The sequence below is a fragment of the Ascaphus truei genome, unplaced genomic scaffold, assembly GCF_040206685.1.
Source record: "Ascaphus truei isolate aAscTru1 unplaced genomic scaffold, aAscTru1.hap1 HAP1_SCAFFOLD_708, whole genome shotgun sequence".
NCBI classification, from domain to species: domain Eukaryota; kingdom Metazoa; phylum Chordata; class Amphibia; order Anura; family Ascaphidae; genus Ascaphus; species Ascaphus truei.
The window spans coordinates 371-72,459 of NW_027457042.1; the positions used below are offsets into that span (position 1 = coordinate 371).

At 45.9% G+C, this 72,089-nt stretch overlaps 5 protein-coding genes across 5 annotated transcripts; 2 read left to right on the plus strand and 3 right to left on the minus strand.

Moving 5' to 3' along the window:
- Positions 1-9,069: 9,069 nt before the first annotated feature.
- LOC142486020 (histone H2B 1.1-like) lies at positions 9,070-9,619 on the minus strand. Its single transcript, XM_075584681.1, has one exon. It carries the CDS (start codon positions 9,568-9,570, stop codon positions 9,190-9,192), a length of 381 nt encoding a protein of 126 aa, XP_075440796.1. The 5' UTR covers positions 9,571-9,619; the 3' UTR covers positions 9,070-9,189.
- Positions 9,620-9,870: 251 nt separating this feature from the next.
- LOC142486015 (histone H2A type 1-like) lies at positions 9,871-10,635 on the plus strand. The gene has a single exon (XM_075584677.1). The coding sequence runs from the start codon at positions 9,897-9,899 to the stop codon at positions 10,290-10,292; it is 396 nt and encodes a 131-aa protein (XP_075440792.1). The 5' UTR covers positions 9,871-9,896; the 3' UTR covers positions 10,293-10,635.
- A 17,497-nt stretch (positions 10,636-28,132) lies between these two features.
- LOC142486016 (histone H4) lies at positions 28,133-28,519 on the minus strand. Its single transcript, XM_075584678.1, has one exon. The coding sequence runs from the start codon at positions 28,514-28,516 to the stop codon at positions 28,205-28,207; it is 312 nt and encodes a 103-aa protein (XP_075440793.1). The 5' UTR covers positions 28,517-28,519; the 3' UTR covers positions 28,133-28,204.
- Positions 28,520-40,986: 12,467 nt separating this feature from the next.
- Positions 40,987-41,894, plus strand: LOC142486018 (histone H1-like). The gene has a single exon (XM_075584679.1). It carries the CDS (start codon positions 41,013-41,015, stop codon positions 41,667-41,669), a length of 657 nt encoding a protein of 218 aa, XP_075440794.1. The 5' UTR covers positions 40,987-41,012; the 3' UTR covers positions 41,670-41,894.
- A 447-nt stretch (positions 41,895-42,341) lies between these two features.
- LOC142486014 (histone H3) lies at positions 42,342-42,816 on the minus strand. Its single transcript, XM_075584676.1, has one exon. The coding sequence runs from the start codon at positions 42,814-42,816 to the stop codon at positions 42,406-42,408; it is 411 nt and encodes a 136-aa protein (XP_075440791.1). The 3' UTR covers positions 42,342-42,405.
- Between the last annotated feature and the right edge of the window lie 29,273 nt (positions 42,817-72,089).

Below are 72,089 nucleotides of genomic sequence, written 5' to 3' on the forward strand. Positions count from 1 at the left end.
GAGTAGTTGCAGTAGCCCGCGAAGGAGGAGGATACATATTGGCGGGAAAGGAGCAGTCCCCTTGACCCAGCAGCCCCCACGGGGAGGGTCAGGTGAGCGCGTTTAGCCTATGGGCGGGAGGAGTTGCCAGAGATATAGTCAGTGGTTGCGCGCAACGTGGAGTTAGAGCATCGTGGAGAGACGAGGAGACGGAGACACTTGCGCTGGGAGGTTGTACCCCCCCCAGGCGCAGTCAAGGTGCCCCGGCCCCAGTTAGCCTTGAGTCACCGTAGAGACAAGCGGAGCTAGGGACACCCTTAGTAAGGGATTTACCCCCCCTAAAACTACTGCTGTGTTCGGGACTATCTTGTCGGGGAGAAGCGCCCCATATTCGCAGCGTGGAATCCCCAGACTCTTTTTGAAGAACCGTAGCAGTTCCGAGCACCGGAGTGCTCTGGCAGGAATTTCATCAAGTGCACCAACTCTACCCTTTCAATCACCTAAGACCTAGTGGCTGCGCAGTCACCCATACACATACACACGCGGCCGTTGGAAGCAAGATAACTGATTAACGTATTTGGACACGGGTGGGAACACCCCGGTGGTGGGGATTGGGGGAAAGTTATTGTTGGCGTCCGCCGAGGCGCAAGTTATTGTTGGCGTCCGCCGAGGCGCATAATTGTGGACGTCCTCCGTGGTGTGTTAAATGTTGTGTACCAGCGGATTGGAATGTCATGGCATGCAATGTATCGTAAGGTTGATTTATCAGTAAACAAGATTGGTTTTATAACATGGTCGTGTGAGAGAAATTCTTGTATAGAGGTCCTGCGAAGACTCCCCCTATTGGCGGGATCTGTCACAGGTGGAGGCGCTGCACCGAATATATATATATATATATATATATATATATATATATATATATATATATATATATATATATATATATACACCCCGGGCTCTCCGTGGCAGAGGCTCAGGCCCCTGTGAGTCAGCAGGTAAGCACAGCACAGAGTAACAGCTTGCCAAGCGATAGGAAGCAGTGTTACACCTGGAAAACATCTGGATACAAAGCAGAATAACAGACACCTGGCCATTCAGAATGGCAACATCTGGAAAAACTACTTCAAGGACCTTTACCAAGAAATCCCAGAAGAAAACCTGACACAAGAACAAAAACAAATCTTCACCAAACAAACATCACTGGAGAACACTATAAAAAGATAACCAAAACCCTCTGGACATTACCAATCACAATCCAGGAAATAAAAGAAAAAAATAAAACTAATAAAAACCAAGAAAGCCAGCGGACCAGATGGCATTCTACAAGAGATGCTGAAGTATAGCAATCCATCTATACAAGAAGCAATACTGAAAATGTTCAACCTGGTCCTCACTACTGGCTACTTCCCTGAACTATGGAACGAAGGACTGATAACCCCTATGCACAAGAAAGGAGACAGGCTGGACCCATCCAATTACAGAGGAATCTGTGTCAGCAGCACCCTGGGGAAACTGTTCAACAGCATCTTGAACAGCAGAATCCTCACCTTCCTGACAGAGCAGTGTACTGAGTAAGAGCCAGACAGGCTTCCTGCCAAATCACCGCACCACGGATCACATCTATACCCTACACAGCCTGATTAATAAGCACGTCCACAACACCAACAAGGGCAAAATCTTTGCTTGATTTGTGGACTTCAAAAAAGCCTTTGACTCCATCTGGCAGCCAGGCCTATTGCTGAAAATACTAGACAGCGGAATAGGGGGGGAGAACATACGACACAATCAAAAGTATGTACTCTGAAAACAAAGGCTGCGTGAAAGTTAATAACTAAAGGACAGACTTCTTCCATCAAGGCCGTGGAGTTAGACAGGGCTGCAGTCTGAGTCCCACACTTTTTAACATTTACATCAATGAGCTTACAGCAGCCCTAGTATCCTCATCAGCACCTGGGCTCAACTTGGCTGGAACTGAGATTAAGTCTCTTCTATACACAGACGACCTGCTCCTGCTGTCTCCAACAGAACAAGGCCTCCAACAGAAACTGGCAATACTAGAAAAATTCAGCCAGGCCTGGGCACTCTGTGAACCTAGAAAAAAACAGAATAATGGTATTCCAGAAAAAATATAAAAAACATCCAACCATATCGCAATTCACACTGGACGACAATGCACTGGAACAGACAGCGAGTTACACATACCTAGGTCTAACAATCAGCTCATCAGGGAAATTCAGCCTGCCCATAAATACACTGAAGGAGAAGGCCCGCAGAGCATTCTACACAATAGGGAAACAGATGTACCACCTCAAACCACCAATACGAATCTGGATGAAAATATTCAACAGCATCATCACACCCATCCTTCTGTATGGCAGCGAGGGGTGCGGCCCTGTAACATACCCAGACTCCACAAAATGGGATACCAGCCCAACAGAAATACTGCATCTGGAATTCTGCAAAACACCTTCTCCAAGTACACAGGAGTACATCAAACAATGCATGCCGGGCTGAGCTGGGCCGCTTTCCTCTACTGCTCACTGGACAGAAGAGAGCACTGACATGCTGGGCCCACCTAAACACCAGCCATCCACAGTCTTACTGCTACAGAGCAATGAGAAGCCAGGACCTCCTCACTAAACTCTGTGCCATCAAATAACTTGTCCTCTCACTCCAAGGACAAAACCCCACACAGATCAACAACCTGCCGAAAAAATAAATCAACTCAATCGCCAACGAAATGAAGAAGCGGTATGTGACTAGGTGGGACAATGAAATCCAGCGCTCAAAGAAGCTGGAAACCTACCACAGCCTACAGAGAGAATACACTCTGGCACCCTACCTACTGAAGGTAAAAGACCCAAAGCAGAGACAGACCCTGGGCCAGTACAGAATAAGTGCCCACAGCCTAGAAATAGAAACAGGCAGACACAGACAGAACTGGAAGCCGCGGGAGATGAGACTGTGCCAAAGATGTGAGCTAGGAGAGGTAGAAGATGAAATACACGTCCTGTTGCGTTGCACACAATACTCTGAAATGAGGAGTGCCCACCTAGAGAAACTCACTGCACTTATCCAGAACTTTAATAATATAGAGGAGAACCAAAAAATAGCGATCCTCCTGGGAGAAGATGAAACCACAGCAGAACTGGCTGCACACTATGTCAGCACCTGCCACAGGCTGAGAGACATCCACTAACCCCCACATCCCTGTGTGAAACTGTTACCCATATACCGTGCAACCATTATACCCTACCCCCTAGTATTCATGTAATCATTGTCCCCCACCCCCTATTATTCACGCGAGGGCAAGACAGAGGGCGAGACTTCAACTTACACACACACACACACACTCTCTCCCACACACACACACTCACTCCCCCACTTACACACACACTCCCCCACTTACACACACACACACACACTCCCCCACTTACACACACACACACACACACACACACACACACACACACACACACACACACCACTCTGGTATGCTGCATCTCCCTCCTCACACACAACCACACTCTCTCTCTGCCACTTACACACACACAGACACCAAACCCCTCCCCTACGCGAGAGCGAGTGTCCGCCCTCTCAAATTCCTCCCTCTCCCTCTTATCAGCGGTGCCGACAGGAGATGAAATACAGCAGTGACCGGGGGGATGCTCTTATGTCTGAAGCCGGCTCACTGGAGTGGTATGCTGCATCTCCCTCTCCCCCCCCCTCTCTTACCTGCCATGAGAGTGAGGAAATCCAGCCTGGGGGGCTCCCACCGTCCGCCTCGCCCGCGATACACACGGAAGCAGAAGCAACACGAGCAGCACTTCCTCCAGCCACACAGCGCCGCTCCACAGACACATCCAGCTAAAGCCACAATCTCCAGGCCTCTCTGCGCCTCTGGTCCCGGCAGTTGCTAGGAGATCCTTAGTGGGGGAGGGCGTGCCTGTATGCGCCTGCGTTGGTGTGTGGTGTAGCGTCACTGCAGTGCCTCCAAGGGATGTCTTCGGCTGGGCTATCCTTACGGCGTCCCGCGTTGCTAGGTGACCCGCTTGATCGTGTCCCGGCATCCTGAAATGAGCCACAGCACAGCAACGGCACTCTACAGGGGGTTAAATGCACTCCTCCGGGCGATCGGGGGTTGCATTTGTCGAACACTGGCCATAATCATGTGTGTGCATGGTCCTTCTCAGCTTCAAACACTCTCCGGATTGGACAGCTGATTAAAGAGACAATGCTGAATGGCCTAGCCGCCCCCTCTCCATGGTTTTGTATGAGAACTAAACCTATATAAGCCCAGAAAGACTTCCAGAGATTCAGAGAAACTCTGCGTCCGGTGGAACCGTTTGTTGACTGTTTTGAAGCAACATGCTCCAGCTGCTGGAGGTCCTCACCCAAACCTTTCTGAGTTCCAGAGGCCTCACAGTCTGCAAGAACTTATCCACAGGATAAGCAAGCTTAAGCGACATCATGAACTCTAGTAAGAGTTTATGTTCTATGTTTTCCCCTTTTAATTTCTATTGGGCTAGGCCTGTACTATTACCTTGTCCCCCTAGTATCCCTAGAAATGGTGTGATCTGCATCCGGGTCATGACAATGCATATGCAGAAAACACGTCCCCATCAAGCTCTTGAAATATCCACAACTGGGTGTCGTCTCTCAGACAGAGGTAAATAAGGTTTATGTGCAATGCAGCAAGTAAAGTGTGGCATAGATTTCCATATCCCAGTGGTCAGCCAACTATGTTACAGATGCACATCATACACAGATACAGTTGTATTGAGGCATACTCACAGACACCATGCAATGCCGATTTGGCAACCAATTGTTTCCTGTCTGCCGAGAGCTGCTGACCCCTATTTGTAGTAGCACTGGTAATGCTTGTTGACTTCCACAATGGAGGTTGAGTATTGCCGGTAGACCGTGTAATCTTCAGCAGCACACCTTCAATTATAAATGCCATTTATAATGAATGTGTTATATTACATACAAGCTTCATTACCCTGTCAGAGAGACGACAATACGTCCAAGGGGTATGGACATTCCAAGAGCTTGATCACAACTGTTATAATGCAGACAAATACTTTTTGAACTCAGAACAGCTCAAGATACTTCAACAAGTGGGGCATATTACATGACATCGAAAGTCCCCTATGGCCTATTATGGAGACTGAACCAAAACAACATTGTAATTGTGCATTAGGTGAGACTTATATTTGTTTGTTGAAGGGCATTCAGGGAGACATACTTCCAATTATACCACTATCCTGCTTATTATTGTAGTTTCTATGCACCTCCTATAGTTTTTTTTTAGATTTCTGAGGCATGAAGAAGTGTGGTAACTTTGCAACATAATCCTACATTTCCTATAAGGATATGTAATGATAGCTCAAACTTTTCATAACTGTGCATTGTACCATAATTTACCACATCATTGTTTTAGCATAGCACAATTATCGCCAGTGTATATTCCTCTCCCCTGTGCCTTATTCTGTCTGGTGTAATTGCTAATTTCCTATTATAAGACAATGATTAAAAGATGGGCCAATGGGGATCATATTAATAAAGGTTAACCCATTGTCCCTACCTATCTTAAGGGATCCTCAGGGGGTTAACCCAGTATCCCAGAGAATAATGTGATTGGGTTTATGTACCTCCCTGATTAGAATGAGTATGTTTTGCTGCTGCCCATGTGTGCAGGGCTGGTAATCACTCAGCGAGCCTGCACACACAGAGATAGGGTCCTGCTATCAGGAATGTGGGTGGGGAAGTGCCCCAGCCATTGTTAGGAGTGGGGAGGAGCGCTGACTCAGGTCTGGGGAACAATGTCTCACCGAGTGGCGCTATTGTTCAGTCCAGATTCTGAGGCGCCTATCTCTGAGGGATATATTGGGTTGTCTTGGGGAACCGTTGCTGGGTATAAGCCCCGTAGGTACAATTTCTACTTGTCAGTTTGAATTTCCCACACCTCTTCAAACCCACCTCTGTGGGGTGTCTTAGGGGCACAGTCACCTCCTGTGTCCCGGATTGGCTAATCAGACGAGCCTCTGCTCGGTGATTAGTCAGCACCCCGTCTTCCATGCTTTGCTATTAAGACAGGTAACCTATGTAAAGACAGAAAGTTACTCCCTGCACTTCAATCAATGGGTAGCAATAAATGGGGAAATAAATATACATAGTGAAAACTAAATCTATAAGACAAAGGAGACTTTTGGTTACATCCTTTTATCAAATAATGCCAAGCTTGGTAACCAACGTCAAGGTAAGTCTCAAAAGCAGGTCCCTATGCTAAATGCATATACATGTTCTGTGAAATATACCCTGTAAAGAGCTGCCAATTTCTCATTACTATGCCATCCGAGGTTTGTGCCGGAGATAAACCAAAGTGAGGCGTATAAGTGGAGGCGAGCAGGCGATTTGAACTTGCTATAGTGCAAATATCATCCCTGGATTACTGCGCTACCCACAGCGGACGGAGCGTGGAAGCCTCCCGGGTCAGACTTGGAAGCGGCGCCTGGCACCTAGTTGAGAAAGGATTCCCTGTTTGGGTGAGTTTGTGCCTAAACTGTGGGTAGCGCCGTCTGTCGACCTTGTTCAAAATGTGTGTGTGTGTGTGTGTGTGTGTTCCCGATGTTAAGTGTCCTTGTCTCCTGTGACTGATATCACAACCTGCAAATAATATTCACCTCCCCAGGACCAGCTGTGAGATGAGGGCCGGATCTTTTCCTGGGAGTGCGTCTGTTTCTCTCCTGGGCTTTGCATGCACAGTAGACCGTTGGCATCTCGTTTCTCAAGGTTACGATTCCTAGACAATGGAAAATTAAATAGAAACGTGTTATTGGGAGTTTTTAAAACCCACTATTTTGGGGTGGGGAGGGGGAGATATTTTGCACACCCACAGGTTCCTAGTTTATGGTTGTGCTACTCCCCAATGTTGCTGTGATTAAGGATAAACAGCTGCTATAAAAATAAGAGTTTTCTAAGAGGTTTCAAATACGATGTTATGTCAATGTTTCTCCATAAGAGGAAACATTGAGGAATTCAAAATAAAATGTAATATATAAATAAAAATAAATATAAATAAAAAGGCAAAACCTACATCTCAGATAACAGATTTGTATAATGAGTCCATTCACTTCTCCATCTCACCATTATGTGTCTGTAGTGACGATGATGGGATAAGCTGCCTAACCAGGATCACCTTACAGTGGGGGATTTGTGGAGACTAATTAGCAGAGAAATCATTATCCTCCTGACAATGATGGATGACATTAAACTATAAGGTCACATAGAAAGCTATCACAGAGCCCTTACCCCACCTCCTCCCACCCCCTCCGCACAGCGCTAGGTACATGGCCGCCGCTGCTTCTCCTCTTGCTCCTCCGTCTTATTACATGAACCACATTCACCCACCGTGCAGCCTCCGAACTAAAGCCCGGTGCGCGGGGGATCACGGGAGATGTAGTTCCGGGGAAGTGAAGCTGGGAGTCAGGGACATGCATAGTAATGTATTGCAATGGAGACCTTACTGCGTATGCCCATTATCAAGAGTCTCGGTCACCATAGAGATGATAGATGATGCACTCGGCGGCCATGATTACTTTGGGCAGATCCCATTGAGTGTAATGATAACTAAGGGCAGAGGAATGAGGCAACCAAACTGTGCAAAAAAATGTGACTGGAATAACATGGGATCTTTGAATGAATATTACGGAGCTTGGATTTAGAATAGAGACAGTAATTGAATAGATGTAAAAATGTCACAAGTGATGTTGGGATAGTGAAGGAACAGCCCAAGTGTTTCTTATTAATGCGAGTGATACATTTGTGTTTTGCTGCCTTTCTCCCTCTATAGATGTTATGGGGAATGTGGCATCTCTGGCAGTCTCAGCACCTGTACATGTGTTTTGCTCAGTTATCATTTTGCAAATTCAGGATTTTACTCAATGTTTTTCATTACATTATGGGCTATTCAAGGGATTAAACCTAAATGTATCAAGAATTATGCAGCAATGTCAGAGTCCTATTGATTTGGACTTAATTCACACCAATTCTATTAAGGGAAGCCACACAACGTGCAGTGTGTCACAGAACTATCTGGGGGTGAAACCTGATTCAGATCACGTGAGAAATCCAGGTCTCCGGGATACACGTTAGTACCAAAGCAATACCGCCACCGTGTGGTCTGTGTGTGAATGGCAGATATTAAATCCTTTGGCCCTTTTTACCTTCTCTGTATATTTGTGTTGCTTTTTTTTTTGTGTGGTTTTAGGATTAAAAAAAACAGGACGTGATAAATATTTGCGATTTAGAGTTCTGACAAGTTATCACAAAACCACATCAACTGCTACTGAAATCTGAGGAAACACATGTTGCTCAGCCTTGTTTTTATACTAAAAAGGTGCAATCCCTGATAACAGATTGAACAAGGTGACAATAGAAGCCTTTAATGTAACACCTCCCAGCCTATTTAATGCAGATTTGACCGATTTCTAAATTAATGTCCAACCCAACAGGACAATGAGAAATATCACTTGTTATATTTATGTAAATGGAATAAAAAATGTGCGACAAACTATAAAAGGCCAATTTTGATAATGCAAATGCATGTGCTCGTATCTAACGCATGTGGCAAACACGGATTGCATGGTTTGTTACTAATCCCAAACTGCACTAGGATTTTCCCCCGATCAGATGCGTTATATACCATGCGGGTGTGAGGGCATCATTTCATGCACACTTATTCTGACACGTGCACATATAATCTGTATTTTAGTGAGGCTCAAAAAAAGTAAATGAGGGAAAATAATCGCAGGTTATTAACCCCAAATCCTACTTCCCGAGCACGAACCACATTACTAACACAGCAGCGCCACCCTGTGGGATGTGTGTGACCTGCAGATTATCTGAAGGGGATTCTCGGCGATTGTCACTTTGTCTGCGGTTCTCCCGCCTCTTACTAACAAAACAACACAAGTGCAGCAAACACGTGGCTGGGTAGGAAGCCAGAAAGAGCTAAAAATACATCACATAAGATACTTTATAATATATAATAGCTACAAAAGCAAATAACTGAGAAAGTGCAATGTATAATAGAACACTTCCCTTTTATCCCGAGCACAGATGACATATGAGCATATCTCTTATAGTGATAAAGTGGGTGGCTCTTAGAAGAGCCTTTGTGTTTGTGGGTCAGTGATGAGATCGGGGTTACTTGGCACTGGTGTACTTGGTGACCGCCTTGGTGCCCTCGGACACGGCGTGCTTGGCCAGCTCTCCCGGCAGCAGCAGGCGCACAGCGGTCTGGATCTCCCGGGAAGTGATGGTCGAGCGCTTGTTGTAATGAGCCAGACGGGACGATTCCCCTGCGATGCGCTCGAAGATATCATTCACAAAGGAGTTCATGATGCCCATGGCCTTGGAGGAGATGCCGGTGTCAGGGTGAACCTGCTTCAGCACTTTGTACACGTAGATCGCGTAACTTTCCTTCCTGCTCTTCCTACGCTTCTTCCCATCCTTCTTCTGGGTCTTGGTCACGGCTTTCTTAGAGCCCTTCTTGGCCGCTGGCGCAGACTTGGCTGGTTCAGGCATGTCGGGCGATGCTTCTTCTCCAAACAGCAGAGAAACAATGTCACCTAAACCCCCAGCAGCTCTATTTATAGGAGTCCTATGCAAACTAGCAGCCCCAGCATTCTGTTCGTCTATTGGCTGACTTTATCATGTGACCGTTTATGACATCATCAGTTTTCTTTCAAATTAGATGATTGGTGGTTACAGGATTATGGAACTGATTGGCTGTTTTCAAAACTGACCAATCACAGAGGAGTTCAGCTGCTGTCTGAGTGTATAAATAAGGGCACAGGGGGCGGGGTTTGTCACTTCTCCTGTTACCTGAGCTGCTGTCTGAGTGATACACGATGTCTGGAAGAGGCAAACAAGGCGGGAAAACTCGCGCTAAGGCCAAGACTCGCTCATCTCGGGCTGGGCTGCAGTTCCCAGTCGGCCGTGTGCACAGGCTGCTTCGGAAGGGAAATTATGCTCAGCGTGTGGGGGCCGGAGCCCCGGTCTATTTGGCCGCAGTGCTGGAGTATCTGACCGCTGAGATCCTGGAGTTGGCCGGTAACGCCGCCCGGGACAATAAGAAGTCCCGCATCATCCCCCGGCACCTGCAGCTCGCTGTGCGGAACGACGAGGAGCTGAACAGGCTGCTCGGAGGGGTCACCATCGCTCAGGGGGGTGTCCTGCCCAACATCCAGGCCGTGCTACTGCCCAAGAAAACCGAGAGCCACAAGCCGGCCAAGAGCAGCAAGTGAGCTTCACCCCCGAGACCAGGAGCAGAGATCCCCACATACCCAACACAAAGGCTCTTTTCAGAGCCACCCACAGCATCAAAAAAGCGTTATAGTATTTCACATTTCCTGCAGGACATGTTTTTATTATATTTCTATCTCCATTCTAAGTCACTTTAATTGTTTATGATAATAGTTCTCTTCATTTGTAAAGTAATGTATAATTAAGTCCATGTATGTGGAGGTGTCAGTTCTGTCATTAGAAACAGTACTGCGTTTGATACGACACTGCAGAAAGCAAATCAATATTTAATACCATAAAGGCACCTACTGTATATATAACTTGGGGGTGAACTTTAATTACCGACATAATGATTTTAAGGAAAAAATCCCATAAAATTGATGAACTGATTAAAGTGCATTTAGTTTGCTGGAACCATAACTATAAAGCTAAACAAAAAAAAACTGTTTCTAGTTCATCCCTAAATAAATTAAAACAAAGTAGTGTAGCATGGCTAATACACTATAAAGTAGTGTTTGTTTCTGTTTGTGATTATACAAAAGGCGCAACGTATTGGTATTAGGAGTCTATTCTTGAAACAATTTACCACACGGTGGCGCTGTTGGATTAGAAATCGGTATCTTCATTACTTGCTTGTAAAGGCTAAAACCTGTTTTTATATCGGACACAAATTCGCAAGCCATGAAGGTTTATTATACTGAAAATGTATATAATGTATCATTAAAGACAAGTGAGTAACATTGATGCAAGAACAATTTAAAAAAATAATTTTATTCAACCAACGTTGTTTACAGATTGCCCTCGAACATGCAAAATCAAGTCATAATATAATTAATGTTGACATGTTAGAAAATAAAATAGCATAATGGTATAGAAAAATTCAATAACCAAAAGGCAGAACACATAATTACAGCATCTGGTCTTCGAAATAAACAGCACAAGTTTTTTGGAGGTACAATTTATCAAATTAATTCCTTTATGAGCAAGAACAATAATCAGAATTTTTTTTTGTACCACTAATATACTCTGTGCTATAAACTAAAAATTACAGAACCTGTCCCTTGTGTCATTTTTTTTTCTTTTTTTTTTTAAATCTGAGGAACAGCAATGTCAAGTACGGTCCATCTGTGAGCATGTGGCCCATATACTCTGTCACGGACTGCACACAAGTGAGCATGTGATATGCAACCAGGGTTAATACACACGGCTACTCTAGCCAACTCACCTTTCTCCTGCACAAGGTACTTTCAATATGTTTATATTAACCCATTACTCAATTGCAATCCCATCTATGTGCGTACATCACTGGATAATTTAGGCAAAATATGTAATTATTTACCAGAGTCTCAGGTCCCTGTTCATTATAGAAAAAAAAAATGTGCACTTAACACACAATCAGTTGTAGCTAAATGTAGCAGCAATGAAAATACTCTCTACAAAGCGTGCACCAGTTTATTCTGAGCCCCAACACATTACGTATTAAATGTTTTAATACCCCCGTCCATGGTCAGTCCGGAGTCCCAGGGCTCTGTTCCCTGTATGGGAGCTGGCGGCACTCACAAGCCAATCGGATCTGGACTCAATGACCGGTTGGGCAGCGTGCTGCCACATGCCGTCTAAGCTCTGATCTGACAGCAAGGTATTGCGGAACTGCCGACTGTGCTCTGGCTCATTGGCCCTAGTCATACTGGCAGGGATAGGGTTGTCAGTTTGGTCAGGTTACACCCAGCTTACTTTACTGGTCTCCTCCAGGACATCCAAGGGATGAACTCCAATGTCCGGGGAGTGATGGTTTCATTCTTGGGACCCTGAACAAACATAGTGTCAGAGGTGGCAAGGTCTCAAGTCTGACAGCAGGTCACAGCCACAATGGGAAATAAATTTGGCAAAGAGCCAAGGATAGCGTTGCACCACGAGCAGGAACAGATGAAGAGGGTGTGGTAAAAACATAGTTATTGGCAACCAGAGAAACACACTAACATGTTTCGCTCCCACAATAGGGCACACTCGACGGACACACTCTACCCCTATTAGTGGCACATAAAATTGCCCTAATCAGTTCCCAACAACATGTTGGTGTTATGGCCTGGGAGGTCTCTGCCATTACGGATGCTCTGGGCCATGCCCTAATCGATGAAAACACGGGCCACCTGCAGGGACTTAGGGGCACCATCGGACAGGTGGCAGATGCTCTGGCCCAAACATATCAGGTTTGACAAGAGTTATGACCGTGCCAGGGTCCAACTGGCTGGCCACCATCATAGTGCTGATGGTATAAGGGCACAAATATTTCAACCGCACAATGATCTGCTCTAGCCCAATGGTGGCTCCTCTTTGTGTTGCAGCACAGGCAGCAATCTCGGCAGCCTCGGAGACTGGGACCTGGGTTGCCTGGGTGATATGGTTGGTCACCTGCTATTGCTCGAGCATGGGAATGTGACTTACCCTGGCGTTTATATGAGGAGCTGGGTTGTGGTTCCCATCGCAGGTGGATCGGTTCAAAGTGCAGTGGGGCAATCCACCCTCGGGTGGCACGCCCTGTTGAAACCAAAGCATTGCCACTTATGGGTAAACTTGGTGGTCGGGTTCTGGAACTAGGGGGCACTGGGCAGCTCCACAAAGATGCATCGGACCTTGGGGTTTATGTGTGCCGAGGAGGTTGGTGGCCAGGAACTGGAACACTCGGTTGGGGTTGTTGCCAGAATAGGAGTCGAGCCGCCATGAACTCATCCGTAATCTTTGCAGTTTGCTGAGCCATTGATGGTTTGCCATCCATAATGCATTCACTCACCTCCGGGAAACGTTTGAGTACAAATTGCTCCTTCACGATTAGGTTAAGGAATACATTGAAGGTACTCACTGAACACACAGTTACTCACCTCTTTGCATGATGGGCTGACCGGGCCACAGAGTCAGTGTGCAAATCCTTGGACCCCTTGTGCATGGCATGAAACTGGGTCCAGTAAGTCTCGGGCGTGATCTCATACTGAGGCCAGAGCAGTGCTTTTACCACCTGGTAGTCACCAGCATCCTCCCAAACCATTGCTTGATAGGCTTCCATATCTTTCCCACGCAGCTTGGGGAAGAAGCCTGTCACGGGAGACCAGATTTTTTAACACACTTCGCCAACTGGGGTCTGAGGGAGAAGAATCTAGCCTCAACTAGGTGCAGGGGACTGCTTCAGTAGATTTGCCCTGTACAGCTCCTTCTCAGTGCTATTGTCCCAATAGCACTATTTAAAATCCCGCCAGTTGCCTGTCCGATCAGCTTCAAAACGTGTCTGGTACTCTGATCGGCTTCTCCCCTTACATAGCTCTCGGGCTCCTATACTTTTCATGGAGCAGGGGCAACCAGCCAATCGGAGGACGTTGTCTTGTCCGGCTGTACAAATCAGAGGAGGGGGCCGGCTTAGTCACTCTTGACCGCCCCTCGAGTAGGGAGGGTCTAGCGAGTGGGAAATTTGAAATAGCCAATGGAAATTGTGCCTATGGGACTCAGACCCGGCAACGGTTGAACTAGCCAGCCCCATACATCCCGCTGGGTAGGCACCTCAGCCTCTCAGGTGAAAAAAGTATTTGCACCAACGAGAACCATTTCCCCGGACCTGATTACCATCCCTTCCCTGCTCACCATTGTCCTCATACTCACACCGACCCCACCTTCTGTCACAAAGCAGCTTTTCTCCGAAATGCTAGCAAAACAAAAGGCAGTGCTGGCTGCCTTACTAAATGTATGGGGAACATACTGTACTACTACAGGGCACAAAAGTGCCTTTTTTTTACCGATACAATCCCTGTTCCCAATTCCTACTGTTTTCCCCCTTCTAGAGATTACACAGTGATTAGCTCTTTTCTGGAAGAGGTTACACAAAATACATTATACACAGGCCAAACGAGCCTCACCGAGGTTGCTATTACACAAAGTTTTGGGGTATCCAGCCGGGCTTCATCTTTATTATGTGAGGTAGGCTTCCCCATACCATCAAATATCCCCCTTTAAGATGAAGGCTCTGGGAAAGCTACCCCATCAGGTGTCTCTCCAAGGCTGAAGACCCTGGAAGTCCGTTTATCGGGGCTGGGATAATCATGCTGGGAATGACTATTGGCGTTGCTGTGCTCATTGCACTTTTTTGTGTTGAATGGTAAAATTAAACTCCTGGAGGTCACACCAACTTCCCATTTTCACCTTACACCCGCTGCAACAAGCTAAGGGGGTTGCGATCAGTGATCACAGTGAAAGGCTTCCCGTAAACATGACCTATAAGTTCTTGAGAACCCACACATTGTTGAGACCCTCTTTCTCGATTGTGGCATAGGTGAACTCCCAAGGCAACAGCTTGCAGCTTAGGTAGGTGAACGTATCCTCGCTGCAATCCTCACCTACCTGGCTTAGCACAGCACTGATGCCATAAGTTGAAGCATTGGTTTGCACCAAAAATCGCTTGATGTTATCGAGGACAACCAGGATCAGAGCACTGGCTCGAGCATCTTTGAAAGCCTAAGGGGAAGGGCAGTGGGAACAGCGCTAATGCAATGAAAATAAAAAATTAGTGACAATTAGACAACTAATAAATATACATACACCCCTAAATATTGAGGTGAAGGCAGCCAGGAAAAATAGGTGACACAAACCAGAAAACACAGTAAAAACAGATAAACCGGCGCCTAAAGGAAATAAAAATCTGACCAAATATAGTCCGATTCAAAAGGCTGGGATGAGTTCCATGGAAGTGTCCTCAATGTAATCTCAGACAAACAGACATGTAAGACGACAACATGAACGAGAAAAAAAGAAAAAAAAAAAGATCATAGTGCAACTAAATACAAACAACAAATCACTGATATAGTATGCAAAATAAGACAGCAGTTTAATACAATGATTAAAAAGTAAATATAAAACAACAAACGTGCTAGTTGGGCAGAAACCACTAATGAAGTGATGGCATCCAGTGGGGCTAAAATTGAGACCCTACTTACAGCAATGCTGATATGTATACACAAAAAACAAAACTGTGCGCTACTACCTAACTACCTATAAAGTTTAAATGTATAAATATATACAGTGCAGTGACTATACCATCAATTTAGTGATAAAAAATTTATAAAAAATTAAACCACAACTCCCACAGTGAGATAATTATACATTAAATAATAAGTGCCACATAACCGTGTTGGGGATAATGGCGTCTGCAGCTGTAAACGCAGGGGTGGCTCAGCATTTTTTCGCAGGGGTGGCTCAGCTCAACCTGGCTGCATGAAGGGAAATCCCCTTGGGAGTGAAAAGACTGACGTCCTGCCCCAGAATCAACTGAGCTGCAGCAGCAGAGGGAAGCAAGCACCTGAATCTACAGCTAACAGCTGCCGAGTGGTAAACAGTGTGATACACACTACATGCCTTTTACCAACTTTTTTCATGTACGCAGATATATTACCCCCTTTTTAATTCTATAATATATTGTTGAATTTGCTTCACTATTTGGCGTTGTGCGCTGTTTTCTTTTGTTTCCTGATATGTATACGCCTGTAGCTCAATCACACTTAACACTCCGAGGCCTGGAGGGAGGATGATACAGCTGGACCGCCTAGAGACTCTGCACCGCTGGGAAGCACAACTCCTGTGGCTCCACGCCACCAGCCGCCACAACTGTCCTCAAACGCGGGTCAGCTCTTGGGTAGAAAGCCGCCCAAACTCAGTGCCGCCGAAGGACTCACTGGGACAGTCACGCAGACCAGAGGTCTCGCGATAGTCAATGACGTCACCGCTGTGAGCCGGAACAGGGGAGGGACGCACGCAAGTGCTAAGGGCTCAGACAGCCAAGGCCACGGAGGGAGGTGGAAGGGCTAACAGGGAAGGAAGCCAAAATGTCTCTGCCAGAGAATAATCCACCCTACGCGTCCTTTGCACCAAGAATCGCTTGATGTTATCGAGGACCACCAGGATCAGAGCACTGGCTAGAGCATCTTTGAAAGCCTGTAACGCTGCCCACACTCAGGAGACCAGGCAACTAGCACCAACAGCATCTTCTTTGTTAAATCAGTCATGGCTTGAGCCAGGGCACTATACTGGGGCAAAAACACTCTATAGTAGCAGGTGGTACTTATAAAAGTGATTACCTGCTTTATAGTGTGGGGGACTGGCCAGTCCACTATTGACACAACTTTCGTGGGCTCAGGCTTGAGATGTCCCCGGCCTACCCGGTAGCTGCGGTACAATAACCCCACCATGCCGACTTGGCACTTGGATGGCTTTAGTGTCAGGCCAGCCTCCCTGATCCTATCTAGGACTGCTGCTACATTAACCAGATGAGTGTCCCAGTCATTAATACAAATGGTTAAGTCGTCCAGATAAGCCCTAACATAGCCCTTAATCCCTTCCAGCAACCGGTTGACAAGGCGCTAGAACATGGCCGGCATTTTCTTCATCGCAAATGACATGACCAAAAATTCTTACAAGCCAAGGATGTTGAAAGCCGACCTTTCCTACGCCTGCTGGGTCAATGGAATCTGTACAGATTCATGGTGGCCAGATACCTGGCCCCGATGAGCTCATCTAAGAGCTCATCCATGTGGGACAAAGGATAGGCATTTGCCACGGTCTGAGTATTAAGCTGACGTTATTTTACACAGAACCAAGTGGTCCCACCCTCCTTGGCACCACGAATACCGGGGAAGCCCAAGGACACTGAGCACGAGAAATTACCCCTAATGCCATCATCTCCTCAACCTCCCCCTTAATGCTCCACTTAACCTCCGCAGAGATCCATTACACTTCTTGAGGAGTGGCCAATGATCCCCGGTGTTGACCGGGTGATCGGTTAGATGGGTAATGCCCTGATTATCTGTAAACATTACCTGGTACTGCTCTAGCATCTCTCGCACCAGCTTGGGAACCGCGAGTTGGGGACCCATCTCCACCTGCTCCACTAAGCCTCCCTGCCGGGTTTCTCCCAGGAGATCAGGCAGAGCCTGGCTTGCCGGATCACCCAGAAGCGGGCTACAAATAGCAAACACCTCCGACCCGCTCTTGTGATACTCCTTTAGCATATTGATATGGTATGTTATGTGCCTACCTGCCTCTGGATCCTGGTTTACCACATAATTACACTCATGCACCCGCCGGTGAACCGTGTACGGGCCCGCCCAGGCGGCAAGTAGCTTGTTCTGCCAAGTGGGCTTCAGAACAAGCACCTGCTGCCCTGGGATTAATTCCCTACTACGGAAACTCCTATCATACCAGCGCTATTGCCTGATCTGAGCTGCCTCAAGTTTAGCCTGTGCCAACCCCATGTGTTCCTCTATCTGGTCCCTGAGCCCCACCACGTAATGTAGCACCAAAGCATAAGTATCTCCCCCTCCCAGCCCTTATGAAACAGATTGAGTGGTCCACGAACATGGCACCCATAGAGGAGTTTGAAGGGGGAACGGATGGTAAACTCCTTTGGCACCTCTAGATACGCGAATAGCAGGTGATGTAAGTGAGCTTGTCAGTCTCACCCTTTCAGCTTCCACAAATGCTTGCAACATTGACATTAAGGTCCCATTGAACCGCTCACATAATCCATTCGTTTGGGGATGGTAGGGGGTTGTACAGAGAGATTTGATCGCACATTGCCAAGAGACATTGGAGCAGTTCGGACATGCACTGTGCCCCCGGATCAGCCAGGATCTCACTTGGGAAACCTACCCTAGTGAATATCTCAATCAAAGACTCTGCCAATTGACGTGCTTCAATCAAGGACAGAGCAACTGGGATCATGTGCGGATCCACTATATTTACAGCTAGACGCTGGAAGGACTCACCGATCACCGATCACCGGTAGCGGTCTCAGGGGAGCCTTTGTGTGGTCACTCGACTTGCCCACTAGGTGGCAGGGATTACAGTTATGGCAGAACACCAATACCTCCTGTCATGACGCCGGTGAGTAGAAAGTCTGTAGTAGCCGGGCTCTAGTATGAGTGACTATCTGATGCCCCTACCAGCAGGATCACATGGGATATCTGCATCAACTGTGCCCTATACTCATGAGTAACAACTATCTGTCGCCTTAATGTCCCTGATCTGATCAGAGCACTCTTGGATTCCTGTTATGAGAAACTGTGGTGCCAATGGAACCGATGGGACACACCCTTGGAGTCAGACTCGGTCTCCCAAGTATCATATCCTCCTGTTTGGGGTCCGATCACACAATGTCCATGAACTCCTAGCTCAGTTCTGGTAGGTTGGCCCTGTCAAACAGTCAGAGGAAATGTTGGGACAGGGTTCGGGACAAATGTCTGGCTTGTTCTGGCTTACATGCTTGGTGTCCACCGGGACTTCAGCTCTCTTTGGCTCCAAAAGCTGGGGAGAGATAATTGGGGTGGTGTGCGGCAATGCCAAAGGCACTTCCACCTGGGCAACTGCCTGACCTTTGCTCGGGTGACCGCAGCCACTGGTGCATTCTCCTCAGAGTAGGAGCAAATAAAGTGCCCGAAGTCATTGCCCAGCAGGATGTTGGTGTCCAAGCCGGGTTACACTGTGACATCCAAGACTCCTCTACTAGTGCCCTGATCAAGTAACACCCGGACAACTTGCAATAACTTGGGGGCTCTGTCCAGCATTCTCACCGGCATCCCCGTGCCTTGGAGAAGTTTCTCTGGGCTGACCATATCAGGTTGCACCAGATTACCGTAACACCGGTGTCCATCAGGCCGGCCACCCGGAGATGGCCTATGGTAACCGGGCACAAATATTGTTGGCGGACATCATTGGATTCCAGCCCGATGGCTGCGATTCCATGTCCCTCCAGATCCACTTCTGCATCGTTGACTGCTGCTGCTAGGTCTGCTGCTGCACACTCTGCACGGCCTCCACTTGCTATGCTTTTGGGGCCAATCTCACGTAGTGGATTGGTCTCGCTGCTTGTGAGCATTGCCCCATATTGGGGTTACTGGAGCAGGGTGGGTTGGGGCAGTCCACCCGCAGATGGCCTAGCCAATTGCACTGGTAGAACCGGCGCTCATGGGAAAACTGTACAGGCTTTAGCTGCAGCACCTCCGGCACTCCACTTGTTCCATCCCAGCTTAGTGGCCTTGGGAGGGTCAGCTACGTTAGGTGGTGTTGTCGCTGGCACTGGATCGGGGGTCAGGACCCACTTCTCCAACTGTGGCCGCATGGTCACAAAATCATCTGCCATCATGGCGGTCGTCTGGTGCATTCTCGGCTTATGCTCTATGACCCACTCCCGCACCTCCGGTACACATTTGGGCAAAAACTGTTCACGGATGACGATGTCCATCCTGTCTAGGAGCGAGGTGACTCTGCATCTGGCTACTCACCGTGGGCTGTGAAGGTCTAGCCAGGAGTTGAACTCCATGTAGGTGCCCCGCATCCTTTGTCCAGAGCCCTAAACTGGGCACAATATAACTCCGGTGAGAGGTGCACTGGACTATGCTCATTATGTGTGGAACTATCGGTCCTGCGGTCTTGATATCACGAACTACTCAGAAATGAAAGTCCCGCAAGAGATTCAGAACTGGGCCAAGTGATGTCCATTACTATCCACCAGATAAAAAACCTGTCACAGGAGACCAGAACCTTTACACACATCCCCCGGGATCACACAGTGATTAGCTCTTTTCTGGAAGAAGTTACCACTCAATACATTATAAACAGGCCAAATGAGTCTCACAGAGGCAGCCATTACACACAGTTTTGGGGCAGCGAGCCGAGCTTCCCCTTTATTATGTGAGGCTGTGATAGGATGAGGCGGAGAAGAGGATAGTTGGTGATGGACTGATTATGGTTTGTGAGGTTGGGTTGAACAGTGGTAGTTCATCAAGGGTTAGTGGTAATTTTAGTGGGGATAATTAATGGAGGTGTCAGTTAATAATGGAGCAATCTATGTAGGGTTTAACAGGTACAGTTAATGGGAGAATCATTTTTTTTTTTTCAAATAATTTTATTAGGCATTTAGATATGTATGCAGGTACAATAAGCGATATAGCCTAACATTTTTAAATCGACAATTTTTGGGGGGGGAAACAGATTGACAACCTCAGTTGTCAGTAAAGAGGGGGGAGTGCCTTCAGAGAGGGAAGGCAGGGGGGGGGACTGGAAGGGTGAGGGGGGGGGGAGAGAGGGGGGAGGGGTCGGAGGGGGTTGGGAGTCCCATCTGGCTGTTGGGGATGTGGTCTCGCAGGTAGTTTTAGTTCACTTCTGGGGAGGGGGTAGACCTCTGTCACGTTTGAGCTGGTTGTCTGAACCTTTTGCAGGAAATCCACGGTTCCCAGATGTCCTCGTAGGCGGGGAGTTTTTGTCTCACGATAGCGGTAAGCCTTTCCATGATCATCACCTCGCCGACTCTTTTTTTGAACGTTCCCAGTGCCGGCGTGGTTGTTTTCCTCCAGGAGGCCGCAATACAGCATCTTGCCGCGGTAAGAATGAAGGATATTAATTTACTGGTTGGCCGGACTATGTCAGTCATTGGTGCGGCCAACAGGTAGGTCAGTGGTTCGATAGGTAATTCCAGGTCAGTGACCACTTTTATCAAAATTTGGACCTTAGCCCAGTACTTCACAATTTCTGGACAGGTCCACCAGATGTGGGCCATGTCCCCTCTATGACCACAGCCTCTCCAACATAGGTCTGATGCCAGAGGGTAGATCTGGTTTAATCGTGCTGGGGTAAGATACCAGCCAAACATAATTTTATAAATGTTTTCCTTTATTGTAGTGCATAGGGAGGTCTCTGAGGCTGCCTGCCAGATTTCTTCCCAAGTCTCTCTGTCTATATTTATATTCAGGTCTGCTGCCCATTTGAGCATATAATCATGCTCTTTGGGGGTCGAGGAGCGCTCTAGAGCACCATATATGTCAGAGATTAGACCTTTCTGGTGGGTCTTTGTCTCGCAAAGTTGTTCAAACGTTGTGAGAGTGGGGTATTCTGGGAGAGGGCATGTTGTTCTAATAAAGTTTCTGATTTGGAGGTATTTAAATGTGTCCAATTCTCTAATTTTATATTTGGTCCTCAATTCTTGGTAGCTCAGAAGCCTCCCTAGGCTCAGTAGGTCCGCAATCGCCTCTATACCCCATGTGTTGAATTGATCGAACAGTTTAGATCCACATCCCGGGGGGGAACTTCGGATTGTTAAAGATGGGGGTCAATTGGGAACTTTTGGTGGTAAGGCCATATTTGTATTTACATCTTATCCAGAAGTCCCACGTGAAACGTGAGGCCTGTAGTTTAAGATTGTGTGTATGCCCCTCTCCTCTGTCCAGGCTCCAGAGGCAGGCTTGCAGAGAAGGCATTTTGGCACATCGAGTCTCTATCTCTACCCAACTACAACGGGTCGGGTCCGAGTTCCACATTACTACCTGTTTTAGCTGTGCAGCTAAGTAATATCTGTGTAGGTCTGATACTCCCAGTCCTCCCCTAGATCTTGCTGCCAGCAGGACCGATCTGGCGACTCTGGATCTCTTGCCCTGCCAAATGAAGTGGAACAATCTGTTCTGAATATGTTTTAGATCAGCGCCCGGAACGTGGGTCGGGAGTGTTTGGAAAAGGTATAACATTCTTGGGAGTATATTCATCTTAGTAGATATCATTCTACCGAACCACGATATCTGGTAACCTTCCCACTGATCTAGATCCTTTTTGATCTTGTCCCATAACTTCGGGTAGTTATCCCGGTATAAATCCCGGTAGTGCCTTGACACATTAATTCCCAGATATTTAATGTATAAAGGGCACCATCTGTAGTTAAAGTTAGTTTTGAGGAGTTTGACTTCGGGATCTGGGAGACTAAGATTTAGAGCCTCTGATTTGTCGCTGTTTATTTTGTATCCTGATACTTTACCAAACTCCGTCAGTTTCTTCTGAAAGTTAGGGAGGGAAGTTAGGGGTTTAGTCAAAGTAAGAATGATGTCATCAGCGAATAGGGAAATTTTGTATTGCGCTTTATCGATAGGGATTCCCTGGATGTTCGGGTTTGTCTTATTTTAGACGCCAGTGGTTCAATCGTGAGGGCGAAGAGGAGGGGGGATAGGGGGCATCCTTGTCGGGTACCATTTTTGATTTGGAATCGTTCAAGGCCTCCGCCCGAGAGTCGTACTGAGGCAGAAGGGTTCTGATAAAGTGCTTGAACACCCTTTAAGAACGAGTCTCCGAAACCAAATTTTATCAGTGTTTGGTCTAGAAATAGCCAGTCAATCCTGTCAAATGCCTTCTCTGCGTCTAGGCTTAATAGCATCGCCTTTGAGCCTGAAAGGTGGGCATGGTCTACTAAGTTAATTATTTTACGTGTATTGTCTGAGGCCTGTCGGCCCAGGACAAACCCGACCTGGTCCTTGTGTATTAGTCTCGGGAGGATAGGGTTAAGTCTGTTCGCCAAAATTTTACTATATAGTTTAAGGTCGTTGTTCAACAGTGAGATTGGTCTGTAACTGCCACATTGGGTGGGGTCCTTCCCTTCTTTAAGTATTATCGCCAGATTTGCGGACGACATTGTGAATGGGATAGGACTCCCTTCTAAGAATGAGTTGAACAAGCTCAATAGGTGTTTGGACAAGATGGGGAAAAATTTCTTGTAGTATGTATTTGTGAAACCATCAGGGCCCGGCGCCTTGGAGATCTTTGAGGCCCTAACGGCCACTTCTAATTCGTCCAGCGTAATTTTTGCATTTAGATAAGTATTTTCTTCCTCTGTTAGTGATGGAAGATTGCAATCGGATAGGTAATCAGCGGCTAATGCCGAGTTCGTTATACTAGAATTAGCAGAGTGGGTCCTTAAGTTATATCATTTGGTGTAGAATTTGGAGAATTCCTCTGCTATTTTTTTCTCTCGTTGTATTGGAGTTCACCAGAGTAATTCCTGATCGCCGTTATTTGTGACTTTTTCTGTATTCCTCGTAACTTATTAGCGAGAAGTCTATCGGCCTTGTTCCCTTTATCATAGTACCTCTGACCTGTCCATCTAAGAGCTTTTTCTACATTTTCCAATTGGGTTATTCTTAAATCGTTTCGAGCAGTTGTCAATTGTTTGTAAATTCTCCGGGAGGGGTTATTTTTATGCTGCTGCTCTAAATTGATTATTTTGTCTGTAAGCTCTTTAGTTAATTTGAGTTTAGTTTTTTTCCGGTGGGAGGCAATCGAGATAAGATTTCCTCGGATTGTCGCCTTATGGGCTTCCCACAGGCTTGCTGGTGAAGATACAGAGCCTTTGTTTATTCTAAAGTATTCCCTGAGGGATTTTTTGAGTTCCAGCACTGTCCCGGAGTGGTTCAGTAGGGAATCGTTTAGTTTCCAGCTATATGAGATAATTTTCCCAAATGGAATGGATAGGGTCATGGTGATAGGGGCATGATCTGACCACGTAATTGGGCCGATGTCTGAGTCTGTGGTGGCCTCTAGGATGTTCTTGGTAGCAAGAAAGTAGTCAATACGGGAATAAGACTGGTGAGGAGCCGAGTAAAAGGTATAATCCCTTTGCCCCTGATGTTGTGTTCTCCAAATGTCCACCAGAGAAAAGTACCCAACAATGTCCTTGAATTTTTTCCCCAGTCTTTGTGACTGAGTGGAGTGTTGTTGTCCTGGGTGGCTCGATTTGTCTTCTTTTGGGTTGAGAGCCATATTAAGATCACCTGCAATAAGTAGCGAGGATAGGTACTGTGGGTCAATTTCTTCCAGAACCTTCTTCAGAAATTCTGTCTGGTTCTCGTTCGGGGCATATAGGTTAAAAAGGGCGATTGTCGTGCCTGAAAGTGAGCCGTAGACCACAATAAATCTCCCCTCTGGATCTGCCTGAATTTTTGTTAAATTAAATGGGGTGCCCTGACGGATCAGAATGGCAACCCCTCTGCGTTTGCTGCTGAATGATGAGAAATAGCTCAATGGGAACGCGTGTTGAAATATTTTAGGCGGTTCTTGAGACGTGAAGTGCGTCTCCTGGAGGAAAACAACATCTCCCACTGTATTCTTTATCTCCTGGAGGGCCAGGCGTCACTTTCTATTGTTGTGTAGGCCCTTCACATTTAGGGAGACAATTTTTAGTGCTTTTTGGTGAGACATAATGACCTCCCAGAGGGTACCGCGTGTGTTGTCCTTGGACTAGTGCTGGAGAGAAACAGCCAAAATGGGCAGAGGGGGAGGGTTGGGTAAGGGGCCGCTGGGACAGTAACAGCGGCTAGAAAAAGAAAGGAAAGTCGACCCTAATGGGGTCTAAAAGGTGTTGAACCGGTCTTTAGTAAAGGACCGGTTAGTGGGGTTTAAGACCCTTGGGGGCTGGTCCGAAAACGGTCTCCAGTGAAGGCGGGCTGGGTGGAGACCCTTTAGACTCTATGGTTTCATCCGAAATGACTTACACCGGGGAGGCCTGGTAGATGAGATTTCTGGACAGCTAGGCCTTAGCCTTGTCTTCCGATGTGTGTGCGGAATTGGAGAAGGAGGGGAAGGTGGGTAGGGGAGGGGTGGGTTGGGGGTGAGAGCGGCATGGGAGAATCATTTTAATAAGGACAGTCATGCGTTAGTATTTGCGAGAGGAGTTGTAAATTTTGAGAGCACTGGGAAGGGGACAATCAGATTTTGGAAGCATTGTGGATGGAAACAATGAGTTAGGAAATCACTGGGGAACAATGGATTATGAACACTTTGAAAGGGAACAATCTGATTAGGAAACAAAGGGGAAGGGGCCAATCTCCTCACTACAATAGATTAGGAATAATTGAGGGACACTACATTGCTTAGTACTTGAAACCAAGCATTAGGAATGCCATGGCAGTAGAAGCGGGAAATAATACAGAGTGGGAACACTGGGGAAGGGAGCAACCCACAAACTATTACAACAAGAATGATGTAAATCTTGAAACACTTGAGAAGTGGACAATCAAAACAAGGCACTGAGGGAGGGAACAATGTGTTTTGATCATTGGGCGAGCAAGAATGAGAACAATATATGAAACAGGTCACGCCGGATAGTAAGGAGGGGAGCATAGTTCTCGTTACATATTGCTTACTAACAATAGTTGCCACAGCAGACCAGGACTCTTTCACTGGATCACGTGCCAGACAGGACACAGCGATCAAATAAAGAGGTGTTTATTTCAGCAGTAGCCATCAGACACAGCACAGAATCTCCTAACAGAGCTATACTCGCACCAACCAGGGAATACAGGGGGAATCCTAGCAGTCCTAGGTGCCCAGTGCCACAGAAATGGCTTACCCGGAGCAGCTTCCACTCTTGTAGAGGATCAGGAATTCCGGCAGTGCTGAAAACAAGTTGCAAGCAGGCAAGTTTAAATCTTCTGCTTCAGAAAAGCACACAGCCTTGTCTTGGGTGTCTCTGGCATGACATCAGAGAATACCATTTAGTCCATCTCCATGCCAGTCCAGAAATGATCTGTGGAATTGATATCTGCCACCCCGTTTCTAGATTCCTGTGTCCATAGCAAATCATGGAGATAGGGTGGTGACCCATCAGAGTGCCTGATGTGTGTGGAAACAATCACAGTTCCCCAGGCCTCAGTACACACCCCTGGGACCAGGCTTAACCTGTATTATTCTGGACTCCGTCCCTCCCACCTACCTGTCCTTTCCTGGGGCTCATCTGGTCACCAGACCCTAGAGCTGCCCCAGTTTAATGTGCCATGCAACCCCTTCCATACCCTGTAACTGTAATTCTTTACTCTCGTGTTGTAAACTGTACCAAAGTATACACTGTGTGTGCATATATAAAGCATAGCCAAGGTCTCTGTACATTGGGCTGAGAATCCCACTGAGCAGCCCACATGTCCGGAGAACTGCTATTGCTTGGAGTGGAGGGGGAGGAGAGGGACAGGAACAAAGGGAGAGTGGCTGGGGAAGAGATCGGGCTGACGATCAAACACCCTAAAAGTGCAGCATTGCGCTGTATCCCGAGATATCGCTGATGCTCATGATACAGGCGCCGCTCCCACTGACAGGCGATGCTCCCACTGACAGGCGCTGCTCCCACCTACAGGCGCTGCTCCCACAGGGACGTTCATATTTCTCCAAAAGCCCTTTAACTTTCACCCACCCCGCGCCCAGCCATGATTGGCCAATGCAGATGTGACCTCACGTGTTGTCTCCCATGCAGTATCCACACATGATGGTCGCGGCTCCATCTACAGCGATTTCCTATAGCAGCGGGGACTGTATGTAAGGGGAACCCAGCAGCGCTCAGGGTCAGTGTGATCCCAGCGTGCAGGGAACTAAGCGGTGCGCCCCAAGGCTGCGCCAGAGACACCTTCACACGTCGCTGGGAGCTTCATCCAGCGGGAGATGTGAAAACGGTTCCGCGCTGCGGGACAGAGTCTCAGAAAGCAAACAGGTTTGAAAGCTCTGCAGTCTCAAACCCCACAGGAGTGGGAGCAAACCCTGGGGAGCCTTGGAAGTGGCGCCTGGCACCTAGAATCCCCTGTATTCCCTGTTTTGGGGAGTGTAAGGGGTTTGTGAGTTTGTGCTGGGCTGGATACGGACAGAATAAATTCTCTTTATTGAAACGCTTTGTCCGTTCTGGTGCCTTGATCCCGGGGTTACGTTCTGGTCTCCGGGATAATCTTTGAGATAAAGTGTGACTGAAATAAAAAAAACAAAGGATCATTGAATTAATAGAACAGATTGATTTAGAAACATTGTTCACAAAGTAAGTAAGACCCCAAGTGTTTCTTATTAATGTGAGTTACACACGTGTGTGTGTGTTTTGCTGCCTTTATTTTGGTGCTGCTGCGTTTTCCCTGTATAGATTGTGTGGGAAATGTGGCATCTTTGGCAGTTTCAGCCCCCACATCAGTACACATATTTGTGCGATTTAAGAAGTGATGCTAGAGTTCTGTTGATTTTAAACTTAATTCACTAATTATATTAAAGGGAATCCGCAAAACGTATTTAACACAAATATCTGGAGGTGAAACCTTTGATTCAGATCATTGTGAAAAATCCAGGTCTCCAGAATCCAGATCATTTCCAAAACAATACTGCCACCGTGTGGTCTTTGTTTGAATGACAGATAGTAAAGCTTTGGCGCCTTTTTACCTTCTCTGTATAATTGTTCCGAGATCCCCAAACCGAGTGTTTTACACATGAAATGCGGGGTTGTATTTATGATCATAAAACCAAAAAACGTGATCAATATGTATGAGATTTACAGTTGTGACAAATTATCATAAATGTCACATAAAGTGCTAAAGAAAATCCGATTGCATTTTTTTCTTATCAAAAGCTGATACATGATGCCCAATATATGGGACTATTTAATGGAATATAAAAGGAGTGACTATTTTATGAAGCATTTGCATTGGGGATTTTGTTTTAAGAGCAGAAAAGACAGCAAAATAATAATGAATGAATGCTCAAAGATTGTCATTGTTTTATACAAGTCTATAAAAATGTAATTGTTTTCATAGCGGTTAAAATCAATACAGATAAGGCATTTATCATATACATTTTCTTTTGCAGATTGTACCAATGTGTAATGTAAAAAAATGTGTATATGGATCGAGCAATTAAAATCACGTATTTAAATCTGTCAAGTGCAGGCACTTCTAATTCAGAGAAGTTATATCAAAAAGTGAAACCAATATGTGGTTTGCTTTATGAATGAGCAGTTAATAGCATGAAGGGAGAATAGCAAAGTTTATATAACTCACGAGTGTACATGTCAATTCATAGAAAAGAATCATAGATAAAGCGCTCTAACAAAATGCTATCACATACTGGTGGTTTTGTAGTGAATTGTATTTCTCTAACCCGTTTCCAATATGAAATATTGAGTCCCGTCAGAGACAGCAACATGAAAACGGGTAAGAATAAGATGGCGGTGTAACCAGAGCTCTATACAGGAGAATGTGGGTGGCCCTTAAAAGAGCCTTTGGGTTAAATGAATGTGAATTCCGTATCATCAGTTGGTAAGAAGTGTCACCGTTTAGCCTCCGAATCCATAGAGAGTGCGGCCCTGGCGCTTGAGAGCATACACCACGTCCATAGCGGTGACTGTCTTCCTCTTAGCGTGCTCGGTGTAGGTGACCGCGTCCCGGATCACATTCTCCAGGAAAACCTTGAGCACCCCACGGGTCTCTTCATAGATGAGACCGGAGATGCGCTTCACTCCTCCTCTGCGAGCCAGGCGGCGGATAGCAGGCTTGGTTATGCCTTGGATGTTGTCACGAAGAACCTTCCTGTGCCTCTTGGCACCTCCTTTACCGAGCCCTTTTCCTCCTTTGCCGCGACCAGTCATTCTGCACAGTGTCAAAACAAGAAGCGAATGAGGTAATTGCGGTAAAGCTGCTGCTTATATGCAGTATGAGCGGACCTGAGTGAAAACCACAGACACCCCATGTGGGGAGAAAGTGAATTGCACTGGAAGACGTTCCTTGATTTTGATTGGCTGAAAAAGTCTTTCGTCTGATTGGCTCAGTGAAAGCCGTTACTGTTTATAAAAAAAGGCCGCGTGGTAATGGGATTGGTTGGAAGTTTATCTCATTAAAACTGTGATCACATTTGCTTTGCCTAGTATTGCCCAACTCACACGAACACATTTGTGTGCCATCTATTTCATGTATTTAATTATATTGTGTCTGCATCTATATATCTGTAAATGTAATTCATTTGTAATATTTAGATGTGTATGATCAACTACATTCATCAGTATTTTTTTTTATATAAATACCCCTGTTTTATAAATTTGCTTTTATTTCTAATTTACCCTGCATGAGGTGACACGTGGAAGAAATGCAGACCGGGGAAACAAGTTCAGCAAACACAAATCCTCCAGTAGAAATGTCTGAAGTTGACAGTTACTCCACAGGGTGGCAGTGCTGCTTCGAAATTGAAGTCACGTGGGAATGAAGTTACATGAAATCACTATAAAGCCATAACACAAGTCTAAGGCTGTGCCTATAGTTATAGTGCCGCCGATGGTGACGGCGACACGACCGGTGACGTCACCCGTCGCCACCGGTGAAAGTTATGTTTTGCCGCGACGGCGCGGGATTCCGGGCATTTAATTGGTTCATGGACCGTCACGTGACACGACGGCCCCTGAAAAATCAAATTTGCCGGCTTCAAGTTTTCGCGACGGCGACGTTGCTCCGTCGCCGTTGTGTGTTGTGTGCACTATAAGCGCACGCTGCGGCGGCAATGCTTTTGTGTTTGTGCGATGTTGTGTCGCTGTCGCAGGCACTATAAGCACGGCCTAAGGGCTGTTAAATAGTGTGTGCAGCCGTGCACAAATGTATTACATTTGTGCACACACACACACACACACACACACACATATACATACACATGCATACATACATACCCACAACACACATATACATACACATGCATACCCACAACACACATATACATACATATGCATACCCACAACACACATATACATACACATGCATACATATATACACACATACACACACACACACACACATATATACATACACATGCATACATATATGCACACACACACACACACACACACACACACATATACATACATACATATATACACACATACACACATATACATACATTCAGCGCCGGTAGCAGCGTAAAAGATTATTTTTCCCGTTTTCGCCGCTGTCTGTCGGCTCCCCGCTCCCTGGCGTGCGCGCGAGGCCCTTGTATAGAAGGGCTGACTCACCTAAGCCATCTATAACTGCCGTGCGCGCGCACCCCCACCACTATAGAACGGCCCTAAGGCTGAGGACCCGCTGCGGACGGCCGCGCGCGCGGACCACAAGCCCCTTACCTCCTGCCCATCTGTCCCCGCTGCCTATATATGTGAATAGGGTGACCAGATTTTGAAAATGAAAAACCGGGACACAATTTTTTTTTTTTACATTAACAGTTTATTTATCGTATTACACTTATACTTTACTACCATTAGTCCTAGTTACGTGAGTGTGTGTCGGATGGCCTCACTAATCGAATGAAAAAAAAAGCCAGATGTGAATGACTTCTGTACCCCTTAACCAGTGTCAGGATGCCCCCTCTTCACAATTTCTAAAGCAGCAATCCCGGCTGGGATCTTACCTGATCCACAGTCCCTCAAGGTACTATACTGGAGGGGAGGTGTTCCCTACCTGTCTTCCGATGTCTCCCGCGTGAAACTTGAGTCAGATCTGGAAGAAAGCAGGGTAGGTTACTTCGGTGTAGGTATACGGCAGTTAAGATGAGGGAGAGACAGAGAGGGAGAGACAGAAAGGGTGAGACAGAGAGGGAGAGACAGAGAGGGAGAGACAGAGAGGGAGAGACAGAGAGGGACAGAGACAGGGAGGGACAGAGACAGGGAGGGACAGAGACAGGGAGGACAGAGACAGGGAGGGACAGAGACAGGGAGGGACAGAGACAGGGAGGGACAGAGACAGAGACAGGGAGGGGCAGAGACAGAGACAGGGAGGGGCAGAAACAGAGACAGGGAAGGACAGAGACAGAGACAGGGAGGGACAGAGACAGAGACAGAGACAGAGAGAGAGGGGGGAGATAGAGAGGGGGAGAGAGACAGGGAGACAGGGGAGAGAGACAGGGAGAGAGAGACAGGGGGAGAGAGACAGGCAGAGAGGGAGAGAGACGGGGGAGAGGGAGAGAAACAGGGGGAGAGCGAGAGAGACAGGGGGAGAGCGAGAGAGACAGGGGGAGAGCGAGAGAGACAGGGGGAGAGGGAGAGAGACAGGGGGAGAGAGACAGCGGGAGAGGGAGAGAGACAGGGGAAGAGGGAGAGAGACAGGGAGATAGGGAGGGTGAGAGGGAAAGTTATGTTTCGCCGCGACGGCGCGGGATTCCGGGCATTTAATTGGTTCAAGGACCGTCACGTGACACGACGGCCCTTGAAAAATCAAATTTGCCGGCTTCAAGTTTCCACTATAAGCGCACGCGGCGGCGGCAAAGCTTTTGTGTTTGTGAGATGTTGTGTCGCTGTCGTAGGCACTATAAGCACGGCCTAGAGGCTGTTATATAGTGTGTGCAGCCGTGCACAAATGTATTACATTGTGCACACACACAAATACACACACAAATACACACACAAATACACACACACACACACACACACACGCATGCATATATACACACAAATACACACACAAATACACACACACACACACACACACACACACACACACACACACACATACATACATTCAGCGCCAGTAGCAGCGTAAAAAGATTATTTTTCTTCGCCGCTGTCTGTCGACTCCCCGCTCCCTGGTGTGCGTGCGCACCCCCACCACTATAGAACGGCCCTAAGGCTGAGGACCCGCTGCGGACGGCCGCGCGAGCGGACCACCAGCCCCTTACCTCCTGACCATCTGTCCCCGCTGCCTCTTTCCGGCGAGGCTCACTACACGCTGTGACGCGTCAGCCGCCTGGGGAAGCAAGAGAATTGCGATCCCGAGCGGTGACGCGTCACGTGGTGCGCTGGTGAGTCTATCAGCGCCGGGTCAGGAGTGTTAGAGGCAGCTTCCCCACCTCCAAAAGGTGGGGGGAAGTGTGTGTGCGCGTGTGTATGTATGTGTGTACATGTGTATGCGTGTGTATGTGTATGTGTATGTGTGTGTATATGTGTGTGTATATGTGTGTGTATATGTGTGTGTATATATGTGTGTATATATGTGTGTATATATGTGTGTATATATGTGTGTATATATGTGTGTATATATGTGTGTATATATGTGTGTATATATGTGTGTATATATGTGTATATATTTGTATATATGTGTATACATAAATATGGTGTGTGTGTGTGTGTGGGGACGGACCGACTGGGGAGGGGTAAGGGGGAGGGGGAGGAGGAGGAGGGGGAGGAGGGTCAGCACGGAGAGCCCTCCGCTCAAACCACACCCCCCCCTCCCGCTCAAGCTCCCGCTCCCTACAGCCCGCAGGTTCAATTGCCTCTCAGCGCGCAGTTGCACGCATTTATCCCTAACCACTTTGCTGTATGGTGTGTGTGTTGTGTTGTGTTTTGAACCCTTGTAGAGGTGTAATGGGTAAACAAAATGTATATAATTACTCACTGATAAAATATAGAATACATTTTTAATAGGGATAGATTTTAATAAAATTACTTGTACTTTATAAAACATTAATGTAAATTAATCTGTGCGATCATATCTGTGTTAAATAAATGTTACGCTGTGCTCACCACGGACAAGGAGGGTCCCCGAAACTGAGGTGAGATGGGTAACAAACTGCACCCACAGCTACGGGGACATGCCTGGAAAGTGGAAAATAGGCATCTGGAACCGTCTGGGAGTATAAGATAAAGTAAGATACTCGCCAGACGAGAAGGGAGGTTCCAGAAGATAGGTGGTACCGAGAGCCTGGGGTCCAGAGCCGGGAGGTAGGTCGGAATCCGCAAACCGAGGTGAAGGGGTCGGGGAGTCCAGGAGGTCAGGATACAAACCAAGGGTAGAAGACCAGAGCGGATCCACAGCCAGGCCGGTTCGGTACGCAAGGGATCACTGAGGAGACAAAGAGACAGGAACTGAGGCAGGCACGACCGTGGTTAACACAGGTCATACAAAGCTATACTCAGCCAAAGAATGAATGGCTGAGCAAGGTATAAGTAGGTGGAAGGACCAATAGGGAGAGGGGGTGTAACGAGGGAGCGGTCCCAGGAAAGATAGGGATTGGTAGGAAGAAACTCACCACAGCTGTGCTAGATGTGCAGCTTGTGAGCGGTGCACACACATCAGGCATGTGCGCCGCGCGGGAGAGGCGTGCGCGGCCTCAGCTGGGGGCGGGAACTCCCCCTGAGGGAGGACATAAAAGTCCTCTGCTGTGCGCGCGTATGCGCGAGATCAGAAGCCGCCGCGGGAAGCGGAGGAGAAGGGAGATCCCGCCCGCGGTGGCGAGAAGGCAGAGCTGGAGTGGGGGTGAGAAAAGTCACGGGGGGAGCCCCTTTATAGAGAGGTGTTCCCGCGGACCTTAAAGTACCCCCCCCCTTGAGAAGCGGCTTTAGGACGACTCCAATATGGCTTTTGGGGAAATTTGGAGTTAAAGAGTCTCAGCAGTCTGGGGGCATGTATTTGATGGTAGGGTACCCAAGATCTTTCCTCTGGGCCAAAGCCCTTCCAGCGAAGCAGGTATTGTACCGAAACCCTTGTCCTCCTGGAATCCACAATAGACTGGATTTCGAACTCTTCCTGCCCCTGAACTATGACTGGTCTAGGGTCAATTGGTGTCTGTCTCTGAAGCCAAGTGAAGGGAACACCGGTCTAACTGGTAGTCGCACAGTCCCCTACATCAGCGCTGATCTTGGTTATATCAGCACTGATGTGTTCGAGGACTTGCCTGTCTTGCCTGTCTCAGAAGTGATTAAACCATTGGCCCCTCTACCAGTTAGACCGGTGTTCCCTTCACTTGGCTTCAGAGACAGACCAGCTGTTTATTGAGAGGGTGGGGGTGGTGCGTCTATGGGTTTTACTGTTCAACCACAGCATTAACCACCTCTATACCCCACTCAGTCACAAGCTGAGTATTTTGGCAATTCTATTTTGCCTTAACCCACTATATGCTGAGCAGTACCACAGGGGGTCACAGCTAACAACATCATTACTCACAGAGTAGTGTGAACCCTCCTGTACTACTGCAGACACTGTGGAGGTTGCCTCCATGCCATCATTTACCCTCTGTGTGCAACACTTTACTACGCTCACTTAAGGGTAAACTGTCCATATGTGCTAAGTGTCTGCATTTTGCTCTCACTATAACGTATACTGGGCGGCAACAGCAGAAATTATTGACATTAGTTTAGGTGTACCTTGGTTAACAACACCTGTATAACACCACTGTTTCCACTGCTACTTACAGGTGTTTCCACCCTATACACTATCTGCAGTTTAGGTGTTTAGATGACCTTATCTAACGCTCCAGTTTTGACATGCTATTCTGTATCCTACTATCCAATGTGTTAATAAGTGTGCACCTATTATCAACAGTGTGGGCCACACGGGTTTTCATCATAGACCTGGCTCTGATAGCACTGATGAATGGATTTAGTCACCAGTGCATATCTTAATCAGGGACAGACATTATATAGGTCTAACTTAGCTCGCATTTCGTCACACAGTATTACTGTACTTATCCACAGTGTATCAATTGAGTGTGTAGCACACGCCTGGATACACTTATATGGAAAGTGTCTTTGAGTGGGCTCTCACAGGCTCCTCTTGCCTATATCATTAGGTAGCTACTATCAGTAGCGTTTGATCCCCAACATTCATTAGGGATCTTATTATATCCACCCACATACTTGCAGGTGGGTTATTAAGGATAGAGTCACGTGCTGTTTAATACTATTTAATTACGTTTTAACACCCTATTTTTTACTCATGGTTATAAATAAAGCATATTTTAAAATTTACAACATTACAATCCTTGTGACTGAGTGCTGAAAGACTGGGTCCTTTTTCTTTCATATGATATAATCACGTCTCCATCCAGTCAGCACCTCACTGTGGTCTAACACTAGCTGTGCGGGTTTTCTTTGCGTGTAGCGAAATATGGAAGAGAGAAGAATCTGCCGTAATTTGACGACCAGGCGTATCGAATACTTGCCTGAATTCTCAAAGAAAGCGAGAATAGTCATGCGTCATGGTAGGCTCCCGCTCCCAGATGGGGGATGCCCAGGCTAGGGCCTTTCCGTTCAAGAGAGACATAATAGAGGTCACCTTTGAACGAGCAGTGGGGAAGCGCAAAGGAGATAATTCAAATTGCATCTCGCACTGATTAAGAAACCCTCTTCACTTGTGGGGATCCCCTGCATAGCGGTTGGGAGCCGGGAGATGAGGATTCACAGCCACGGGAAGAACCGGGGAGGGAAACGCCACAGTTGCCATGGCAGAGGAGCCTGGGGAAGGCTGCAATGAGGAGAGTCTAGAGAGCTCCTGTGTCATGGAGGCAAGCTGCGCATCTAGCTGGAGAAGTCGCTGCATGGGGCTTGGTTGCTCAACCTCTTCGGGGTCCATGTCTGTGGGGCTGAGCATTATGTTACGCTGAGCTCACCACGGACAAGGAGGGACCCAGAAACTGAGGTGAGATGGGTAACAAACTGCACCCACAGCTACGGACACACACCTGGAAAGTGGAAAATAGTCGTCTGGAACCGTCTGGGAGTATAAGATAAAGTAAGATACTCGCCAGACGAGAAGGGAGGTTCCAGAAGATAGGTGGTACCGAGAGCCTGGGGTCCAGAGCCGGGAGGTAGGTCGGAATCCGCAAACCGAGGTGAAGGGGTCGGGGAGTCCAGGAGGTCAGGATACAAACAAAGGGTAGAAGACCAGAGCGGATCCACAGCCAGGCCGGTTCAGTACGCAAGGGATCACTAAGGAGACAAAGAGACAGGAACTGAGGCAGGCACGATCGTGGTTAACACAGGTCATACAAAGCTATGCTCAGCCAAAGAATGAATGGCTGAGCAAGGTATAAGTAGGAGGAAGGACCAATAGGGAGAGGGGGAGTAACGAGGGAGCAGTCCCAGGAAAGATAGAGATTGGTAGGGAGAAACTCACCACAGCTGTGCTAGATGTGCAGCTTGTGAGCGGTGCACGCGCATCAGGCATGTGCACCGCGTGGGAGAGGCGTGCGCGGCCTCAGCTGGGGGCGGGAACTCCCCCTGAGGGAGGACGTAAAAGTCCTCTGCCGTGCGCGCGTATGCGCGAGATCAGAAGCCGCCGCGGGAAGCGGAGGAGAAGGGAGATCCCGCCCGCGGTGGCGAGAAGGCAGAGCTGGAGTGGGGGTGAGAAAAGTCACGGGGGGAGCCCCTTTATAGAGAGGTGTTCCCGCGGACCTTAAAGTACCCCCCCCCCCCTTGAGAAGCGGCCTTAGGACGACTCCAATATGGCTTTTGGGGAAATTTGGAGTTAAAGAGTCTCAGCAGTCTGGGGGCATGTATTTGATGGTAGGGTACCCAAGATCTTTCCTCTGGGCCAAAGCCCTTCCAGCGAAGCAGGTATTGTACCGAAACCCTTGTCCTCCTGGAATCCACAATAGACTGGATTTCGAACTCTTCCTGCCCCTGAACTATGACTGGTCTAGGGTCAATTGGTGTCTGTCTCTGAAGCCAAGTGAAGGGAACACCGGTCTAACTGGTAGTCGCACAGTCCCCTACATCAGCGCTGATCTTGGTTATATCAGCACTGATGTGTTCGAGGACTTGCCTGTCTTGCCTGTCTCAGAAGTGATTAAACCATTGGCCCCTCTACCAGTTAGACCGGTGTTCCCTTCACTTGGCTTCAGAGACAGACCAGCTGTTTATTGAGAGGGTGGGGGTGGTGCGTCTATGGGTTTTACTGTTCAACCACAGCATTAACCACCTCTATACCCCACTCAGTCACAAGCTGAGTATTTTGGCAATTCTATTTTGCCTTAACCCACTATATGCTGAGCAGTACCACAGGGGGTCACAGCTAACAACATCATTACTCACAGAGTAGTGTGAACCCTCCTGTACTACTGCAGACACTGTGGAGGTTGCCTCCATGCCATCATTTACCCTCTGTGTGCAACACTTTACTACGCTCACTTAAGGGTAAACTGTCCATATGTGCTAAGTGTCTGCATTTTGCTCTCACTATAACGTATACTGGGCGGCAACAGCAGATATTATTGACATTAGTTTAGGTGTACCTTGGTTAACAACACCTGTATAACACCACTGTTTCCACTGCTACTTACAGGTGTTTCCACCCTATACACTATCTGCAGTTTAGGTGTTTAGATGACCTTATCTAACGCTCCAGTTTTGACATGCTATTCTGTATCCTACTATCCAATGTGTTAATAAGTGTGCACCTATTATCAACAGTGTGGGCCACACAGGTTTTCATCATAGACCTGGCTCTGATAGCACTGATGAATGGATTTAGTCACCAGTGCATATCTTAATCAGGGACAGACATTATATAGGTCTAACTTAGCTTGCATTTCGTCACACAGTATTACTGTACTTATCCACAGTGTATCAATTGAGTGTGTAGCACACGCCTGGATACACTTATTTGGAAAGTGTCTTTGAGTGGGCTCTCACAGGCTCCTCTTGCCTATATCATTAGGTAGCTACTATCAGTAGCGTTTGATCCCCAACATTCATTAGGGATCTTATTATATCCACCCACATACTTGCAGGTGGGTTATTAAGGATAGAGTCACGTGCTGTTTAATACTATTTAATTACGTTTTAACACCCTATTTTTTACTCATGGTTATAAATAAAGCATATTTTAAAATTTACAACATTACAATCCTTGTGACTGAGTGCTGAAAGACTGGGTCCTTTTTCTTTCATATGATATAATCACGTCTCCATCCAGTCAGCACCTCACTGTGCTCACTCTAACACTAGCTGTGCGGGTTTTCTTTGCGTGTAGCGAAATATGGAAGAGAGAAGAATCTGCCGTAATTTGACGACCAGGCGTATCGAATACTTGCCTGAATTCTCGAAGAAAGCGAGAATAGTTATGCGTCATGGTAGTCTCCCGCTCCCAGATGGGGGATGCCCAGGCTAGGGCCTTTCCGTTCAAGAGAGACATAATATAGGTCACCTTTGAACGAGCAGTGGGGAAGCACAAAGGTGATCATTCAAATTGCATCTCGCACTGATTAAGAAACCCTCTGCACTTGTGGGGATCCCCTGCATAGCGGTTGGGAGCCAGGAGATGAGGATCCACAGCCACGGGAAGAACCGGGGAGGGAAACGCCACAGTTGCCATGGCAGAGGAGCCTGGGGAAGGCTGCAATGAGGAGAGTCTAGAGAGCTCCTGTGTCATGGAGGCAAGCTGCGCCTCTAGCTGGAGAAGTCGCTGCATGGGGCTTGGTTGCTCAACCTCTTCGGGGTCCATGTCTGTGCGGCTGAGCATAATGTTACGCTGAGCTCACCACGGACAAGGAGGGACCCAGAAACTGAGGTGAGATGGGTAACAAACTGCACCCACAGCTACGGACACACACCTGGAAAGTGGAAAATAGGCGTCTGGAATCGTCTGGGAGTATAAGATAAAGTAAGATACTCGCCAGACGAGAAGGGAGGTTCCAGAAGATAGGTGGTACCGAGAGCCTGGGGTCCAGAGCCGGGAGGTAGGTCGGAATCTGCAAACCGAGGTGAAGGGGTCGGGGAGTCCAGGAGGTCAGGATACAAACCAAGGGTAGAAGACCAGAGCGGATCCACAGCCAGGCCGGTTCAGTACGCAAGGGATCACTAAGGAGACAAAGAGACAGGAACTGAGGCAGGCACAATCGTGGTTAACACAGGTCATACAAAGCTATGCTCAGCCAAAGAATGAATGGCTGAGCAAGGTATAAGTAGGAGGAAGGACCAATAGGGAGAGGGGGAGTAACGTTGGAGCAGTCCCAGGAAAGATAGAGATTGGTAGGGACAAACTCACCACAGCTGTGCTAGATGTGCAGCTTGTGAGCGGTGCACGCGCATCAGGCATGTGCGCCACGCGGGAGAGGCGTGCGCGGCCTCAGCTGGGGGCGGGAACTCCCCCTGAGGGAGGACGTAAAAGTCCTCTGCCGTGCGCGCGCACGCGCGAGATCAGTAGCTGCTGCAGGAAGCGGAGGAGAAGGGAGATCCCGCCCGCAGCGGCGAGAAGGCAGAGCTGGAGCGGGGTGAGTAAAGTCACGGGGGGAAACCCTTTAGAGAGAGCTGTTCCCCCAGACCTTACAATAAATAAACAAGAAACAATAACATAAACTATAAGCAATGGTGTATCTCTTAATATGTGGAACCAAGGGGGCCGGGGACCAAGGGGGAAGTCCAGAGGGGACCTGGACTATATGTGTTATTTGTATTACTGTATTTCCTCTTGTGTAAGCTGCCAGTGATTGTAAGACGCACCATAGATTTGACACTTACAATCAAGGAACATTACTTCTCACTTACCAGGTTTCAGGAGAGGTCCCAGGTCAGCGGAGGATGAAGCGGGCGGCCTTGACAGGACAGGTCCCACATCTGCAGAGGATTGAAGTAAAGACTGGGGGTGGGCGGGCGGCAGGTGAAGACCATCACGGCATGATAAAATGTGTGTGTTGATGTGTAGTTACCACATCCCTATCCCCACTTTATACAGTTTTCCACTTCCAGACATCAGTGATTAGCTCTTTTCTGGAAGGGTTACACAAAGAAAAAAACCTATACATTGGGCACAATAAGCCTGGTAGAGGTGGCCATTGCACACGGTATTGGGGTGGTCAGCCGTGCTTTGCTTTCACTCTCACTGGGGAGCCGTGCTTTGCTTTCACTCTCACTGGGGAGCTGCGAGCTTCAGATCTATATCACCCTGCTCCACTAAGCCTTCTCCCATTGCTACTGCCAGGGCGTTGGGCAGAGCCTGGCCTGCTACACTGAGCTTCCCTGCCTTGCTTCTCCAAGGACATCAGGCAGGATCCGGCTCTCCAGAACTCCCAGCGATGGGCTACAGAAAGTGAATGCCGCCGTCCCACTGAACAGCCTTGTGCTGAAAGTAAGTGACTAGTGTCAACTACTTGTGACCTTGGGCAAGTCACTTTATCAACCTGTGTCTCTGGCTCCAACAAAATAGATTGTAAGCTCCACGGGGCAAGGACTGTGTCTGCAAAATGTCCCTGTAAAGTGCTACATAAAACTAGCAGCGCTATACAAGAACGTACTATTACTTTTATTATTATATTCTGGTGATAGTGATCCTGATGTAAAGATGTTAAAAGTTCTGGTCTCTGGTGACAATGGTCACAAAACATGTCAGTTCCTATACATAGTGCTAATAGTGACATTACATAGTTATGTAACACACAGGGTGACTAATAACCTAATCTTCCATTAATATCACATATATATATATATATATATATATATATATATATATATATATTTTTTTTTTTTGTAACCGACAAATAAGCATATTTTTAACACTTCCCAATTGTATTATAAAGCTTAAACAAAATAGATGTTTGATTATTACATTATTAAATATATTTACTGTCATTCACATGATGTGTATGTTACTATGATTGTTTTTAGAAAACATAATGTTATACATATAATTCTAAACTATTCATTTGCAGAACAGATGGAATAAAAATATTTTCGAATCTCCCATTTAATAACCAATATTCATAACTGACAATGGAATAATACAGAGCTTAGTACCGGGGAAATGGAACAACATGAAATAGCAATGTACACTGCACAGGAATTATTGTGCTACTTGTACATATATAGTGACTCCCCAGACCATGTTTATATATTTATATGCACATTATTTAAACTGATACTGTAGAATAATATGTCCGTAGTGTCACTGTATGAGGATGGAGGTTGCACATTTAGTCTGAGCAAAGTAAAAGTGACAGAAATAGACAGATATGAATGAAATCTGGCAAATCCCGGGCTACAGAGCCGAACTTTCACCCATTATTCCTAATTGTGTTTGTACTTTCCCAGCAGAAAAATGATACAGCAGTGAGGAGAATATAATTCCTTATAAATTGCATGCAAGAAGGGGGGATGTGAGTAATAATTAGGGGATAAAATGCCCTTTTCTTGCAGCCTCAGAAACACAAAGTCAGAGCAGTGTTTGTGATCCGGGAGGATGAGAGTCAGGGGCGGGGCTTAGTGATTATACCCAATGAGAAAGAAGCTCACTCGGATAACTAACCAATCACAGAGCAGCAGGCTCTTTATATAAGTCCCGGCAGGTCCCCGCCCCCAGTATAACTTTCTGTCAGTGTGTTGGGATATTTTACCTGCAGCTGCAATGGCCGAGACCGCTCCTGCTCCTCCTCCTCCAGCTGAAAGCGCCGCCAAGAAGAAGCAGCCGAAGAAAGCGGCGGGAGCCTCGAAAAGCCGCCCAGCAAAGTCCGGTCCCAGCGTGTCCGATCTGATAGTGAGAGCTGTGTCCGCCTCTAAGGAGCGCAGCGGGGTCTCCCTGTCCGCTCTGAAAAAGGCTCTGGCTGCAGGAGGCTACGATGTGGAGAAGAATAACAGCCGCCTGAAGCTGGCTCTCAAGGGCTTGGTGAGCAAGGAAACCCTGATCCAGCTGAAAGGGAGCGGAGCCTCCGGATCGTTCAAGCTGAATAAGAAGCAGCTGGAGAGCAAGGAGAAGGCGGCCAAGAAAAAGGATGCGGGGAAACCCAAGAAGCCAGTGGCAAAGAAACCCGCCAAGTCCCCCAAGAAACCCAAAAAGGCTCCGGCGGGAGTGAAGAAAAGCCCCAAAAAGGTCAAAAAACCGGCGGCCGCCAAGAAGCCAGCAAAAAGCCCGAAGAAGTCTAAAGCTGCCAAGCCCAGGAAGGCCGTGAAGAGCCCGGCGGCTAAAAAGGCTGCGAAGCCAAAAGCTGCTAAGAGTCCAGCTAAGGCCAAGGCAGCAAAGCCCAAAGCAGCAAAGCCCAAGAGGGCGGCAGCTCCTAAGAAGTGAGACCGAGAACTTCAGCCTCTTACAAACACAAAGGCTCTTTTAAGAGCCACCACAACCCCACATAGAGAGCTGTGCACATAATGTGTAACTGGGAATGTTTCTCCAACTTATCCCATGCAGGGGTTTGTGTTACACTGCCAGAGCATAAGTGTATATGAATTGATACTGCGAGCACTGTAAGGTGCATGTGTAAGTTTGTAGTCCCTAACCTATTGCACGAATAAATGTTTCTCAGACAAACTGACATACTAGGTGATATGGTTTTGTTTGTGTCTACATAATATTCACATACACGGTTTATAGAAAATAAAAATAGTGTCGTTGACATCAGAAAAACTTATTTATCACCATGTTATAAAATAAATGTGTTTACATCACATTGAAAGCATGAAGCACACGCTATTCCATAACACTTCAGTATAATCACCAGTGGCACATGGGAGGGGGGACATTTACAGGTTTGTCTTTACGTGCAGCCATATACAGTATGAAATGGTGACTATGCATGCAAGTCTATATATCACATGACAATGAATACAAATATTTAATTTGCGTGTATCTATATTATCACACATCAAGTACATATGTTGATACAATGATAACACACTTCTTTAATTCTCTATATTGAGATCAGTATCCATGTGTTAATATTGATCAGGCAATTTCATTGAAAATGTGGTGGCTCTTAAAAGAGCCTTTGTTTTTGGGGTGTAAACGAAGTCAGGGTGCAGCCGGCCTAAGCTCTCTCCCCTCTGATCCTGCGGGCCAGCTGGATGTCCTTGGGCATGATGGTGACCCTCTTGGCGTGGATAGCGCACAGGTTGGTGTCCTCGAAGAGCCCCACCAGATAAGCCTCGCTGGCCTCCTGCAGAGCCATGACAGCCGAGCTCTGGAAGCGCAGGTCAGTCTTGAAGTCCTGGGCGATCTCCCGGACCAGGCGCTGGAAGGGCAGCTTGCGGATGAGCAGCTCGGTGGACTTCTGGTAGCGGCGGATCTCCCTGAGAGCCACAGTACCGGGCCGGTAGCGGTGAGGCTTCTTCACTCCGCCGGTGGCCGGTGCGCTCTTTCTGGCAGCTTTGGTCGCTAGCTGCTTACGGGGAGCCTTCCCTCCGGTGGATTTCCGGGCGGTCTGCTTGGTCCGGGCCATCCTGTGCTGCTGCGTCAGTGCGCGTCTCCGGTCAGGAACTAATAAAGAAAAAAACTGACCGTTCTGTTCTGACTGACAGATTAAATCTGTCAGTGGTGATATTGGATACCGAGGCTTGAGCCTCATTACTCCAAGTTCTCTTGTTGAGTGTATTGTCGCACTCTTTAGGAAGCTTCTTGATCTGTGTTACTTGCCACAGTTGAGTTGGTTTCACAGGTTCAGCGCTGTGATGGGTCGTGGGTAGCGGTCAAATGGGTTTGCAGAGATCGCAGCAAGCTTCTTGATCAGCGGGTTTGAGTTCTGGTCCAGTTCCTTGTAGAATTTCTTGTTGAGCTTCTTTAGATGTTCATCTAACATCTCGATACCCAGTTCCCTATGAAGGTCTGCTATTCTTGTAGGAAGTGGAGCGTTGGACGCAATCCGCAGCGCCTTGTTCTGTAATTTTTGGAGAGATGATCTTTGATGTTGGTGGCAACCACTCCACACCGGGGAGGCGTATGTCATTGTGGGTCTAATGATCGCCTTGATCACATTGACTTTGCTCTTGATGGGCATGGTCCTTGTCTTCAGCAGAGGGTACAGTGCTGCCAGCTTGGTTGTTGCCTTCTGTTGAATCTTCTCAATGTGGTTTCTCCAGCTTAGTTTGCTATCTAGGATTACACCTAGGTAAGAGCTGTTTGGCTCCCATTTGACAGCCTCTCCGTTGAGGGTGATTGGCGGGTGTGCCTTGATCCTCTTTTTGGTAAACAGTGTAGCTGTAGTCTTGCTGGAGTTCAGTCCTACTTGCCAGTCGCTGTACCATGTTGATAGCATGTCTAGTGCTTTCTGGATGTTCTTAGCTACTTCTTTCTCTCTGAAGGACTGGGAGATGACTGCCACATCGTCTGCGTAGAGTGCCAGTTGAGTCTTGTGGAGGTCTGTGGGGATGTCATTCATGAAGAGGTTGAAAAGGAAAGGTCCCAGGACTGATCCCTGTGGCACGCCAGCGCGGATGGGGCGTGTTGTTGAGAGCTCTTCTCGCACAGCCACGTGGAATGTGCGCTCCCGCAAGTAGCTTGCAGTCAGCTTAATCAGGTAGTTTGGGAATTTCAGGTTGATCATTTTGTGCAGTAGTCCTTCATGCCAAACTCTGTCAAACGCTTTGGCCACGTCCAAGAAGACTACTCCAGTTGATTTGTGGATGTTGAATCCATGGCTTATTATGTCAACGACTCGCAGCAGCTGATGGTTGGTTGAGTGGTCCTTCCGGAATCCAAATTGCTCCTTTAGTAGAATGTTTTTACCAGAGGCAAAGTGGCGGAGGCGCGTAAGAATAACTTTCTCCAGGAGTTTCGACAGTCCAGAGAGCAGGCTTATCGGACGGTAGTTTGCAGGATCCCTCCGTGGTTTTCCAGGCTTTGGAAATACAATGACCTTGGCTTCCTTCCAGGATTGAGGAAAGTGCTGGAGCCGCATGCATGCATTGAAGATTTCTGTGAGGCATTCCATGGCTGCCGGCGGAAGCTTCTTGATGGCCAGGTTGGTAATTCCGTCACTTCCTGGTGCTTTGCCATTTGCCAGCTTTTCTGCAAGTTGCGTTATCTCAGTCCTGGTGCATCCTTCAAGGGTTTCCGCTTCGGTCTCTGGTAGGTGCTCGGTAAGATGCCTGTTAACTCCTTGCTCAACTTCCCGTGCTATTTTGCTGGCTTGGTTAGGCCTAAAAGTTGTCTCCAGTGTGTCAGCGAGAACCTCTGCCTTGTCCTTGTTGCTACATGCCAGGTGGGTCTGGCCCTGGATCGGTGGATTAGGCTCCTTCTTCCCGGTCAGGCGTCGGGTCATTCTCCAAACAGAGTTGTCGGATTCCTTCAGCTTGGCTGCTGCGGCCTCCCACCTCTCCCCCCGGTGTTGGCTGATTTGCAGTCGCAGTAGTCTGGCAAGTGAGTTGTACTTTACCAGAAGGTCAGGTGTGCGGAACTTCTGCCACTGGCGTCGGGCCCTGTTTTTCTCAGCAATCGCTTGCTTGATCCCGCTCGGTAGGTCGTAGATGGAGCAGCGTTTGGGCATCTGTTTCGGGACGCTGTGCTCTATTGCATGTTGGACTGCGGTAGTAAAGGTGTTAACAGCATCATCAATGTCTCCGTTGGTGTCCAAGGGGCGGGGGTTTGTGATGTTGCTCAACTCTTCTTTGTACAGGCTCCAGTTCGCCCTGGTGAAGTTGTACCTGGGTGTTTGCTGGTGGGTTTCCATCTCGTCGCCAACAGTAATGGTAACTGGGTTGTGGTCTGAGGTCAGTTCCGCCAGGGTTTCCAACTGGACAGAATGTTTCACGTTCTTCAGTAAGACAATGTCCAGGACATCCGGTGTGTGGCTTGCAGTGCCTGGGTAGTGGGTGGGTTCTGTAGGGCCAGCCACTACAAAGTCACTCTCCTTTGAGTAAGCAAGAAGAGCTTGTCCTCTGGAGTTTGCTGTCTAAAGAAAAAAAAAAAAACGCTGCAGCTGCGTATTTATGGACTGCAGATCGCTGTGATTGGCTGCTTTGGTCCCGCCCTTCGCTCTGATTGGTTCTGTGAAAGCCGTTGCGATGTTCAAAAATCCCGCCTCAGACCGATATCGTCCTAATAAAGTTATTATATATTTAGTGCTTGTAAGTGGGACAATTAAAAAGATTTAATGTGATAACATTAGTGTTTGCACAGATACAGCACAGAGCTCTCTGACATGGAACATGTACTTATACCAAGTATTCAAATGATCTTTAATCGGTGAAATGTAATATGAGGGGTTTTCTTTCCCAGATCATTGCTTCAATGGGACTTTCTTGGTTCATCTTCTTCTAATGTTCACATTGTGTTATTATTATAAACCCGAACACAGAGACACAAAGAGGCGGAACCGCGCGGCTCGTTTCCTTAATGCCTGCAGTTCCCAGAGCACCACACGGTGGCAGTGCTGCGCTATAAATGGGGCTTCCCTAAATGTCTTCTCGCTGTCACTGCTCTGTGTGACCTGATCAGCTCATAACCGGGCTCTTTGGCTTCCCTCTAATGCTCCAGTCACAGTAGTTTGCTTTTAATTAAAATACCAAGTCTGTATATGTGTATACACAATGTGTTATAGTTTAAGCACAAATTAAATATTCCATAATGTATTGTGTATTTTCTAAATAAAGATGAACATCTGATGTTAGAGTAATATAACTAGACTGAACAGGGGCCTGTATTTAAAGATATCTATTAAACGTATCCTCATTCCTTATTTATTGAACTATATCACTGCATATGAAATATTAAAATTACCAATGTAAATACACACTATCTAATACATTTAAACAGAAGCTGAACTATATCAAGACTTGTTTTTTATTGTTCAGATACAATATTAGCATGCAAGATGACTATTTAATTATGCATTAATTGTTGCTGTGTTTTTGCATCTTTTTTCCAATGCTTGTCAAACTATTTCACCATTTAGGCAGATCTGGATAAGGATATATTTGTATTGTTTCAATATGTTTTTTTTTAATTAATTAATGTATCTTCTCATACTGTTCATTCTTTTTTAAACTATAGATTTCTTATGTATCCTGAATAAGTCAGTTAGTTATTTGTAACTACAAATTGAAGAGATATTTTCCCCAAAGCTGCACTCAATATCCCATTCTTAATAAGCCTTCACTTTTAATACTTGTCACACTATTACTATGAACAAACATTACACATGAACCTACCAATCTTTACTTTAAGTGGTGAAGAGAAAAACAGTTGTTTTTTTCCAATAGTTTACCTCCTCTAATTAATATATTATCTATAACGTATCCAATGCTGTTTTGTTCTTTTATTATTTATAGATAAAATGCATTACATATGTATTGGAATCAATACATTCAATACTCTAATTTTTTGGAGACCATAATTTTTTTCCCCACAGAAATAAGTAAAATAAAATTAATACGTTGTTTGTGACAACCTCAGTGAATGAAATCTAACATATAATAATAATAATAATAATAATAATAATAATAATAATAATAATAATAACAATAATAATAATAATAATAATAATAATAATAACAACAACAATAACATCATTATTATTATTATTATTATTATTATTATTATTATTATTATTATTATTATTATTATTATGTGGCTAAACCAACATGGTGATTACTTTTACCTAAACAGGTGCTCAAGCGACCAAGTTAATAACACTAGTGTGATCATTTTCTATGCAAATAACTACTTAGTGCTCAAATGTGTCACAATCTCCACTAACCAATCCTACTAAGTAACTATCTCCTATACAATTGCTATCATTAGCTACTCTTACAAACTAGTGTAACAGTGATATATGTTGCAACCAATCTACAATAATAATCTCAGGGGGAAGGTATCTCTCTAAATTGAAAACATTCAGTGTTTGATTCAATGTATCAATCTGCATATCTTTCTACTCTCCTCTGTAGAGGAAATATTGTATATAGTATATTGTCTGTAACCTGGCATATCACCATTATCTTGTGTTATACCATGTTTCCACTGCAGCTATGGATTCTGGGAAATAAACACACATATAAGCATACAGTGTCACCTTTAACTTAATATCCATATTAACATGATCTCCTATAAGCATAGTTCTGCCTTATTATACTGAATTTTTTTGCACAGCTTGCTACATATCGTATAACTTCCATCATGTTTAAAATATAGTTTATATTTCTAAAACATATTTTAGTATGTCTTTGAATATCTGTAATCTAAACAGCTGTTAGATTGTTTTGTGAAATGTAAATGAAGGGAGAGAATGAAAAGCCTGAAAAGCTCCAGCCTCATTGTATTGTATGGGGGCTATGCACTAAGCTCAATGGGTTTGTGTTCTAATGTTAAAAAATAGCATGTCCGTTAAAAAGTGAGGCCGGGGACGCGTTTCACTAAGGCCTTGAGCCCATTTTTTAACGTATGTGCTCAAAACACCCACAGCGTACGTGTTGCTTTTTCCCCCCCTGCTAGCATTCTTAAACTTCCCATACACTAGCTGATAGAAAAAAAAGCTGCATGTAACATTTGCATGGTGATTTGCCATCTCCATGCAAGGCTGTTACACAAGCGATCGTACACTAATTAAAATCATTTTAATAATAGTGTACATGAGCAGGGGGTCTCCGGAGCTGAACCGCATTGGTTTCAGGTCCGAGGACCCCCTACTTCAGGAGATACAGGCCCCGTTATGGGGTGCCGGTATCCCCTGCAGCATTTAAATGTCCCGGTCACGTGACGTGGAAGCTTGAAACTGCAGGGGATACCGGCACCCCATAAAGGTGCCTGTATCTCGGGAAGCAGGGGGTCACCGGACATAAAACCAACGCGGGTCAGCTCCGGAGACCACCTGCACATCGACACTATGAAAGACATGTATATTAAAAAAAGATTTAACAAACATCAATACACGACTCTCCGCCCAAACCCATACAGTACAGTAATGTGCAAAATAACTATTATCCACATATGGATAAAAGATTATTTGCCCATTATTAAACACTGCATTAGCATACCTAAATAAAGTAAATAAAAACAGTAGCCAGCTAAGCCAATGAATACAAGCAATAAACAACATGAACAATGAATTAATTAAACCATTAACCAATGAAACCAATTAATTCCTAAACCAACTCAAAATGAATAGTAGCATTAACCAATCAAACCAATGAATTACTACAACATTAATGAATGTAAACATTAAAAGACAAAGAAAGAAATTCAAACAATATCTGAAATAACCATAAAATGCATTAGCTAATATAACACAACATTAACTACAAACGAACACCAATCGCAAACATTTTATTAGCATTAAGCAGGAAAAAAATAAACAATCACATCCACATAAGAAATTGAAATTAAAACAACAAACAGCAATACCAAGCCACAAATGCCCCCCAAATATTGTCATAATAATGTAATCATCTGTACCTTAAAGTGGTACAGATTAATATATTATCAGTCAATGTGCCTCCCCCAAAAATAAAAAAAACACATCCAATGAAGAAACCTGTAATAATAGACATTTACAAACATTCAATATAGTACTTACCATTAGAAGCGGTGCCCCTCCGACTCCCGGGGTAACAGGAAGCTCACGTACCTTGAAGGCCTCAAACAGCATCCGATGCCATCGCCATGAAGATCCGGATCAGGTACCCAAATCTTCTTTTTTCTTTCTTTAATCACCTTCTTCTATCTTCTTCTGTCACCATTTTTTGATCTTCTTTATCTTCTATCTTCATCTGTCAGTCCAAAAAACCCCATGGTGAATCCCAACCGTTGTTGTCTCGTCGTCTTCTTCGGCTCAAATGAGGCGTCACGGCCTTAAATACGGCTTGTGAAGTCACATTTAGCCTCAAAATGGTTAACAGTCACCTGATTGGCTGTTAAAACCATGTTCCGACTATAAAATTTTTTTTTTGTTACATGACGTCACTTAAAGGGAATGATGCCAGCCAATCACAATGGCTGTGCTTCATTTGCCTTTAAGATGACGTCACAAAGCCGGCGTTACATGGTATTTCAGCAAATCAGAGTGTGGACGCCGTGTGATACCATGTGACACCAGCCATCTTGGATTTAGTGTATACAATAGAGGTGATTTGGTGCTCAAGCATGGAATCCTATTGCAAAGTATTGTGAAAGGAACACTTATGGGACATAAGATAATTTCTACCTAGCTCTTTGCTCCAGATGTCCTGAAGGCAGGGGTATATGCACAAAAACACTCCCCCTAACCTCATTGGGCTGGCCCCAGGTAAGTACTCACTTAAGTAAGTGTCACCAGTGGTCCCTCTCAGTCTGCGTGCTGTTGCCAATAGGGAGAAGTCCAATGCAATGTGGGTTGGTGCAACACACAGCAAAAGAAGGGGGTGATGGCAGGTCTGGCAAAAATGTTTCTTTATTGTGTGGACATAAAAACAGAAGGCTGCAACCTTCTACGCGTTTCGTGCAGACAAATTTATCAAGTGATAAAGTGCAATTTGTCTGCACGAAACGCGTAGAAGGTTGCAGCCTTCTGTTTTTATGTCCACACAATAAAGAAACATTTTTGCCAGACCTGCCATCACCCCCTTCTTTTGCTGTATCTTGGATTTAGTGAAATCATCTTAAAGGCAAATGAAGCACAGCCATTCTGATTGGCTGGCATCATTCCCTTTAAGTGATGTCATGTAAAAAAAAAAAAAATAAAGTCGGAACATTTGTTTAACAGCCAATCAGGTGGCTGTTAACCCTTTTGAGGCTAAATGTGACGTCACAGCCCCATTTAAGGCCGTGACGCCTCGTTTGAGCCCAAGAGGACGACGAGACAACATCGGTTGGGATTTACCATGGTTTCTTTTTGGATTGACAGATGAAGATAGAAGAAGATGATTAAAGAAAGAAAAATGAAGATTTGGGTACCTGATCCGGATCTTCATGGCGATGGCATCGGATGCTGTTTGAGGCCTTCAGGGTACGTTAGCTTCCTGTTTCCCCGGGAGTCGGAGGGGCACCGCTTCTAATGGTAAGTAATATATTCAATGTTTGTAAATGTCTCTTTTAACAGGTTTCTTCATTGGATGTGTTTTTTTATTTTTTGGGGGAGGCACATTGACTGATGATATATTAATCTGTACCCCTTTAAGGTACAGATTAATACATTATTATGACAATATTTGGGGGGCATTTGTGGCTTGTTATTGCTGTTGGTTTTTTTTATGTCAGTTTCTTATGTGGATGTCATTGGTTTTTTTTTTCCTGCTTAATGCTAATAAAATGTTTGCGATTGGTTTTCATTTGTAGTTAATGTTGTATTATGTTAGCTAATGCATTTAATTGTTATTTCAGATAGTGTTTGAATGTATTTCTTTGTCTTTTAATGTTTACATTCATTAATGTTGTAGTAATTAATTGGCTTGATTGGTTAGTGTTACTATTCATTTTGAGTTGGTTTAGGAATTAATTGTTTTGATTGGTTAATGGTTTAATTAATTCATTGTTGATGTTGTTATTGCTTGTATTCATTGGATTAGCTGGCTACTGTTTTTATTTAGTGAAGTATGTTTTTTTGGAGTTAGGTTTTATTATTGTGTATCTGGTGCATTAATGTATTGTAATTAGGGTGCCCGTTGAGTGCTATAGAGGCTTATCATGCCCATATTATTATTATATGGGTATGATGTACCACTATACTACTCAATGGGTACAGGGTGGGTATAGTCAGTTCAGGGTGGGTGCTTAGGCCTCCCGGGTGTGTATCGGGGCAGGCTGGGTTAACCCCTTAATGACTATAGCGGTTAGTAAACGCTAAGGTGATTAAGGGGTTGAGGGCCATTAGAATGTCTTTATTATGTATATTCTGTATGCTTTCTTTCAACGGAGGACAGAGAGACCTGTTGTTGTGGTAAGTATAACTGTATTTATTTACTTTATTTATGTATGCTAATGCAGTATTTAATAATGGGCAAATAATCTATTATCCATATCTGAATAATAGTTATTTTGCACATTATTGTACTGTATGTTTTAGGGGGGTGCATTTAGTTAGAAATAATGTTTACTATTTTTGTAAGCACAACATTGGTACCGCAGGCCCGCGGGTACCCCGGGACTCCCGCGGGGTAAGCCGGGGACACCCGCGCGACCCCCGATCTCCCTCGGGGACCCCCGTGGGGTCTCTCGGGGACACCCGCCGGCCTGTTGTATGGGTTTTGCGCATGCAGAAATGTAGAGCAAGAAATTTTTCAAAGTCCAGCTTTTTTTGCGTCTACCTTGAGCTGACGTGTTCTGTTGAACGCATCTTTCGCGTACGCTAAGGTTACGTAGCTTAGTGCATCCCGCTTAAGGGCAGAATTTAACGCAAACAAAGTTGGACTTTTGAAATATTTCCTGAAAAAAGTCAGTTTTAGAGCGCAAAGTGCCTGTTTGCGTGGCTTAGTGCATCGTGTTCAGCGTAACATCACGTTCTAAGAGCACTTTGCGCTCTAAAAACGACTTAACGGAGCTTAGTGCATGACCCCCTATGTCTTTATTTGTATAGCACCATTAATGTACATAGCAATTCCCATTAGTAATACACGTGGTAATCATATAAATAACACATAATATATAAATAACTGGTCAAGGGAATAAGTGCTTCAGACAAACGTTACATTTAGGAAGAGGAGTCCCTGCTCCGAGGAGCTTACAATCTAATTTTTGAGTGTCTCTGGCACAGTCTCAGGGGGCACAGCTTAATCTATCACCACGTTAGGATCAGAATAAGATCTGAAACTGATTGGGTTCCCATTTCATAGATTTCTTGCTTCCCTAGCAAATAATGGCAAACAGGGCTGCGGCCAATCACAGCATTAATGATGCACAGGAGCCATTCAGGACACATGGTCTTGTCTGAACTGGCCAATCAGGGCTTTAAGTGGGTGATTGCAAATTAAAGGGCAGCGGAAAGAAATATGAATTGGCCAATGGGAGCAGCATCCACCAACGGGGCCCAACAATGGCTTCCATGGCTGACAGGATGTCCCATGCTTGGCTCGGCATCCGGATATTTGGATGGATGACAAAATGTTCTGCTTTTTGGGTTGATTGCCCCCTGGTCTGATCTTCTCCCACGGTCACTCCCCCTTGTATTCCTGCACCGCTCTTCACCTCCAGTCACAGAATTTGCCAGTTCTCTCGACATGCGAGCTGCACAAAGGGTTTCTCAGCCCTGCATGTACAGAGACCTTAGCTATGCTTGTGATGGAATGAGGCCCAGGGACCGGTTAATAAAGGTTACGCCCTGTCACTTGGGTTCATCTGGCTCCAAGGCCCCTGAGATACAGGGTTTTTTTTGCATGCCTGGTTGCACCTTGCATCCCATGTAAATTGAATGCTTTATTTCTAATGTGTTCTGTCAAGAGACCGGGACTCTTTTGTGGGATCAAGCACCAGAGAGGACACAGAGATAAACAAATAAACGGGTATTAATTTCGGCCGACGCCACCAACATGACTTTAACGGAGCAGATTCCACTTTTGCCGCAGGTCATGAGTTTCCAAGCACCGCTGGTTGCAAGTTGTGGAAAGGTAACTTCAAATCTCCAGCTTGGCGTACAAGCAGCCTCGACTTCAGGTGTCTCTGGCACATCCTCAGAGCCCCCCGCTAAGTCTATCTTCACGCCAACCGAGGAGAGGCTTGTGGAACTCAAATTGGTCGATGCTTTTCTAGGTTGCAGTTCTCAATGGAAAATCATGGAGAACGGGGAAACGACCAATCCCAGCATTGATGCTGAATGGGGAGCCAATCACAGAATGAGGGCTCATCTGTGTTGGCCAATCCGGTCTGAACTTGTGACAGGGAGGCTGAGGCAAGGAAGGTGGGAATTATGAGCCAGACAATGAGAACAGCGCCTCCCTCCCTCCTGTTCTCAGTGCCAGCTCACTATCTCTTGGTGAGATAGGTGCCTCTGTCTGGGCACTGGATCTATATCATGAATACATTGCATCCCTACGGTATTAATACCGATTGGGAGCTTAAACATTTCCTAGTCTAACTAAAGAAATATGTTTAAGTTTTTCATTGCTTCTGCTTTTTGCTTCTCTGGTGTTGTTATAATGTCATTTAGATATATGCTGTTGCTCACCATATGGGATATTATGTATACTTTATTATCAGTATATTTATGATATGCTATATTTCTATTATTAATATATTTATTTTTATATTTATCTTCTTTATTATTGTTTTCATTTTTGACAATTTCTTATTTTTATTTCTTTCATTTATATTGATATAAGACAGGTTATTATTTATGATTATTATAATTGTTTTATTATGTTGAGTGGTTATAATATACTTTTCAATATTGCTTATTGTAATATAATATATATTTTTCACCTGTCGTTTATCTTTCTTTATTATATCATTTCTTTATATTCTAATCCATTCCTTGTTTTCATAAATGTTGCTTGAATGTTGGTTTTAAATGATCTTTTGCTACTACTGTTTATACTATTTTACAGTAGTTTTGCAATAAGTTGTTTATTTGTTGTTATACATGTACTATGTATACACTTGTATGTTGTTATCCTTCTCTCCCCTTCTACACACCACTATGCTTGTATAGATGGAACGACAGTCTCATTAATTAACCTACAGCTGCATATAGGAGTTGCCGTTCTAAATCAATTTATTATTGACCTATCACAGTCAAGCTGGTGGTATATAGAGGTGTATGAGATAGTTCACCACTCACGCCCCATCTGCGCAGGCGTGCCGCAGGGATCAGTCCTGGGACCATTCCTGTTCAACCTCTTCATGAATGACATCCCCGCAGACCTCCACAAGACTCAACTGGCACACTACGCAGATGATGTGGCAGTCATCTCCCAGTCCTTCAGCGAGAAAGAAGTAGCTAAGAACATCCAGAAAGCACTAGACATGCTATCAACATGGTACAGCGACTGGCAAGTAGGACTGAACTCCAGCAAGACCACAGCTACACTGTTTACCAAAAGGAAGATCAAGACACACCCGCCAATCAGCCTCAACGGAGAGGCAATCAAATGGGAGCCAAACAGCTGTTACCTAGGGGTAATCCTAGATAGCAAGTTAAGCTGCAGAAACCAAATTGAGAAGACTCAACAGAAGGCAACAGCCAAGCTGGCAGCACTGTACCCCCTGCTGAAGACAAGGACCATGCCCATCCGGAGCAAAGTCAACGTGATCAAGGCGATCAATAGACCCACAATGACATACGCCTCCCCGGTGTGGAGTGGCTGCCACCAACGGCTCAGATCATCTCATCAAAAACTACAGAACAAGGCGCTGCGGATTGCGTCCAATGCACCACTTCCTACAAGAATAGCGGACCTTCATAGGGAGCTGGGCATCGAGATGTTGGATGAACATCTAAAGAAGCTCAACGAGAAATTCTACAAGGAACTGGACCAGAACTCAAATCCGCTGATCAAGAAGCTTGCTGCGATCTCTGCAAACCCATTTGACCGCTACCCACGATCCATCACAGCGCTGACCCTGTGAAACTAACTCAACTGTGGCAAGTAACACAGATCAAGAAGCTTTCTAAAGTGTGCGACAATATACTCAACAAGAGAACTTGGAGTAATGAGGCTCAAGCCTCGGTATCCAATATCACCACTGACAGATTTAATCTGTCAGTCAGAACAGAACAGGCAGGTTCACCACTTACTCTTTGACAAAGTCCCTTGCGGGATGAAACGCGTAGAAACGCGTAAGAGGTTCCTAGCTTCATGATGTTTGTTCCCTTTTTTTCAATAAATTAGTCGTTTTTTTGTTAGAGCTGCGTGTGGTTCTCTACTTACCTCAGTGCACCGCTTCTTTGTTTGGCTGTTCCGGTACCTTTGCTGGTTGCACGTGGATTCCAGGACACACATCACTGGAGGCATTCACTCAACGGTGCTTCAACTTTATCTCTTTGGCTACACCGGATCAAGCAGTGTGACAGCAGGTATTATCATTGGCAGAGGAGACGGTGGGTGACTTAGCGTCAGCCTGGCTGTTCTCTGGATGGTCAGCGCCTCTTAGCGTCACCTCACCTTACCCCTCCCCCCAGCCTGCTCCACTGGGTCCACTTAATACGCTTGTTTAGAGTGATAGTTATATGCTGCAGATGTGTGCCATTATGTTCTAAGAATAAGACATTCTATGCTTTGGCCCTTGAGCACTGGCAGCAGAATTCTTCTGTGTTCCCTCTGGCCTCTGTCTGGGCAGACAATGACTTTGCTCTTCGGACCGACGCCTGTGAGATTGGAGGCCTGCCCATCCCCATCCTCTATTGTCTACAAACTCCCTGTGGAACCAGCCTAACCAGGGTTCATGGTCGTGGAGACTGGGTAATTGTATTTTTCCAGCTTGCATGCCCAGGGAATAAATAAATGCATTTAACATCTCTGGGCATGCAGGGCTGAGAAACCCTTTGTTCAGCCAGCATTTCAAAAGAAAATGGTAACTGCAGGGTCTGGAGGGGGAGGAGAGGGACAGAGTACAAAGGCAACAGCATCCAGGGGCGGAGATCGGGCCATGCACATTTGCTGCCTCCCCAGCCAGAGCGGTGCCAGCCCAGGGGGAGATATCCTGTCAGCTGGGGAAGCCATTGCCGAGCACCCCTGGTAGACGTTCATTGACTAATAACATAATTATCAATGCTTGTAGTCATACTGTTGGTAAGTGTGTTAACCTGTGTACCTACCATGTCCGAAGAAGAGCGTACTCCGGTAGGCACAAATAATGCTTTCCAAAGAAAGTTCCGAAATAACTTCATCAAATCCAAATCAAGTTAAAAAAAAATATCAACCCGATTTGTGGGCACAAATCAGTTATTTTTGCATCTTATTAGTCTCTATGTCCATGAGAATATAAATCAGAAATATTCACCATTGGTAAAACCTGAGGCTTTGTGATCTTGTGACAATCCGACTCTTAGCTGACCTGCATTTGTGTCCTTATCCGATATAATTTCTTTCCACGTTAGACCGGTTGTGACTGTAGGGGTAGCCAGCATAACATAATAAAAGTTAAGCCAGGCAGGCTGCCCCAAATCCATGTTTAATTGCCACATCTGTCAGGGTCATTTTGGCCTTTGTGCAATGTGTTTTGTGTAAATCTCTTCCAGAAAAGAGATAATCACTGTGTGATATCTACAAGGGGGGAAAACTATCTGTCTTGGGGAGCCGGGATTGTAAAAAATCACTGTCTTTCCCTGTGTTTGTGTTTTCCCCACACAGTTAATAATCCAGCATTGTCCTTTGTGTTGCTAGCATTTATCTGTATGCAGACACAGTAATTCACTTAGCTTGGCTGCATCCAGTTAAATGTCTGTCCGTGACAGAGCTTGGGAGCAGCTGAGTACCTGGAAAATGGTGAGTGGGGAAGGGCTGTAATTCAGGTCCAGGAACTGGTAATCGACGGTTCAGAGCCTTTGTTCCCCGAGACACTGAGAAATTGGGCTGGCCAGGGGATCCTTTACTGGGTCTCAGCCCCGAAGTCATGATTTCCATTGGCCAGATCTAATTTCCCACCCGCCAGCAGCTCACACCCCGAGAAGCAGTCCAGAGTCAATAAGCCGGACACCTGCCCTAATTGGTGCAACCGGACAAGCACTCATTCTATGATTGGCTGCACCATCACAATCTGTGCTCTGATTGGCCGGTGGTCTCTGCTCCAGCAAAAAAGATAGGAGACTTAGGCCTATGTAAGGAGCACAGCCGATCACAGTACCATACAAGTTTGCAGAGTGGATCGGAGACAGTGATGTCACGGCTGGTGGGCTATTTTAAAAGTGTTGCTTGCAGAAGAGCACAGAGAAGCCGGGGAAGAAGCCGTTAATGCCAAGCCTTCCGAAGCAGGCTCCTGCACCTGCCTGAGGCTAGATTATTGCCCCACTTGGTGAGTGTCATACTGTGATTGTGTGATGTGTGTGTTTGCTGGCTTGCCAGAATAAACTTTTGTTTATTCAACTATTGTGCCCTGTCTGGTGATAGTGATCCCAGTGGTAGTGTGATAATACTGCTGGTCTCCCGTGATACTGGTCATGATCGGTGAGGGATGTTGTGAGTATCCTCGTTCTAAAAAATCAGAGTGATTAGAGTCTGAGGATTGATGATAATAACTTCTAGTGTGGAATATTCTCGGGAAGGGCAATGAACCACATTGTGCTTCAAAGCATTGATATGTCCAACGATTCACTCTGCAAGACTGGTAGCCCGAAAGATCCCTTTGGAACGTTATTTTTTTCCATCTTGTCACGGGAGATCAGAACTTTTTACATATTTATACCGGGATCAATCACTAGGCAAAACAAGGTAATAAAAAAAAATGAAGTTTATTCGGGTAAACCCGCATGCACACAATGAATACACAAAATACAGACAACATACACACTTACTGGGGGTCTGGGTAGTGAAATCTAGGCTCAAATAGGTGCCTGCTTCGGAAGGCTTACCATGACCAAGATATACACCTGGGCTTCCTGGTCCTCTTTTCGCTAAAGATCCTAGCCGCGACCGCTATGTTCAATTCTCAGAACTTTGACTTCACATCTGACTTAGTCCCTGCAGGGCAGACTGTCCTAGCTTCAAAACAAAGCCAGTTGCTCAGCAATTTCAAACAGAGCAACTTTGAAAAGCCTGACCTAGCTTCATCGACACAAGCCAGTTGAAGGTATGGCTATCTCAGTCGGCTACCTCCTTACATACCCTCCACTGTTCTATGTTCAGCATGGAGGAACAACCAATCAGAGTGTGGGAATTTATTCCCACTACCTATTAGGAATAGGGGCTCATTCTTTGGCTGACATCAGAGGAGGGGGAAAGTTAAGCCAGCTCAGCTTGTCCAAATGGGTGGGACATATGATTTGACCAATGGGAAATGCACTGATATTCTCTGGATTCCTCCAGTCAACCCATTGCCACCTACTGCAGGCTCAACTGACTCTGGCAGATCAGAGTGTCCTCCCCACAGGGGGTCTCTGTTCTCCAGATACAGTACTTCACCATGCTCTAGCCACATAACACCCCACATCCTCTCTCCTCTTTGAACTCCGATATCTATCCAGACTTCCCGGAACTTGTATGGAGCCTGTACTGACTGAATAGACATTTACAGAAATTGCACAACCATGATAAACCATATTTAAATACATGATATACTTTGGGAAAACCCATATATATGAGGGAAATAGAGTTGGGATATCTGAGCTTGAAAACCTGGAGTCTGGGGGATACAGGGCAGCCACGGTGTAATTCAACCCGCATACCAGAAAATCATGCCTGCACACCGGGGATAATTAGTTGACTACAGGTATATTTGTCCCCCAAATTCCTGCAAACAAAACCACTGCATTTCTACCAAAAATTCCCATATAAGAGTTGCACACAGAAAGTCATGAGTCTGGGATAAAGTGAACATGAAAAGTGGAAAAACAGGGGACACTTTAAATTTTACATGTTATAACCCATGGAAATGGCTTATGGTGCTATGCAGCTGCCAGGGACCACAGGGGTTTCAGGGGTAACAAGATGGGCTTAACCCGGAATTTATCCAGACATTCATTGATTTTACATTTTTTTTTTTCCAACTTGAATTTTATTGGTAATTCACATGTACATCAGGCAGGCAGTGCATACATTATTATCCACATCAATGTCAGAACATTATCCAGTGTCCATGCATTCTAACTAACCACATATCATCACAAGACGTACTGGGGAGACATACAAACAGACATACAACGCTAATCTAATAGAAGGGGGGTAGGGGTGTCTGGAGGGGGTTAGGGGGGTGATATCTTCTGCCGTGGTTCCGCTGTGAGCTCTATTACTTCCGGCTCATCGCTTACTGGGGGGATTGGGGATTGGAGTCTCCCCGGTCTGCACCTCCCTCGCGGGACTCCTTTCAGATTAGTCCTGATAACTCTTAATCATCATGTCCATCTATTTTTGCACTACCACCCCAGGGGAGAACACATTTCTCTCTATTACTGCCAAATCGTGGACCTTTCCACCCCCAGTATATCCGTCTGGGCCAGCCACGGCATCCAGACTTTTAGGTAGTTTTCGCCTGTGGTCAACTTCTCCATCTGACAGACTGTCCAAATTCTGTTCCGAATTTTAGCTATCAATGGAATCTCATTTTGTTTCCAACGTGCTGTGATCTCCCCCCGTACTGTCGTTGCGAAATGTGTTATCAATTTATGAGCATGTTTGTGTAGGCCTTTTAACGGTCTATTAAGGAGGAACAGCCCCAGGTCTAACGGGACCTCTACGTCTAGGATTCAGTTCAGCCAATCTTTGATTGAGTCCCAGACCACAGCTATTTTGGGGAAAGACCACAGCATGTGTAACAAGTCTTCTTGCTGTCCACATTGTCTAGGGCACAATGGGGAGTAACTAGGAAGACATGTAGCCAATTTTGTGGGGGTCTAGTACCATCTCAACATAACTTTATATGCTTTCTCCCTTAGGGTCGTGCACATGGAGCTTTTGGAAACTGCCGCTGCAATTTTCGTCCACTCCTCCAGTTCCAAGACTTCCCCTAAGTCCATCTCCCATTTGGTCATATAACCTAGTTTTTCTATCACTGCAGCGCCCGAACCCGTTACTTCTTTGTACAACTGCGATATGAGCTTGGTAGAATGCTCTGACCTGGAGGTATCTAAAGAATTCAGCATTTGGGATGTTTTAATTGGTTTTAAGGATATCGAATGTTTGTATGCCTCTTCTACCCTCCAGGCCTACTAATCTATTAAGGTGTTTAGCTTTCCAGATTGTGAAATCGGTACTGATCAGTCCCGGAGAAAATAGAGGATTATCCCATAAGGGGGTCATACCCGATGTTTTGTGGGTCAAGTTGCATTTGATCCTCATGCTCTCCCACACCGAGAGTGAGTTGGTCATTGAGGAAAGCGGCATTTTGGTGTTTGATCACACCTTTTTGGGGAGCCAAATTAGACTTTTCAGTTCAATTGGGGAGCAAATCTCCTTTTCTATCTCGACCCATCTTTTTGAGTCCGGGTCGGTGTGCCATTGCACAATTTGGCATAATTGTGCCGCCTTGTAATAGGAAAACAAGCAAGGTACCGCTAGCCCTCCTGCCCCTAATTGTTTACGCATTATCTGCTTGCCCACTCTCGCTCTCTTCCCTCCCCAGATACATTTATCTATCTCTGATTGCAGCGCGAGGGTGTCCCTCAATCGAAGTGTCACCGGTATTGTTTGGTAGAGATATAGGAGGCGAGGTAGCAGATTCATGTTATTGCAGTGGATCTTCCCTATCCAAGAAATGTTATACAGTAGGTGGCCCATCGCCTCACGTCCCCTTTCAGGGCGTGTATCAATTTGGGATAATTGGCCTGATACAGCAGTTTGGTTGTCTTAGTTACGTTTATTCCGAGATACTTAATTTGCGTCTGCTGCCATTTAAAGTTGAAGTTGAGGGTGATCAGCTTCTCCAACGGTTTTGGTAAGTTTATATTCATGGCCTCAGATTTAGATTGATTAATTTTGAATCCGGAGATCCTGTTAAATCTCCCCAGTAATTTGAATAAGTTTGGTAGAGAGGTAAGGGGCCTAGTTATTGTCAGGAAAACATCATCCGCATACAGTGCCACCTTATGCGACTGGCTTCCGGTGGCAATACCTGAGATGTCTTTGCTGTCTCGTATCTGAGCAGCTAAGGGTTCCATGCATAATGCAAAGAGAAGTGGGGAGAGAGGGCAGCCTTGCCTCATTCCGCTCCTAATCAAGAAGGGATCCGAAGCGAATCCCTGGTGGGTCACCCTCGCTGACGGATCTGAATATAGGGCCAATATAGCTTTTGTCAATTTCTCTCCCAGACCAAATGCTCCAAGTGTGGCCTCTAAGTACGGCCAGTCTATCCTGTCAAAAGCTTTTTCTGCATCCAGGCTGAGCGCCAAAAATGGTATCGATCTCAAATTGGCTATTTCTAACAGATCAATAATTCGTCTGATGTTATCTGCGGCTTCCCGACCCGTGATAAACCCGACCTGATCTGGGTGCACCAGCCTGGGCAGGACAAGACTCAAACGATTGGCCAATAATTTAGCATAAATTTTGATGTCCGAATTAATCAGGGATATTGGTCTGTAGCTACCACAGTCCTGGGGGTCTTTTCCCTGCTTATGTATTACTGAGATTGACGCCTGGAGCATGTGTCGGGGGAAAGGGGTGCCGCCTAATACTTGATTGAACATACGGAGGAGATACGGGGTGAATTGTTTTTTGTATTTTTTGTAATACAAAGTTGAGAATCCGTCAGGACCCGGGGCTTTAGAGGGTTTCAGATGTGTGATAACCTCCATGACTTCTTCTGGGGTAAAATTTCTTCCCATTACCTCTCTATCTACCTCACTCATACCTGTCAGATTCGTGCCCCTCAGGAAATCCTTCAGGGCCCCTTCTGTGCCAGAGGAGCGGGTCACCTTCCCTCCATCATATAATTGCTCGTAGAAGTTTTTGAATTCCCCCACTATATTCTTAGGGTTGGCGGAAATTGTGCCTGATTGTGATCTTATAGCCTGGATGTTATAAGTCTTACCCTTGGGGTTAATCATTTTGGCCAGCAAGGTATCTGGCTTGTTTGCTTTTTCAAAGAATTTCCTCTTTGACCAAGTCAGCGTCTTCTCAGCCTGAGAGGTGAGTAGCAAATTCAGCTTGGTCGGTGTGTCCTTAATCTTCTGAAGGGTAGCTGGGTCAGGAGACCGCTTATGCTGATCCCACAGGTTTTTCAGCGTTTCTCTCTCTCTTTCTTTTGACCGCTATACTGATGAGGACCACTCTTAGTGTTGCTTTATGTGCCTCTCAGAGGGTGATATGAGATCTGACGCTTCCTGTATTTTCTCTAAAGAAATGTGTAATTTCCCTTCCAATCTTCTCTTGTAATTCCGGTATTTTAATTAGGGATTCATTCAGTTTCCAATTTGCTCCCGGCCTGTCCAGCCCTATTTGTGCGCACCTTAGCTCAGTGGGTGCATGATCTGACCACAAAATATTGTGGATCCCAGTGTGAGATCTGCAGGACCAGTCTACTAATGACAAAGAAGTAATCGATTCTGCTGAAGGAGTTATGTGGATGTGAATAAAATGTATAGTTTTTGTCCAGGGGGTGAGATTCCCTCCATATGTCTACCAATTCTAAATCTCGTAGACCCTTTTCTAGAGCTTTTGGTCTTTTCTGCGATCCAGTCCTGGGGGCCCCTGATCTATCTAGGTCTGTGTTCAGCACCGCATTAAAGTCTCCGCCTACTATTAGGGTGCCCTTGGCGTGCTTCTAGATTGCTTTAAAAGTTGCTGCGTAAAAATCAGTATCATGACCGTTTGGAGCATATATCGTCACTAGTGTGATGGGTTGCTGATGTATAGATCCTGTCAACAGGAGGAACCACCCTTCTCTGTCTTTTTTGATTGTGTCTACAACCATATCTACTCTCTTTTGTATGAGTATTGCAACTCCCCGTTTCTTCTCCTTTGCAGAGGATAGAAATACCTGCGTGAAATGTTTGTCGAATTATTTCGGAAAACTGGTGGAGCTAAAATGAGTCTCTTGTAATTAAGACCACATCCGATCCCTTTCTCCTGTAATCCGTGAGGGCCACCTTTCTCTTACGGGGGCAGTTTAACCCTTTAGCGTTATGTGATATAACCGTCAGCATCATGGTGTGTGTCTTTTCTCACCTCTCGTCAGTCGAGATCCCATGCTAGGTGACGCGTCGACCCCCGGGAGCCCCTGCCACCCTGCGATGTCCTGCAGTACCTCGGGCCACAACGTTGCTCCACCTAGGCAGAAGATAGGGGGGAGGGGGAGGACACACAAGGGACAAAGGACACATAAGGAAAGATACACAAAAAGGGAAAGAAATCAATAGACCATGATCATTGTCCTTCCCATGCCTTTGGGATGTGGGGATCCCTTGAAGCCTCTTCCAGTACACCTCCCTCCGACCTGGTGGCTCCGATCCCACTCCTCCCAAGGACTTTCTCAGACTTCGGGGTGAAAGCCCCGAGTCGAGGTTGTAGGCCCACGGAACCGACCAGACTGCAGCTCCAGCCGGCGACTGCGTCTGGAATTATCTTAGCAACTATTGCTCTTATGATCATGACCTGCTACCTGCAAGCTACCCTCTCTATGCTACTCGATGGATCCCTCTTCGTCTATATTTCCTATATTTACTGTAGCTGTTAGATAGTTGCTGAATAGGTCCTGTGTGATGTCTAACCTATCCCCTAACTTTCGGTTAAATCTAGTTCTCATCTCATAATCCAATCTTAAACTCTTCTTGATCCACATCCGTCACGGTCCCTTCAGATTTGCAACTACCTCTGAACTTGCATGTAGTGTTACTCTCTATTCCTCGCTTTAGTTGTTCCTTGAGACTCTATTGAACTCTGTTTGTTTAACTTCAAACATTAACTACCAACTTTAACCTCAAACTTATTTAAACCCTACCTGCTACTCTAGTAACTTCGCTCTCATGTAAAGCTCGGAGGGCCTGTGTCCTGAATTATGTACTCCCTCCTTCTCTGCTACCCTAAGCGTGAGTAGCTCGGAAGTGAGCCCCAGTAAATGGGAGATAGTTATGTGGGGGTTCTTTGAGCAGATAGCCCTGTTGTGCCTACTATGTCTCATGTATATGTCTAGCCAACTGCTACTCTCTCTTGCTAGGGGTGCTATGATATATTGCTGCGTGATTGGGTTCTTTTTTTTTTATGAAATATTTTTTATTTTTTGAGAGCCCCCTTAGCGTTCCCTTCCTCCCATACTCCTTTCCCTTTTCCTTTTACATTCCAGCTTTTTTATTTACTAATAGAGACAGTAGGTCCTATATTCCTGTTGCTGCTGCCCATTCCCCCACTCCCCCTCATCCCGTGTCGTGCATAGTCCACTGTGCCTTCGCCTGGTGGTGTTGCTTCCGAGCTTTACTGCCGCCTCTGGTCCCGGCCAGTACCCTTTAGGAGACTTCCGGAAGGTAATCGTATCGTCATCCTCTCCATCCGGTTCCGGCGCTATTTTGTGTGTGGCAAATCTCTTTGCGATCCGGCCTCTCGCGAGAAGTGGCACTTCCTCCTACGTCGCCATCTTGCTCCGCCCCCTCTCCAGTGTGGAGCGAGAGCCGATCCAAGATGGCCGCCATTCTCAGAGGAGCGCTGTCAGGGCTGAGGGACGGGAGCGTCAACTGACCTTAACAAGTCTTTAAATAGGCTCGCAACGACGAAACATCAACTGGAACAGGTAGGTGAAGGCACTGATCTGCAACTTGGAGCACAACCTCACTTTGGATTTCGGGATTGCTTTTTCTTGTCTCCTCTCCTGTTATCCTTCCAGGATGGTTCTGGGGCTGATCCCCCTGCGGACATCTCCTCCGGTATTTTGTCCTGGAGCCCCAATTTGGTGAGGAAATTTGCTCCGTCTTCAGGGTGCCTCAGTGTGTTGGCCGCTCCGTTTTGGACCACCAGTAGCCCAAACGGGTATAGCCACCTGTACCGGGTTCCTTCCTCCCGCAGCACTTTGGTGACAGGGGCTAGCTGCTTCCTTTTTAAGAGTGTGGTGGGGGAGATGTCCTGATAGACTTGTATTTTATAGCCCTCGAATTCCACTTCACTCCTGGTCATTTGTCCGAACGCCTCCTTTATTCTGAAGAAATGGAACCGAGTGATAATGTCTTGTGGGGGGTCCCCTTGCTGAGGCCGTGACCTCAAAGCTCTGTGGCAACGATCCAGATGTAGGTCTTGCTCTGCTCGATCGGGCATTAAGTGTTTGAGCCATCTTCCCATAAACTCCTCTGGGTCTGTCTCGGTTTCTGGCACTCCCCTGACTCACATTATTCCGGCGGTCTCGGTTGTCGGAATCTTCCTGCCTATCCATGAGATGCCTGACCGACTCTTGTACCTGCGCCACTTGCTTGTCGGTTCTGTGTAGCGCTTTCACTGTGGCATCCATTTTCTTCTCTAGGGAGTCTGTCATCTCTCCGATCCCGCATATATCAGCACGCAATGCAGCCAGTTCCATCTGTAAACATCTCTTGATATCGAGACAGAATTCCCTCATGTCCCTCCTTCTCAGAATCTGATTGTCACTGGGATTCTCCACTCTGTCTTCCTCCTCCGAGTGTTAGCCCCTTCGCGTCATTCCCTCTTGGCTTTTGGCGCGTGCTAAGTCCCCTTTCGCAAAATACTCAGTCAGGACTGTGGAGGTTCACTTCGAATGGGTCCCTTTCGACTTCCTGGCTATATAAGGCTGCTATGGGTAAGGTTCTGGTGTTGGTGTTTACGCTGTGATGCTATTTTTTATTAAATTTGCCACCGGCTGTGAACGGAGCTAATGGCTCATACGTCCATGCAGTTCAGCAATCACGCCTGATTTTACATTTTAAGGCTTCAATCTCTTCAGTGGTGAATTTCTGTAGTATCTTGCTCTCCAATTCTGTGCTTTTTTTCTTTAGATATCAGTACTGTGGCAGTTTCTGGATCTCTTCGGTGGTTAGGATTATAATATCGAAAGAACACTTATTCAGAATTCTCTCACATTTGTCACAACATAACTTATTAAGAACATATACAGACCAGTGCCCAAAAAGTCCAATAAGTCCCAAATAGAGTCCAAACAAATGAAGGGGGAGAGAATCCAGATGGTCCAATCACTGAAAGATCTCCAATCCGGTGGTCAGTGACATAGGGACAGAAACAAAAATAATATAATAGTGTAATACGTAATATTAAAATTAAACAAACAACATAGAACACATAACAAGAGACATAACACTAAACAAACAAGCTGAAAATAAAATAACTATTTATTAAAACAAACGGAGCCTGCTGCAGCGGGTCATCAGGGGGGTTAAAACCCAAAACCCTACTTACAGCAGGACTGGAATAACACGTGTGTGTGACCAAGTAAGGTAGACGCCGGCAGCAGTAAGGGTCCTTGCGGGCTCCCCAATGTGTGATATACTGTATGTCCCATTTTCCTCTGACTTCGGAGCACTCTCCAAGATGGATGCCGAGGAAGGGAAATCCACACACACCTGCACATATGCAAAACAGCCTCTCTCGCAATGTCTCGATGACGCTGTTCTCTGCTTTACTTGACTGACACGTTCTCACAACCAGTACTTCTCCAAGGCGCCGTGACCTCTGACCCTACGTGTTTTGTGACTGACGTCACTTCCTCAGGGGATGTTCCCCTGAGGAAGTGACGTCAGTCACGAAACGCATAGGGTCAGAGGTCACGGCGCCTTGGAGAAGTACTGGATTATCCCCCCCTTCATTTGTTTGGACTCTATTTGGGACTTATTGGACTTTTTGGGTGCTGGTCTGTATATGTTCTTTGTGCTTTCTCTGGTGGTGTTCTGCTAGTGTTCCTGGCTGCCCTGCATACATTGTGTACTGTTACATATTCTATTTAGTTTCTATATTGGTTGTATTTCTATTTTTATGGTTTGTAGTGCCTAAGCACTTTCTTTTGCGTTACATCACTTATTGTCACTAAATATTGTAGGCATTAAATTATCTTAACCCCAGAGGTATTTGTTTTACTCTAAAGTATTCTGCAAGAGTAACTCCACGCGGTGATTGGTCCCATCCCCTCTTCCATGCTTTCCTACGGTAGCGGGAAAGCTAGATAAGTGGCACCCGATTAGCTCTCCAGAGTTCATTCTGATCCTAACATGGTGGTGAACAAAGCGCTGAGCTCTGATGCTGTGCGACCTGAAAACGAGGCTGAGATCCTTGCCAGCGGGAAATTCAAACATGATTTGTGTTGTGGAACTGTGGCTCTGCCGGAGAAGCGGAGAGCAGGACTTTAAAGCAGGAGATTGGAAAGTCTTCTGCTGCATATTGTTCCAGAGAGGTTTGGACGATCCCAACCCAATGGGGAGTGGAATAAAACCCTTGGTAAGCCTTCAATGTGGTGCTCACTATAACGGTAGGGTCCCAGAAACCAGAGTATTAAAGGTAAGCCCACTCCCTGGCCCCATATCTGTCTGATGGATATACAGGATTACCTTGTACACCTATCTACCTGTGGCTCATGTGGCCAGCATGTTATGTGTAAACTTGTATTTTCTGTGAAATGTAGTTGTGCCTGTGTAATTGTGTGTTTCTTTGTTCCCTGGGAATGCTAGGCTGGTAATACACTTACCCAGCCAATACATCCAAATATCTGGGTTTATCTGGTTCCACGAGTGTGTTGTATTGTATGTCTTTATTTATATAGCGCCATTAATGTACATAGCGCTTCACAGTAGTAATACATGTGGTAATGAAATAAATAACAGATAATATAAATAACAGATCATGGGAATAAGTGCTCTAGACATAAAAGTAATATTTCGGAAGAAGACTCCCTGCCCCGAGGAGCTTACAGTCTAATTGGTAGGTAAGTAGAACGTACAGAGGCAGTAGGAGGGAGTTCTGGTAAGTGCGTCTGCAGGGGGCCAAGCTTTATGTATCATGTGTTCAGAATATCCACAGTGCTATTCATATGCTTCTTTAAGCAAGTGTGTCTTAAGGTGGGTCTTAAAGGTGGATAGAGAGGGTGCTAGTCGGGTACTGATGGGAAGGGCATTCCAGAGGTGTGGGGCAGTCAGTGAAAAAGGTTTTTTTTTTTTTTTCAACTTCAATTTTTTATTGGTGTTTTTAAGCATACAGTATATCACAACCCATTGTAGAGTACACCATTTCTTTTGTTAATAGAACAAAGAACACCATATTAACACGACGAACATTGGGAATTACCTAACACAATAGACGCGACACACCAGACATACATGACATAGGGCCGGGGGGGAAGGGGGTGGAGGGGGGGTGGGTATGAGGAGTCGTTGTGCGAGGTAAGGTGTCAACCTCTGAGGCTTTTTGGATCCGTCTTGGGTTCCTGTGGAGTCTCATTCCAACTTTTTCACGGAGGGGCTTTAGCTTGAGCCCGACATATCTCTTCCCTAAGTGTGGTCGGGACCGTCGTCTGATGTCCGCCTACCTGTCCGTCGCTGTGTGATGTCGTGTCTCGCTGCCCTCAAAGGAGAACGCATTTGTTGCTATCATTGGAAGATTGCTGTGGCACTTACCCCTGGAATATCTGTCTGGGCCAGCCATGGCGTCCAGACTTTTAGAATTTTTTTGCCGGTGTCATTAACTAGACTCGTTAATTGTTCCATCCGGCAGACATGCCAAATCCTATTTCTAATTGTGGGGATGATTGGTATTTTCTGTTGCTTCCATAATGCTGCGATCTCGCATCTAGTGGCGGTTGCCAAATGCGCAATCAATTTATGCGACGCATTTGATATACCCTGGATCCGCCTGCCCAATAGGAACAACCACGGGTCCAGGGGATCTCCAAACCGAGAATCCTCTGTAGCCAATCTCTAATTTGTTCCCAAATCGGGACCACTCTGTTGCAGGACCACAGCATGTGTTGCAAGTCCGCCACCTCCCCACACTGCTTTGGGCAGAGAGGGGAGTGGCCCCTAACAAATTTAGCTAACCTTAACGGGGTGTAGTACCAGCGCATAAGGACTTTATATGCGTTCTCCTTTAATGTGGTGCATATTGAACTTTTTGCCGCTCCCTGTATTATCTTGTCCCATTCCTCGTCCTCTAGCGTCTCGCCTAAGTCTGCTTCCCACTGTCTAATGTACGTGAATCGATGGTCATTGGGGGTCTCTGGACAGATCACTTCCCTGTACATTCTAGATGTTAGTCCATTGTGTCCGTACCCCTAGAACACAGCTGCTCAAAATTTGTTCTTACAGGTCTAATTGGGGTTTTGTTATAGAAGTCTCTGATCTGAAGGTATCTAAAAAATTCCTTATTTGATATCGCCGTTGTGGCCTTAATTTGGTCAAAGGTGTGTATATATTTGTTACCCTCCAGATCTTTGAGCCGTGTAATACCCGACTGTTCCCAAGCTAGCAAATTATTTCTATTCAGACCTGGAGCGAAGTCTGGGTTGCCAATGATCGGTGTCATAAGTGAGTCCTTGGAGGTTAGATTGCATCTGAATTTAGTGACCTCCCATACCTTTAATGAATTGACTATGGTCTGAAGTGGCATGCCCATCTTGTTTAATCCCCTCTTGGGTATCCAGATCACATTATGTATATCAATAGGTGCACAGCAGTGTTTCTCTAATTCAACCTATCTCCTTAGTTGTGGGTCCATGTGCCACTGTGTAATTTGACTTAGTTGGGCCGCTTTATAGTAAGCTATCAAGCAAGGTACCGCTAGTCCTCCTCTAACGGTGGGTCTCTTTAAGATCCCCTTTGCGATTCTTGGGTTTCTCTTATTCCAAATGAATTTCATAATTTGGGACTGCAGAGAGAGGATGTCTGCTGTTACAAAAGGTATAGGTAGACTCTGGAAAAGATATAACATCCTTGGGAGGAGGTTCATTTTCACGCTATGAATCCTCCCGATCCATGAGATACTACCTTTCATCCAGGTTCGAAGATCCTCTCTCAGCGTCTTAATTAACCTGGGAAAATTGGCTTTGTATATCGTTATGTAGTCCCGTGTAATATATACCCCTAAATATTTGATTGCGGAGGGTTGCCATTTGAAATTAAAGTTTATTTCTATCAATTTTTCCACCTCTTTGGGTAGATTTATGTTGAGGGCTTCCGATTTGGCCTGATTGATTTTAAAACCCGAAATTTGGTTGAATTTACTTAATACCTCAAATGCATTGGGCAGGGATGTGAGAGGTTTTGACAGCGTCAAAATGATGTCGTCAGCATACAAGGCTATTTTGTGTGTTTGATCACCGATCGAGATTCCTGCAATATCTGGACTATGTCTGATGTGGGCTGCCAGGGGCTCAATACAAAGGGCAAACAACAGCGGGGACAGCGGGCACCCCTGTCTTGTTCCACTTTTAATACTAAATTGCTCGGAGGGGAATCCCTGATGTCTCACCCGAGCCGTTGGGCTCTCGTATAGTGCCAACATGGCTTTTAGGAGGCGTCCTTCAAAACCAAACTCCCCAAGTGTTGCTGTTAGGTAGGGCCAATCTATTCTATCGAAGGCTTTCTCTGTGTACAGACTTAACACCATGGAGTGAATGTTTTTCTGTTTGGCCAGATCAATCAAATCAATTATCCTCCTGGTGTTGTCTGCCGCCTACCTACCCCCGATAAACCCTACCTGATCCACATGAATCAACCCGGGAAGGACGCTACCCACTCTGTTGGCTATGAGTTTGGAGTATATTTTAATGTCGGAATTAATCAGAGATATAGGCCGGTAGCTCTTACAGTCTGCCGGGTCCTTTCCAGGTTTGTGGATCACTGATTTTGAGGCTTGCAGCATTTGAGTTGGGAAGGAGGCCCCCGCTAGAATCTCATTAAATAATCGGAGCATGTGAGGGGCCAATAATTTCAGATATTTTTTGTAATACAGGTTCGAGAAGCCGTCCGGCCCCGGTGCCTTAGCTGGTTTGAGATTTTTAATCACCTCTGACAGCTCTTCTAACGTGAAGTCAGCTTGTAGCGCCTCTCTCTCATCCCTGCTCAGTGTGGGTAGTTTTGCCTCTGTCAGAAATGTTTGTAACATCTCTTGTGTTTTGCGAGTGTGGGTGGCTTTATCTCCATTATATAGTGTTTCATAGTAGGTTTTCAATTCTTCTACTATTTTCCCAGGAATGGATGTCAGCTCCCCACTCTGGGTTCGTATTGCGTGAATGTGGGACTTTGGAAGCTTATTTTTTAGCTTGTTGGCAAGTAGGGTATCTGGCTTGTTAGCTTTTTCATAAAATTTGCGCTTAGACCAAGTCATTTCCTTCTCTGCGTGGGAGGAGAGCAGGAGATTGAGCTTTGTTTTGGTATCTAGTAATTGTTTCAGAATATGATCTTGCTTGTTCGCTTTATGATTGGCTGCAAGGTCTGCTAATTGTTTTTCTAACTCTCTTATCTTTTTTTCTCTTTCCCTTCTTCGTTTGGCGGCCAATTCATTAATATCCCCCTGAGGGTTGCCTTATGGGCCTCCCACAGCGTGGAGTGTGTGGTCACACTCCCCTCATTCTCCAGAAAATATTCTTCAATTTTGTCCCCTACCTCCTTTTCTACAGCCGGTATTTTTAACAGGATCTCATTTAGTTTCCAATTCGCTCTGGGTCTGTCTAGTGGAATTAAGGTGCATCACAGCTCTATTGATGCATGGTCAGACCATGAAATATCATGTATCTCTGAACGAGTGACCCCAGGAACCAATCTATTAGACACAAGGAAGTAATCTATCCTGCTGTAACTGTTGTGTGGGTGGGAGTAGAACGTATATTCCCTCATTCCCTGGTGTTGTTCCCTCCATATATCCAAGAGTTGACAAAGTCTCATCCCGTTTGATATGGTTAGTACGTCCTGTCTGTGGGCTTTGTTAGTGCTAGAGCATCTGTCCAAGTCGCTGTTGAGTGCTCGGTTCAAGTCTCCTGCCAGTATGATATTGCCTGTCGCTACCTTGTGTAACTTAGAAAAGAATACTGTGAAAAAGTCGTTGGAAGATTCACATGGGGCATATACTGTCGCCAGAGTGATGGGGTGGGCTTGAATAGTCCCGGTCACTATTATGTACCATCCCTCCCTGTCCATGTATGTTCTGTCAGCTATAAATGGTAGTTTGTTATGGATTAAGATGGCTACACCTCTAAGATGGCTACACCTCTTTTTTTAACTTGTGCAACGGACAGAAAGCTCGTCCGGAAATCTGTATCTAAAAAGTTTGGCCTATTATTCCTTGAAAAATG

Bases quoted from the DNA above. Each gene is read 5' to 3' on its own strand.
- LOC142486020 (XM_075584681.1), bottom strand. From the start codon at position 9,570: ATGCCTGAACCAGCCAAGTCTGCGCCAGCGGCCAAGAAGGGCTCTAAG.
- LOC142486015 (XM_075584677.1), top strand. From the start codon at position 9,897: ATGTCTGGAAGAGGCAAACAAGGCGGGAAAACTCGCGCTAAGGCCAAG.
- LOC142486014 (XM_075584676.1), bottom strand. From the start codon at position 42,816: ATGGCCCGGACCAAGCAGACCGCCCGGAAATCCACCGGAGGGAAGGCT.
- LOC142486016 (XM_075584678.1), bottom strand. From the start codon at position 28,516: ATGACTGGTCGCGGCAAAGGAGGAAAAGGGCTCGGTAAAGGAGGTGCC.
- LOC142486018 (XM_075584679.1), top strand. From the start codon at position 41,013: ATGGCCGAGACCGCTCCTGCTCCTCCTCCTCCAGCTGAAAGCGCCGCC.